The 71,508-nt window shown below is 32.0% G+C and overlaps 3 protein-coding genes across 6 annotated transcripts in view; 1 reads left to right on the top strand and 2 right to left on the bottom strand.

Moving 5' to 3' along the window:
* The window catches only part of LOC111700258 (cGMP-dependent protein kinase, isozyme 1), a 27,727-nt gene extending 17,375 nt beyond the window's left edge, over positions 1 to 10,352 (top strand). Inside the window, exons 15-21 of the mRNA XM_023471135.1 lie at positions 1,717 to 2,041; positions 6,293 to 6,367; positions 6,513 to 6,554; positions 6,742 to 6,928; positions 7,240 to 7,329; positions 8,724 to 8,829; positions 9,201 to 10,352. Of these exons, the coding sequence (XP_023326903.1) occupies positions 1,717 to 2,041; positions 6,293 to 6,367; positions 6,513 to 6,554; positions 6,742 to 6,928; positions 7,240 to 7,329; positions 8,724 to 8,829; positions 9,201 to 9,353 (978 nt within the window). The 3' untranslated portion in view covers positions 9,354 to 10,352. The remainder of the gene's footprint in view (positions 1 to 1,716; positions 2,042 to 6,292; positions 6,368 to 6,512; positions 6,555 to 6,741; positions 6,929 to 7,239; positions 7,330 to 8,723; positions 8,830 to 9,200) is intronic.
* A 9,036-nt stretch (positions 10,353 to 19,388) lies between these two features.
* On the bottom strand, positions 19,389 to 33,502 carry LOC111700256 (uncharacterized). Of its 4 annotated transcripts, none has more exons than XM_023471129.1 (12): positions 33,252 to 33,501; positions 30,586 to 30,842; positions 30,081 to 30,150; positions 28,489 to 28,565; positions 25,724 to 25,775; positions 23,398 to 23,579; positions 22,837 to 23,344; positions 22,183 to 22,327; positions 21,488 to 21,615; positions 21,262 to 21,302; positions 20,995 to 21,087; positions 19,389 to 19,940 (listed from the first exon to the last, which is right to left on the bottom strand). In XM_023471129.1, the coding sequence occupies exons 2-12, from the start codon at positions 30,596 to 30,598 to the stop codon at positions 19,849 to 19,851; spliced, it is 1,401 nt and encodes a 466-aa protein (XP_023326897.1). In that variant the 5' UTR covers positions 30,599 to 30,842; positions 33,252 to 33,501; the 3' UTR covers positions 19,389 to 19,848. The 4 variants fall into 4 exon arrangements, with proteins under 4 accessions (XP_023326897.1, XP_023326900.1, XP_023326899.1 ...); XM_023471132.1 differs by having other exon boundaries at positions 21,488 to 21,612; positions 33,252 to 33,499; XM_023471131.1 differs by lacking the exon at positions 33,252 to 33,501 and having other exon boundaries at positions 30,586 to 30,962.
* Positions 33,503 to 42,186: 8,684 nt separating this feature from the next.
* LOC111700247 (cGMP-dependent protein kinase, isozyme 1) lies at positions 42,187 to 69,598 on the bottom strand. Its single transcript, XM_023471121.1, has 20 exons — positions 69,502 to 69,598; positions 68,263 to 68,320; positions 67,159 to 67,225; positions 65,990 to 66,056; positions 65,639 to 65,694; positions 64,794 to 64,883; positions 63,194 to 63,283; positions 62,059 to 62,185; positions 61,061 to 61,173; positions 59,463 to 59,542; positions 59,052 to 59,106; positions 58,457 to 58,546; positions 56,292 to 56,342; positions 54,221 to 54,354; positions 50,302 to 50,393; positions 47,363 to 47,479; positions 45,686 to 45,872; positions 44,827 to 44,916; positions 44,034 to 44,139; positions 42,187 to 42,415 (listed from the first exon to the last, which is right to left on the bottom strand). The coding sequence occupies exons 3-20, from the start codon at positions 67,195 to 67,197 to the stop codon at positions 42,263 to 42,265; spliced, it is 1,737 nt and encodes a 578-aa protein (XP_023326889.1). The 5' UTR covers positions 67,198 to 67,225; positions 68,263 to 68,320; positions 69,502 to 69,598; the 3' UTR covers positions 42,187 to 42,262.
* Between the last annotated feature and the right edge of the window lie 1,910 nt (positions 69,599 to 71,508).

Below are 71,508 nucleotides of genomic sequence, written 5' to 3'. Positions count from 1 at the left end.
TGTTTTAATTGGTTGGCCCACTATATCATATTATAATATATTATTATTACCAGGTATATATTTATAATTAACTATACTATGATATTATATCATATTAAATATATATTAATAACGAGGAATATATTTATAATTAACTATACTTGATATTATATCATATTATAATATATTATTATTACCAGGTATATATTTATAATTAACAATACTATGATATTATATCATATTATAATACATTATTATTTCTAATATTTGTATATATATGATTTACATGTTGTTACCTGTCAACACTTATGTCGTGTTAAAGGTAACACAACTAAACCCATCCTATAGGTATTCATGTACACAAACTATGTACTTCATGTAGTTTATTAAAGAAAAAATATTACATCAGCGAATATTTCAAATAAAGCTAAGCGATATCGGAACTAAAAATTAATGCAGTAAACTTGAGGAAACTAAAGTACGTCTAGAATGGCCGTACTTTCAAAGGGAGCACATGGAGTAAATAAGGTGGACTTGTATATTGCTTATGAAGTGGGGGAAAGGGGAGAAACAGATGAGAGCGAAAACGAGGACAATTAAAATTCTGAATATAATAAATAATATTGTGTAAGTGTAAGGGCAAGGTTGGATAAATGTTGGTTTGAATAAAGCATATTTAAATCCTAAAGTATGCACTGCTAGTTCAATTCAAATATCAATTTGAACTTAGATTGGAATAGACCTGTAAATTCTAGATCTAATGGTCTGACAGTTATGGCTAAGAACACCATATACCCTCTGCTAGACCTATACCTAGATACATAGATAGATAGATAGATAGATAGATAGATAGATAGATAGACATGTAATTGTATACCCTCACCTAGACCTAGACCTAGACACATAGATAGATAGATAGATAGATAGATAGATAGATAGATATATAGATAGATAGATGGATAGATATATAGATAGATAGATAGATAGATAGATAGATAGATAGATAGATAGATAGATAGATAGATAGATAGATAGACATGTAATTGTATATCCTCACCTAGACCTAGATACATAGATAGATAGATAGAAAGATAGATATATAGTCATGTAATTGTATATCCTCACCTAGACCTAGATACATAGATAGATAGATAGATAGATAGATAGATAGATAGATAGATAGACATGTAATTGTATATCCGTAGATCTAAAACTAGACCTAGATAGATAGATAAATAGACTTGTATACCCTCACAAGTCACCAAGACCTAGACCTATTTACATTGATAGATAGATAGACATGTATACCCTCACCAAGACCTAGCCCTTGACACAGATAGATAGACATACATGTATACCCTCACCAATACCTAGACCTAGATACATTGATAGATAGATATACATGTATAACCTCACTTAAACCTAGACCTAGAGAAAAATTAGAAAAACAAAATATTCCCATATTGGGAATGAGTAACACAACTAAACTTATTTTACTGCAAAAGAAGTTTATAAAATCAAAAAAGAATTTACTTGTATAAACTGCACTTCTGACTTCTGCATTTTTCTCTGTTTTATCTTTTCTTCTAAATCTTGAAATTTTGAACATTCCAAAAATTGGTGTTTTTTCTCTTGAGGGAATTGACTAAAAATATAATTGTTCATTATTCTACATATATATATAATGTGTACAGGGGTCCAAACTTTTGAGTGGTGAATCATTTAATCTCCACCTAGTGCAGAACAAAGGATTATTTAAATCCTCCTGGATATTCAGTGGTGATTGTATCCTGCAGAGATAACTTAAAAGAAGGGATTAAGCACTCATTTCTCATAAAAGTTAATAAGTGGACAGGGTCAACTTTTAACCAGCTGTACAGTACAATTACCGACGGGACGGTACGTCAAATGAATTTAAGTTTATATGGCGTTGAAGATTATGGTCATTTTACAAACATTTTTAATTTTAGATTGTATAAAACGTACAGGGATGAGAAGTATATATATATGCTGATGGAGGCCAGTCTTGGAGGAGAACTCTGGACTATTCTTCGAGATAGAGGTACATTTTTTATAATATATATTCAACCCTAATACTTAAAACAAGTGAGTGTTATAGTCTGCAAACGGAAACCCTTGATATTAATGGCTGCCGAAGAGTATTATGTACGTATTGGGAACGGCCTATGTAAAATTTCAAACTTGGCCCGGTCTCTTTTGTCTCTTGTGATAAAAATACTTTTGGGAGTTGACTTCTTTTTTATTTATTTTTTGATAAAGCATAAAATTTTACAATACACAAGTATGTACAATTTTTGTATTTGACTATTGTACTGCTGGGGATGAGTCCAGTGAGTAGTGACCATGAATTTATTGATTTTATAAATAATAAATAAGAAGCAATATAAGAAACTTTGTTAAACGTATTATGAATATATTTCTTTTAAATAAACTAATCTTTGAAAAATGGAAGATTATTTCTCCTCTAAACTCATCAGAAATATTATCAAATTTTTTGCATTCAAAAGAGGTTCAATAGAAATTAAGAATGACTTCAGAAGTCTAACTTTTTAGTTAATTCCTTGCTATTTGACAGAATGGAAATTCATTTTTGTAGTTTATGCACAGAACAGTTAGAATAAATCAGCACTGTCGCGTACCGGCGTCTAACTTTTTAGTTAATTCCTTGCTAATTGACAGAATGGAAATACATTTATGTGTTTTATGCACAGAACAGTTAGAATAGAATCAGCACTGACGCGTACCGGCGTCTGATAAGCCGGTACGCGTCGTTTGAAAGTGCTCAATGCCGCAACGTTTATGTAAAAATGCACAATGGGCTTGAAGAAATAAAATATTTTTTTTCCATAATTACTAAGATTAAGTTCTAGCCAAGCTCCCTCCCCGGACTAATCAGAGTGAGACCAGTTCGGTTTCTTCTATTTGAAGTCATATGCGTTTTGGTCTATGATTAAACAATCTTTAAACTTACGGATTTGTTAGTCCCTTATGCATGTCATTAAAAAAGCATATGCCGACCAAAAAGTAAAAAAAGGAAAGAAGGCAAAAAAAACAATGTTTAATAGGTCAAATTGTGATTGAAAGTCACAGCTTTCTGGATAAATTGACAGAACTGTTAAATCCACGTGCTGGACCCATTGTGGAGAGTTTTTCTGCAAACAATAATGTGCAAAACATATACAATGACTCCAAACTCTACATTCGATTTATTGATTACTCAGAAATATACACCTATGTCCTATACGCAGCTGCACTCAGGCAGGGCGGTCCGCGTCAGTGTTGGTTCTAAACGTTATGTTCTGTGAGTTTAATACATGTAAGAAATCACAAAACCTCCTATACTGAGACTGTCTTGTGCACGAAAAGTGTTAAATGAATGATACCACGGCCACCGTACGGTATACGGATTTGTAACAATTACTGTTTTTTAAAATCTGGAAATTGTTCTTAATATTCATCCCAATTGACGTTAACATTTTGTCCTGAACATTCCTTTAATAGTTCTGCACATTTCTTTGATTGTTCTGCACATTTCTTTAATTGTCCTGCACATTTCTTTAATTGTCCTACACATTTATTTAATTGTCCTAGACTTTTCTTTAATTGTTCTAGACATTTCTTTAATTGTTCTGCACATTTCTAATTGTCCTACACATTTATTTAATTGTCCTAGACTTTTCTTTAATTGTTCACATTTCTTTAATTGTCCTACACATTTATTTAATTGTCCTAGACTTTTCTTTAATTGTTCTAGACATTTCTTTAATTGTCCTAGACTTTTCTTTAATTGTCCTAAACATTTCTTCGTTTGTTCTAAGCATTTCTTTAATTGTCCTAGACTTTTCTTTAATTGTCCTAGACTATTCTTTAATTGTCCTAGACTTTTCTTTAATTGTCCTACACGTTTCTTTAATTGTTCTGCACATTTCTTTAATTGTCCTACACATTTCTTTAATTGTCCTAGACATTTCTTTAATTGTCCTTGACTTTTCTTTAATTGTCCTAGACATTTCTTTAATTGTCCTAGACTTTTCTTTAATTGTCCAAGACTTTTCTTTAATTGTCCTAGGCTTTTCTTTAATTGTCCTAGACTTTTCTTTAATTGTCCTAGACTTTTCTTTAATTGTCCTAGACTTTTCTTTAATTGTCCTAGACTTTTCTTTAATTGTCCTACACATTTCTTTAATTGTCCTAGACTTTTCTTTAATTGTCCTAGACATTTCTTTAATTGTCCTAGACTTTTCTTTAATTGTCCTACACATTTCTTCGTTTGTTCTAAGCATTTCTTTATTGACCAATAAATCTTTCTAATTGTCCTAAATTATCAGCTGTCATTGTCCTAAAAAATCCTTTAATTTTCCTAAACTATCCTGCCCGTGTCCTAAACACTCGTCTAATTGTCATAAACAATCCTGCTCGTGTCCTAAAAATTTATCTTAAAGGGAGTGTTCGCGAAAAATGAAAGGGGTATAGGCTTAATGTAATAAAAAATCGCTTTTGATTGCTACTGATATTAATTCTATCTGTTGCGTCTATAAGGAGAAAATTGTTGAAGACGTCTCATATACCATATAACTTTTTTATTTTTTAGAAAACGTTTCTAACGGATTTCGAAAAATGTGAGTGGTGCGCGGCATTCTTAGATAGTTGCGCAAGCGACAAGAGAAATAAAATTATAAAATTATAAAATATAAACTGTATACAAATGTGGCGAAAAATAATCGATAACTATAGGTTGTAATATCTGAATGATTTGTTTAAAATTAAAATGATTTTTTTACGGTCTAAGTCGTATGTTGCAATTTTCTCAATTTGTAAGGACGCTAAGTTATTCGGTATATGAAAAGTCTTCAACAATTTTCTCCTTATAGACGCAACAGATAGAAGTAAGATTAGTAGCGATCAAAAGCGCTTTTTTATCGTATTAAGCCTATACCCCCTTTCATTTTTCGCGAACACTGCCTTTAATGTCATGAAAAATCCTGCCCTTGTCCTAAACAGTCCTGCTCGTGTTCTAAAAACTCCTTTTATTGTCCTTAACATCCTCTATAATTGTGATAAACATTCCTGTAATTGTCCAAAAAAATCCTCCTTATGTCCTAAAAAATCTTGCTCTTGTTATAAACAATCTTTCTCTTGTCCTAAACAATCTTGCTCTTGTCCTAAACAATCTTGCTCTTGTTATAAATATTTCTCTCTACTTGTCCTAATTAATCCTCTTGTACTGATGATTTCTCCAAAACTCAATTAAATGACTTAACTTTAAATATCGTTGGAAAAAAAAATCCAAAAGTAAAAACAAGAAAACCGCAGAGAGAAGTTTGCATCCTTCAATCTATTTTATCAATTAGAAATTCTGGGGAAAGTTTGCAACTAAAAAGATTTTTTTTTTGTAAATTCAAAACTTTCAAAATACAGAAAATAATATTTATATTTTTTTAAGTAACTGTCGAGGTCGATGTAATTTCAAGTGACCCTATATTATAATCGATAATCTTTAAACCTTTCACAAAGTAACAATGTTGAAGATGTCGTCGTCGTTTTCTATTCTGAAAAATAATTTGGTCAATTTCCATCCTTGTCTCTGTAGCATTAATACTCAAGTTGCTTCTATATAGAAAACAAGTAATTAGATATAATTGTTTTAAGATAGGAAAGCTATTTTTTTTTGTTATATTGAAGGTGTTATAATGAGCAGCAATTAAACCATTTAAAGGGAGAGACCGGCTAGACATAAAAGTGCAGTATTGTAGAGAAAAACTTTAGGATTAATTGATTAAGTTTTAATTATCGAGCGTAAAAATACTTGTAAATAATTGCAAAAAACGTTTCCTCTGCTGACTGAAACAACTGGTCAAATATTTCATATTTCATATTTTTATTCAACTACAAAGCACGAGATAATACAAATAAAAAATCCACAATTTACTATGTAGTTTGGACCCGCCTAACCAGAGTAGGTTGTTTTAATTGGTTGGCCCACTATAAACGAATGAGAATTGCAGATAAAAACAATGTACATTGTACATTTTAAACATAAGAATGATAATAAATCAGGTAAAAGGTAAGGAGGAAGGTGAGGGAGTATAAAGAAAAGGGAGGATACTCAGCGTAAGGGTTGGAACAGAGGGTAACATAAGTTATTAGAATCATGTTTATGAACTAGAGGGTGAAGAAGATAGTAAAGACTAAGTTTNTTTAGGTTGGTTTGATGATAGTACAACAAGGTTCTATATGGATTGTTTAGGTTGGTTTGATGATAGTACAACAAGGTTCTATATGGATTGTTTAGGTTGGTTTGATGATAGTACAACAAGGTTCTATATGGGTTGTGTGGTCAGCGCTCTAGATTATCTTCATAGCAGAGGAATATTCAATTAATTACTCAGATTTTCACAAAACAAATCTTCATACAAATTTTGTTTCGTTTTTTCTAAAACTATTGTGATTGTTATTTACAAAATCACAAAAAAACTACATATCTGAAGGATACTTGATTGGATATGTTGTAGGAATAATTTACAGAGACTTGAAACCAGAAAATCTACTGCTAGGTAAAATTGATAAAGTATATTTTTAGGTGAATGCATGCATATTGAAAACTGTAAGCAAAGTATCGACAATCGTGAAAGTGTTTTTGAGATTATTAGTTATATAAATTATTATTCTGGCCCAAGGAAGACCAGAAACCTTCATATTTTGGTTCATGACACTTTTTAATTTTTAAATTCTGAAAACTAGATTGCGAGGGGTATGTGAAAATGGTAGATTTCGGGTTCTCCAAGTTTCTAATCCCTGGTGAGAAAACCTGGACCTTCTGTGGAACCCCTGAGTATGTTGCCCCTGAGATAATATTGAACAAGGGGCATGACAGGGCTGTGGATTTCTGGTCCCTGGGTATCCTTATGTACGAACTACTAACGGGAACGTAAGTATTAAACATGTTTGTAAATGATAATATTTTATTGTCATAAATATTGCGAATTTTCTTTTAAAAAACTTAATAATTTGAGTAAAAAAGTTTAACTTTGAAGAAACCACATTCTAGAATAAATCTAGTTTAATTCTATTTAACAACCTTTCTTACAAAATTTCTTCAATATTTTTCCAAATTTTTTTGTAAAATTTCTATGAAAAATTTATGAATTTACTTTTTGAATAATTAAATTAGTATGACGTTTATGTTCTCTTGCAGTTGCACGTGAAATATGATTGAATAATTGTGTTGACAATATTTAGACCTCCGTTTACAGCCTCCGATCCCATGAAGGTCTACAATATTATCCTCAGAGGATTTGATCAACTAGACTTTCCTCGGCATATAACAAGGTGATTTAATGGTTTCCTTGGCATTTAACAAGGTGATTTAGTGGTTTCCTCTGCATATAACAAGGTGGTTTAAGGGTTTCCTCTGCATATAACAAGGTGGTTTAATGGTTTCCTTGGCATTTAACAAGTTGGTTTAAGGGTTTCCTCTGCATTTAACAAGGTGGTTTAATGGTTTCCTTGGCATTTAACAAGGTGGTTTAAGGGTTTCCTCTGCATATAACAAGGTGGTTTAGTGGTTTCCTCGGCATATAACAAGATGGTTTAAAGGTTTCCTCTGCATATAACAAGGTGGTTTAAGGGTTTCCTCTGCATATAACAAGGTGATTTAATGGTTTCCTCTGCATATAACAAGGTGGTTTAAGGGTTTCCTCTACTTGGCATTTAACAAGGTGGTTTAAGGGTTTTCTCTGCATATAACAAGGTGATTTAATGGTTTCCTTGGCATTTAACAAGGTGGTTTAAGGGTTTCCTCTGCATATAACAAGGTGGTTTAGTGGTTTCCTCGGCATATAGCAAGGTGGTTTAGTGGTTTCCTCAGCATATAGCAAGGTGGTTTAATGGTTTCCTCGGCATAACGCAAGGTGGTTTAATGGTTTCCTCGGAAAATAACAAGGTGATTTTAAGGATTTTCTCGGCAATAAACAAGGTGGTTTAGTGGTTTCCTCGGCATATAGCAAGGTGGTTTAATGGTTTCCTCTGCATATAGCAAGGTGGTTTAAGGGTTTCCTCGGCATATAGCAAGGTGGTTTAATGGTTTCCTCGGCATATAGCAAGGTGGTTTAATGGTTTCCTCTGCATATAACAAGGTGGTTTAAGGGTTTCCTCTGCATATAGCAAGGTGGTTTAGTGGTTTCCTCTGCATATAACAAGTTGGTTTAATGGTTTCCTCGGTATATAGCAAGGTGGTTTAGTGGTTTCCTCGGCATATAGCAAGGTGGTTTAGTGGTTTCCTCTGCATATGACAAGGTGGTTTAAGGGTTTCCTGTGCATATAACAAGGTGGTTTAATGGTTTCCTCGGCATATAGCAAGGTGGTTTAGTGGTTTCCTCTGCATATAACAAGATGATTGTATTATTGTATATGAATAAAAATCAATAAAGCAATGCACTGAGTTTCTTAATATTCAACGAGTCGGTTTTTCTTACAATATATTTATATACAAAAGNGCATATAGCAAGGTGGTTTAGTGGTTTCCTCGGCATATAGCAAGGTGGTTTAATGGTTTCCTCGGCAAATAACAAGGTGATTTAAGGGTTTCCTCGGCATAGAATTAGAAGATTTAAAGAGGTTTCTTGGCATATAACAAGATTCCTGAAATGAGTCGTCATGAAATCTTGAATTAAACTTCATATTTTAATAATAACCTTTTGACTCGGCATTTTTATTTTCTACAGGGTGGCTGTAACGATCATGAAGAAATTTTGCCGTGACAACCCAGTAGAACGACTTGGTTATCAGAAAGACGGGGTCATGGACATCAAAAAGAATCGTTGGTTTCAGGTAAAGATATAGGATAATGCAGGAAGACCCATAAAACTGTGGAAATAGAAGATGACTGTTATAGCCTCAAGTTTTGATTTTTAATAGGACAGTGAAGATGATACATTGTAATAGTGAAGTATACAACTGCAAACAGATTCATTTCACTTTATAAGTTAATTTACAAGCTACTTGCGAAGTCTTTTGCTTTACAGCGACATCCGTACTCATAAATTTTGTATTCAAATTCCAGAGTTTTATGGGACTCACTGCATGAACATTTTATAAACTTTTTGTTCAGAAAATTACGATAAGTTTTTATTTATTCAATCCACTTCTTTTGACCAAAAAAAGTAAAAAAAATTGGGTTTGCTATAACTTACTGTTATTAGGGTTTCGATTGGGATGGGCTGTCGACACGAACATTGTCGCCCCCGATCCTACCGACAGTCCACTCGAAGACCGACACATCAAACTTCGACAAGTTTCCTCGTGACGCTGCTGTGCCGAAGGATGAAAACTCTGGTTGGGATCTCAACTTTTAATCATTCTTTATTAAATTTTATTTTTATGCTTCTTGTACTGGGTTCTTAGAAAGTATTTTTGTTATTTATGAATTATATTTAAAATTATATTAGGGAGCAGGGTGTATTCCAACTTTTTAGGAAACACCTTTTTTAAAATGTTATATTTTTTTCGGCCACCAAAACCAAATTTTCTTAAAGAATGAAACCTCAGAGACCATTTTATTCTTAAACAATTATGGCTCATTGCAGCAACAAAATAAATTTTAAAAGACTATTTATAAAGTTTTTTTGTTTAATGCAAACAAAATCAGTTTTGCTCATCTTCAAAGTTTCATCGATTTTGGGTAACTCGTTACATACTTTACTGTAATTGTGAATCATATTGTTATTGCTAAACCAATTTTGTCTAGAAAACATCCAAATTGCTGTTCTTAGACTAACCTTAGACTCAACACAAATAAACTAAATTTTTTGTTCTGATTTCAGAAGCACATAGATGGTTAATGCTCAAATTAGATTTTTAGAACAAAATACTGGTTGACGTTGAATTACGTAGAGTATAAATAAAAACTGGGTATGTATTACACGAACTAAGAAGAGTTTGTCTATAGTTAGTCTGTGATGTTGCTGCTTTATTTAAAGTGTATGAGCTCAAACCAAACTTTGTAAAAAAAAATTTGATCTCAATTTTGAATTATGAAATCAAAAATTAATCTGGGTATTATTATTATGTGTATTAAAGTATATGAACATTAACAATGAACATGGGATTTGAGTAATGACATATATGGTATTTGTTCCACAAGACTATTATAGATATAAAATGGTATACCTGTCTTTGAAAAGCTCATAAGACGTACAATCAGTTTTTTAAACATTGTCTATTATCTACGGAAATCATAGAATATATTTAAATGTCTTTTAATTAATTTTATTGTAAACTTGTAAATGTAAATTGTATATGTAATTTTATTGTAACTAGTATGTGTAAATTCAGTAAATCACCCTTCTTATTTGTCTAGGAAAATTTGTAAACATAAGTTTATAAAATAATGAATTGATAGTTGTTGGAAACCATATTAAGAAATTTTGTTTAACAATGCTTTTCAATCTATAGAATCTTAACTCTATGGTCGCATCTCACGCATTACACGGTACTATTAATATTAGATAAAATGAGGTTGTTTTAATAGATTACCCCTCCCTCCCCTCCCCTTCTCTCTCATACACACACACACACACCATTCAGGCGAATGTGCAACTTCAAACAATAACCTTCGATGTAATAAAACAAAGGAATTGAGTTTTTATCACAAATTCTAATTTTTTAATTCCTATGTCTTTCCAACCTTAAGTTGTAAACCTTAGATATTTCAAACTATGTATTTTGTTAGAACAAATAATTTGAGTTTGAAATATCAAAGATTTACATAATAAGATTGGAAAGATATAGGGATTAGAAAACTTGAGTTTGTGGCAAAAAAATCAGTTCCTTTGTTAGTAAATATAAAGCTTCCCTCAGCGCTCGGCCCCCTCTATCAGTCCTAAACCATGACCTAACTAAAAATATCTGCTGATAATATATTAATCAGATGGCAGCTCTATATCGCTCATTTTATATTTTAAAACTTTTGTCAAAACAAGCTGTGGTTTTCGATCATAATTTAACCGATATAATTAATTTGATGGATAAACTGACAATTAGTGAATGTCTTTTTTTTATTATTGTCTTTGATATCCAACAACTTAACAAATTATGGAAGAAGACATTTAGAACTGTTAACCGACTGTCATGTTTTGCGGGACAACATGTATAGAAGAAAACGCGATTTAAAAAAAAATTGAAAAAAACTGAACGCATCTTGGTTAGTCAAGAGTGACTTGCCCCCTAAGCCTGTTCTACACGCAGTGCTTGGCTCTCAACTGGTTTTTGGGTAATATACATTATAAATTCTATTCTCATTGGTGATTTTTTTGGGTTGCACAAGCTTTTAGGGTCCTTTCCCAGGAATAATGCAGATTAAGTATAAAGTGGGCATTAAAGTAATTAAGTGGTTATAACTTATAAATGAACACAAAGCGCAGATAAGTATATAATAGTGAATAAAAAGTTTGGTTTGAAGGGAATTCAAATTTTCAGTGCGCCGTCCGTTTATAAATGATTATCATCCTGTATCATGTATATATGTTTAAACACAAAAACAAAACTTACATAAATAAAATATAAACTTAATGACGTCAGTAACAAAATAAATCTCAGCGATATTATTTTGATGTTATATAATGATGACAATTTTAGTGTTGTAAAATTGATATTGAAATAAACATAACGTACATGTAATTTAGTTTTTGCCAAAATCTAGTGCATGAATTTCTTAAACCAATCTAAATCATGCTGTATTTTGCTTGGGAACCCAGCACTGCCAAGATTACTAAAAGTTACTTCAACGTTTACCCGCACTTGAACGATTTTACCGGGAAACGAAATTTTCGCTATTAAAGTCGACCCACACAACTTAGAATCTGGAAACCAAGCTAATAACATTTCCCCCCCCCCCCCCGAGTTCCCCAATCAAGATTGGAGGTGAATCGGTCCAGGGGTTTCTGAGTTATGATCGGACAAACAAACAAATAGACACCCAAACATATATATATATATATGCTGCTGGATTAAATCAAAAACATGTCTTGGCTGGCAATAGTTTTTCTTCTATCTTTGAAAATGGTTATCTTTACTGCATCTAGCGTGAAAATGTGGAAACTGTTAAATTAGCATTTAATAACATATTTGATGTCAGTATACTGTATAACATTGTTTAAATGTAGGGAAATAATATGAACTATAAGGATTAAAGAATTTCTTTTCTTTTCATGCTAAATAATACTACTTTTAGAACCATGAATGTCAAATATTGATTACTGTCAAGAGAAGCTAATAAAGCTAAATACCACTAAGATACATTTGATTTTTGGAAAAAGTTTTAGATTAGTAGAAACATAACCAATCATTTACTAGGAAAACTATTTGCTTAGTATCAACATCAAATACAATTCATTATTGTTGCTTACCTATTCTACATTTTTCTGGTTCTCACTGCTTTCTTTGCCTAAATCTATGGATTTTGTAATTAAATCTTTTAGATGTTTTGTAATTAAATCGTCTAGATATTTTGTAATTGAATCGTCTAGATATTTTGTAATCAGATCGTCTAGATATTTTGTAATTGAATCGTCTAGATATTTTGTAATTAAATCGTCTATATATTTTGTAATTAAATCTTCTAGATATTTTGTAATCAAATCGTCTAGATATTTTGTAATTAAATTGTTTAGATATTTTTTAATTTAATCGGTTACATATTTTGTAATTAAATCGTCTAGATAGTTTGTAATTTAATCGTCTAGACATTTTGTAATAAACTCGTCTAGATATTTTTTAATTAAATCGTTTAGATAGTTTGTAATTAAAACGTCTTGATAGTTTGTAATTAAATCGTCTAGATATTTTGTAATTAAATCATATATAAAGTTTGTAATTAAATCATCTAGATAGTTTGTAATAAAATCGTCTAGATGTTTTGTAATTAAATCGTCTAGATATTTTTGAATTAAATCGTCTAGATAGTTTGTAATTAAATCGTCTATATATTTTGTAATTAAATCGTCTAGATATTTTGTAATTAAATCGTCTAGATATTTTGTAATTAAATCGTCTAGATATTTTGAATATGTGTAACATCTTCCTAGTAAATATTTTTCAGGCTGGGCGTGTGGGAGGAAAGGTTCTGACCGTTTTGAATGTATTATCTGTTCAGAAATCATATTAATTTCATAAGAGGGAGTGTCCTGAAGAATATTGTATTTATTATGATTCTTCTACTTTCTCACCACGCGGTTCAACGCCATATTGTTTTTCTTCTGACATTATCATCATCATTTTAAAATGGCGTCTGCCTTCATTAGATACAACTTGTAGGAATAAGAAGAAGCAAAAAGAGTACTGTTTATGAAGCGCGATGTCCCAGATTTATCGTTCAGCATATCTCTAAATCGTGATTTTAACAGAAAATTTTAAAAGAATAAATCATTTTACAGATTTGTACGCACCAGGGCTAAAACAAAAATCTTCAAAAAATCTAGAATTAATTTGTCGTATTCTATACCTATTCACTACGTCTACAGGTTTTTACATAGTTTTTATATAATATCCATATAATATTTATGTAATTTTTATATAATTTTTATATAATTTTATATAATTTTTATATATGTAAAATTTAATATCATTTTTTAGCTTTCTTTGTTTTCTTTTTTCTTGGTAGTTTGTAACTCGAATGTCTCTTGATTGAAGAAAAGTATATTTNATTGTATACTGTATATACAGGGTTTATATTGTATACTGTATATACAGGGTTTATATTGTATACTGTATATACAGGGTTTATATTGTATACTGTATATACAGGGTTTATATTGTATACTGTATATACAGGGTTTATATTGTATACTGTATATACAGGGTTTATATTGTATACTGTATATACAGGGTTTATATTGTATACTGTATATACAGGGTTTATATTGTATACTGTATATACAGGGTTTATATTGTATACTGTATATACAGGGTTTATATTGTATACTGTATATACAGGGTTTATATTGTATACTGTATATACAGGGTTTATATTGTATACTGTATATACAGGGTTTATATTGTATACTGTATATACAGGGTTTATATTGTATACTGTATATACAGGGTTTATATTGTATACTGTATATACAGGGTTTATATTGTATACTGTATATACAGGGTTTATATTGTATACTGTATATACAGGGTTTATATTGTATACTGTATATACAGGGTTTATATTGTATACTGTATATACAGGGTTTATATTGTATACTGTATATACAGGGTTTATATTGTATACTGTATATACAGGGTTTATATTGTATACTGTATATACAGGGTTTATATTGTATACTGTATATACAGGGTTTATATTGTATACTGTATATACAGGGTTTATATTGTATACTGTATATACAGGGTTTATATTGTATACTGTATATACAGGGTTTATATTGTATACTGTATATACAGGGTTTATATTGTATACTGTATATACAGGGTTTATATTGTATACTGTATATACAGGGTTTATATTGTATACTGTATATACAGGGTTTATATTGTATACTGTATATAAATTATACAGGGTTTATCAGATAAACGCTTATTTATATAAAAAGTTCTGAGCCCGCGATTAAAAAAATTCGGGAAAATACGGCTCGTTGGGCATTATTTACGGCTTAAGCTTTCGGATTTAAGCTGCATTCAAGCTTTTCCATTGGGCCTAACTCCTCAGTCGAGCCGAAGATCTTGCAGCTGTCAATCACGTGACACAAGCTGTCGTCAGAGTTGATTCGAAGATTGGGTTTAAAGTCGGGCTTAAGGAATTACGGCTCGAGTCGAAGTTTTTAAATCGCAGGCTCTGATCATTGATCGTTTTGGATATTTTGAAAATCTGTATAACATCTCGATCGGCGAATAGATAGATCGCTTAATGATCGTTCTGTGTATAGGAAAGACGAGGTAATATTTGATATTGAGATAAAATGTCACGCAAAAGTTTTGATCTCCGTTGAATGATTACTTGACCACCCAGAATCGTGTAGTATGCATATCTCAGGGCTCTAGCTTCCAATACAAATTATTCAATCTATCAATATCCAGGGCAAACTAGCCTCACAATCAGGTCCATTTATCATTGTTTTCTAATTTATCATTTTATACTCTCATCTAGATTTTATTCTCATGTCCTAACATTATACTTGAAATTCTTTTAAAATATTAATCAAAATGTTCTTCTTGTGTGTTCCACTTTATTCAGAAGGAGATATTTGGCTGGGAGGGGTTTGACCAATAAAAGATTGGTTCAACTCTCTTCAAGAGAGAGAAGTACTTACACTGCGAACTAGACGAAAAGGAGAGCGTAAAATTAATTTGACATTTCTGGTACGGCTTTGTGACCTCGTAGATTTTTTAGCTATGGGCAAGTCTATCTATCTATCTATCTATCTATCTATCTATCTATCTATCTATCTATCTATCTATCTATCTATCTATCTATCTATCTATCTATCTAACTAACTAACTCTCTATCAATCTGTCAGGCTGCCTGTCTGTGTGTCTATCTATCTTTCTATTTATCTATATATCTATCAGTCTAAGACGTGCATACTTAAAAAGGATCAGTCAAAATATCATCCAAAAATATATCATTCAATCACAACGAGAATGAGAGTTAGACGGACCAACCAACATGACAGACAAATTTTGCATCGTAAAAACTAGACAAACAGACACACTGCACAAGCTGGGGACAACGAGAAGAGAAATAGAAATATGTGAAAGAAATAAAGAAAACTAGGAATGATACAATTTTGGTGTAATATAACGAAAACATTGTGAAAGCAACTTTAATACTTAGTTACTTAAAGGTAATAAACTAAACTAATTTCAATTAACCCTCCATTGATAGAGTGGCATGTTTGATTCACGAGAGTACCCTTAAAGTTTAAATTATTAAATTTCCATATTTTAGTTTTGAAAACGGAATATAGTGCATATCTCGCTCCAGTAACAAAGAAGAGTTGACAGATTTTCAAGCTAGAAAACCGACGTTATCTTCCGCATTACTGATACAATTAGTGTTTGAATCGGGCATATGTCCCTCATCAAATCTTCCTGAATATACAAATATTTAATTGCTGCAATGTAGGACATTAATAAGCCTAAAAACGTTTAGTTTTTTTATTCTTACCATAAAATCCCAATTGTTAAATGGTTGTTAATCTAAAAGTATGGAAACTTTAACTATCGAATGGAACGGTATCGCACCGAATTAAGAACAGTAAACATCAGAATTCTAACCGTCTTCTTAACTATGGGATTGTACAAGACCCAGCAGTGCAACTTCAATGATAAGAAAACGGACATCGAATTAGTTTATGTTAGGTTAATGAGAGCTTTGGCTTTTTTATTAAAATCTTTAAATTTAAATATACTTTTTTCTATCTATTTGTTTATCTATCTATCTATTTATATATTGTCAATATCTATTCATCAATCTATCTATATATTTAGGGATTGTAAGCAATCATCTATCTCTCTATCTATCTACCTGAATTTGCATCTTCCTGTGTATCTGTATACCTATCCTGTCTGGGGTGTATAAAATGATAAGTGTATATGAACAAGTGTAATTTTCTTCCAGACAAAAAGGGAGTGCGTGGGAGGGGGTTCAGGGCAGACAGAAAACTAGAAAAGTCGANGGGGGGGGGATCTCAATTTAATTTTTTCACAAAGTTCCTAATTTTTTTCAGATTTTATAATAAAAAAAATACAGAAATGTAATTTTTAACATGTTCTCCGTTGCAGGGTCTGCCAAAATTTTCAGGTTTTTCCAGTAATATAAATTTGCAGTTAATTTGCAATGTAAAAAGCTATTCTTAAAATTTTCCAGACTCAATTAATACTTTACTCTTTACCTTGTAAAAGAAAAAGAGACAAACCCCCTGGATGTTTTAACATTTTTTGTACACATGTTGGGACTAATGTTAGTCTTGATAAATCAAAATGTTGAAAAAATTTGTGAAAAAGAGACATGAGTGCCAATTATCAATTACAATAATTTTACGCCGATTATTCACGTATAAATACAGGATTATATCCTGGAATTTATTGGGGGAAAAATGCACGCTTTTCAGGGACTCTTCGCCATTCAGTCTAAAAATGAATAAGCGGAATAATTGGTAGTACGGCTTTGCAACCTTCAATGTGATTTAAAGGTCTCACGCTCTCAAGCAAAAATCGATGAGAATTTTCCCAATTACTTTCACAAAACCAAAGCTAACAACAATTGCTTTATAGTGTCAAACATTTTGAGTTAGAGCGGAAAATCTAAGCCCAAGGCGTTGCGACACTTCAAAGTCGACCCTGTATTAAAAATTTATGAGACTGTTTATAAGCAAGCGGAATCTATGTATATAACGTTCAAGTTTCCACAACGAGGTTGTTTGGTCGTAGGAGAGGATTTTAGAACTCTTAAAAATAAAATTATATATATATATAAAAATATATATATATATATGTATATATATATTAATGATATGAACTGAAAAACTGTCGACGTAATTTCATTTAATTCCATTAAAAGCCTAAAGGGAGTGACCGGCAATTTATTGTAATAAAACTGGGAATGCATTTTTATAAAGAAATTTTTTAGGATTCGTTTGAGACCTATCAGACGTTTTTACATTGCATATTTGTTCAGCAGAGTGAAAATTTAATTTAAAAATCCTTCTTCACTGTCTATTCTAGAGAGACGATTTTGAAAATCGGTTTTTTAAAAATTATTCAATAACAACGAAGAAAATTGTAACAACAATTCTAAAGTATACTAATTAGATGTTTAGGAACATATTTTTCAATAGAAAGGAATTGAGTTTTTGTCACAAACTCTGATCTTATAACCCCTATATCTTTGCGACCTGATGTCGTAGATCTTAGATATTTCAAACTATGCGTTCTGTTACATCACATAGTCGTAGTTTGAAAAATCAAAGGTTTACACCATCGGGTTGCAGAGATTTAGGGATTAGAATATTTAAATTTGTGGCTAAAACTCAACTCCTTTGTCTATAAGTCAACATTATAATCAATTGTTTCCTTTTCATCATTATATTGACTTTCTGATTCTTTTCAAATTTATTCGCAAATTTCTTGAAATTCTTCAAATGTCGTATTTTCAATACAAATTGCAGGATATCTACAGAAACTGTTTGTGAACAATGAGACATTACAGTAACTAATAACTGAATAAGATTAGTTATTTTCGATGATTAGAGTTAATTTTTATTTTCTCAATCTGTTGCTAAACAACTTATCAGTTTACGATCGAATTTTTGTTACATTTTTCGTGGTCGTCATTGAATACTTTTGAAAAACCGATTCTCAAAATCATCCCTTCAAAATGGACAATCTATGAAGATTCTAAAAATTGAATTTGCGCTGTTGCTAAACAAATATTCACTGTAAAAACATCCTATAGGTCTAAAATGAACCTAAAAATCACTCTACAATACTACATTCTCAGATGCCGGTCACTCCCATTAAAAATTTAAACCCTGCAGAAGCTATAATGACGGAGGTTTCTTTATTTTTCTATCTTATTACTGATATTTTTTATCTCAGATGTATGTATTTGTGAAGTGTTTATTTATGCATCACAGACTAGGAGATAATTAAATGTATTTAAATTTAAAAAATATTAAATTGACGATATCTTCCTGATTGTTACTCAGATAAGTGTTTCAAGGGTACCGGCGTGAATTAGACATGTAATGCTCTGAATTGATTGTCACTTGAAATTGAGTCAACAAGTCTAAGGTTTAAGTAAATTAAGTAACACATAACTTTAAGAGTTCATTAATTTATAGTTAAACCTTTATTATTAAAAGAATCTTACAGTTAAAGATATTTTTTTTAAATGGCTTTAGTTTTACATGGCTTTTAAATGCCTTCAGCTACAGCACAGCCGAGCCAAGCAGGACAATGTTTTTAATCCGTATATATAAAATCTTGGATCATTAGATATTTTCTATCTTACTACTTCGCCCATAATCTCTTCCATCCTTTACATCACTTCCCGTTCCTTCCTGTCTCTTCCCTTCCCTTCCCTTCCCTTCCCTTCCCTCCCCTTCCCTTCCCGTCTCTTCCAGTCTTTTACAGTCTCTTCCAGTCTCTTTCATTCTCTTCCAGTCTGTTCCAGTCTCTTCCAGTCTCTTCCCGTCTCTTCTCTTCCTGTCTCTTCTCTTCCCTTCCAGCCTCTTCCAGTCTTTTCCAGTCTCTTCCGGTCTCTTCCCGTCTCTTCCAATCTCTTCCAGTTTCTTCCAGTCTCTTCCAGTCTCTTCCAGTCTCTTCCAGTCTCTTCCAGTCTCTTCGAGTCTCTTCGAGTCTCTTCGAGTCTCTTCCAGTCTCTTCCAGTCTCTTCCAGTCTCTTCCAGTATCTTCCCGTCTCTTCTCTTCCCATCACTTCCCGTCTCTTTTCCTCCCGTCAAATCCTGTCTCTTCTCTGACCTCTCCTTCTTTTCTAGTCTTCTCCTCGTCTCAACTCTGACCTCTACTCACCTTTTCATTCTCTCCACTTCTTCCCTCATCTTCTTCCCAACTCTACTTTGACATCTCCGTCTTCGCATTATCTCACCTTCTTTTCTTACATGTATTTCCTCAGACTCTAGTTTGCTAGCTAATGAGCCCAAACATCGAACCCATCTGCATCAATTTCTAAACATGTGTTTTATTTTAATATTTATTATCTTTTCCTAAAGAAATACATTTTGAATATTAAATAATTTTGGTGACAATTAGAACGACAGGAACAAAAATACTATTCAGTCATAAGATCGAAATCTCTATTTAATATCGCGAACCCCTTCTCTACTCTTGGTTTTTGTGTGAGGTATCTATCTCAAGATGAGGACTAAACCTGGCGAACTCTTTCCAGTTCCTCCAGGACTTAGATAGAGTCCCTAAATATGGATAAATATAGGGTTTTCAATCTTTATAGAATTTTTAAATATGAATAAATATAGCTTTGTTTTCCACCGGACTTTGATAGATGCTTTAAATGCGAGAACATTTACTTTAGGTCGAAGCTTTGCCACAAGCTCAAATTTTCTAATCCCTATATCTTCACAACCTGCAGGGTATGTAAACCATTGATATTTCTTCTAAAAGAATTCATATACTGAAAAATCTAAGGTTTACAACATTAGGTTGCAAAGATATAGAGATTTAAAAATCAGAGTTTGTGGCAAAGACTCAATTCCTTTATGGAAAAATCCGAGAAAACTGATGATCATTTATGGTGCACATTCTGCTATGATTTGAATGAATGCCTAAAACGTTTAGAATTGGTTCAATTTTTTTTTACAGTCATCTTTAGACCTCTTAAACTTTAACATAGACGTCAATATACTCATTTTAGACCTCTTAAACCTATACATAGACGTCAATATACTCATTTTAGACCTCTTAAACCTATACATAGACGTCAATATACTCATTTTAGACCTCTTAAACATATACATAGACGTCAATATACTCATTTTAGACCTCTTAAACTTATACATAGACGTCAACATACTCATTTTAGACGTCTTAAACCTATACATAGACGTCAATATACTCATTTTAGACGTCTTAAGCCTTGCTGGAAAACTTTTACCAAGTTCCTCAATACAAACAAACAGAAACAGACAGAGATCACTATTTTATACATATATTATATTGTATTGATAATTAGAATCGGTCCGAAAGATATATCCTAATTCTCAAATATTTGTATATTTGTATATACGACTGGACCAATTAAATTGGATGAACATTTTTGAGGGAACCCATGGGTAGGCTAAAATTCCGCGGAAACCACTGGGCACTTCAGAAAGTCTCTTATATGGACCTTAAATTGGATGAACATTTTTGAGGGAACCCATGGGTAGGCTAAAAAAATCAAAATGTTGTTTCTAAAATTCCACGGGAACCGCCGCGGTCTTGAGAAAGTATCTTATATAATTATGAAACCTGAAATATCTGTAGATGTCCAGGTCCAGTAGGATGATGGGAGGAAGATTCGGAGAAGAATCAGTGTCCAGAACAAAACAAACCCAACCATACCTGAAAAAAGAAACCATTATCACTCGTCTCCAACTCTAATTTTCTAATCCCTGTATCTTTGAAACCGTATGGTGTAACCTTTGATATCTGCATGAAGGATAGAAAGTTAGAGTTCAAGGCGAGTAATTAGTTTCTTTTACAATTTATAACAAATATATTAATTAATTGTTTAACCTACAGCACAGTGAATATGAAACTTTGTGATATTAATTCTTCTAGAATTTCTTCAATTCAAAATATCGTCTTTAAGTTTTGAAAAAAGTTTCTTCAGAGTTCTAAATATTCAGTAAAATAATTAAAGAAAATCTTTGATATTTTTTTCTTGATTAACAAAAAATGGTCGCAAAGAAAAGAAAAGGGCATTTTACAGTGCTTTAAAAATTTTGAATTGTTTGAATTCCTTTTTATTGTCACTTTCTTCTGTTTGGTGGGTTTTAATCGAATGAGGGCTGTTCTCTCTGTTTGTTTACTACATGCTGTACAGTGTGCATTACAGGAGCCAGTACAATAAGCAGTACAACTACCCTGCTACAAATTTATGTAAATAAAACATTTTTGGTCTGCACCCCGTCAAGTATAATAGAAGCAAATACACTTGTTAGTCTACAGCAGAAAAAGTTAGCTTATTTATATTTCAATTTTCAACCTTTTACATTCTAAACAACTTCTTAATTTAAATAAGTTCTTTCTTTCATTTTCTATTAATGTTCATAGCTTGTTACACATTTATTTCTACATTGAGAACCCAGAAAACTCTGGAATAAAAACTTTTAGACTCAAGTAGCAAATTGAGACTGAACGAGCAACTAATAAAACCTTTTTTGCTTTGTAGCAATATCAAATACTCTTTAGGATTGCTATAACGTCTTCTTCCACAGTTTTCTGATTCTCACTGTATCATTCACTCTTGTTATGAAGTCCCTTTTTCACTTTTGGTTTTCGTTTTTTATCATTTTGATTATTGTTATTCTTTTTAGTTTTCAAATACTTAGAAATAAGCAAATGTTGAAGCAAATAATAAGATTCTTTCCCCTTTCTTGAACATTTTTTTTCTTTACTTTTGGACACTTTTTGGCATAATAAACGTAAATTTCCCTGAGGTTTGTTTTGATGAGAAGATGAGCTGTTTACAAGGGTTGTTGTTGGATAGTTAGTTTTCAAGGATATATTAGACACACTGGGTCGGAGAACTTGAGGAGAACCAGTAGTTGAACACCAGAGATCATAGGATACATCAGAACTAATTAAAATATATGATGGATACATCAGAACTACTCAAAAATATTCAGGATACATCAGAAATAATCAAAATATATCAAGGATACATCAGGACTAATCAAAATATATTAAGAAAACATTAGAACATGTATATTACCATAATAAAGAAATTAAGAACTGGAGAATATTTTTTTAAATTGTATTCACCAGATTAGAATTTTTCCTTAAAAGGAACTTAGAACTGCCAGAATAACAGTAAGAATCAGAATCCTGTGGAACATGAAGGCGATATTAAAGCGATACTAAAGCATATTTTTTGTTGTTACAAAGTAAACTGTTTTACTAATATCTTAAGAGATTGATTATTGGGTTGAATGGTGTCTGTTTACACTGCACAATTATTATGTCTTATGTTTATCGGACTATTCTAGGTCATAACCATAACTTGAGTATAAAAGTCGTTCGTCTTCTTAATCCATAGTTTTCTGATTCTCTCTATAAACCTGTAAACTTTATAAATTTCTAACTGACCTTGGTGTAAATATCTCAAATGACGTGATTGGAGATGTACGAAGACAACTATTTGAAGATTCTGTATTGATAGATTTCGATTTCGATTTCGGAATGTCTAACAGTTCAAGTTGAAGTGATCCCAGACGCTTCAGCGGGGTTTCTCTACCATAGTTCACCAAATGAGAAGGAGTACGAAGATTGGTTTTGCTACTATTCTTTATTTTCAGATCATTCTCTGATATTGGATTAAGAATGCAGTTTTCTACAATTGGAGTGAGTCCGTTTAGGACGAGTGCATCAACCAATAGGGGTTTATCAACCCTTGGTTCAAGTACAGGTGTAAGATCCAACCTTAAACCTAGTTCAACAGTTGGTACAACTGTATTTCGTTTTTTCAAACATTTTTCTTTCAGTGGATTGTTGGGTCGGGTTATACTGTTCATAGATGCGGATTTTGTAAATTGTACTGATGGGTTCTTGTTTAGTGATTTAGGCCTTGAGCATCCAAAATAAGTTTCGTCAAAACCTTAAAAAATGTCTGATTATGCAGGTTGATTAAATAAATAGTTTTTTTTTTACCTCCTTCACTGTCGATAATATTTACTCTGGAGAATTCTGTTCCCGGAGAAGCTGACCCCTCCTGTACTCTATCATTATGCTGGACAACATTAAATGATCTTTGTCGGCGTGCCTTCTCCTTCAAAACCTCCTTCTTTACAGGAGATGTGTGTTTAGAACTGTTTCTACTCCCACTGAATAATCTAAGATCCAGATTGTTAAAGATACATTTGATGAAGAAATATTATTTTACAATTTTTTGAAAAAAAAAATGAAAACATTTTGCCAATTCCTCCTTTTAAAGCTATCGTCGGTATTCTATTTTAAAACGCGTGGAATTCTGACAATTGCCTTCAATGTGTCTGCAGCATGAATCCGAAAGAAATTTTTATATCAAATTCAAAAAAATCTATTTTTCATAGATTATAATAAGGATAAGTCTTTCATCCTGAACAATGGTTGAAAGAGATCGGATACACCAATCAAAAAATATTCTTTTAATGAAGTTGTTTTCAAGGAACAGACACTTTGTCAAACATAAATTTAAATCAAAGACGACATTTACTGAACTGGCTCCACTTCTCAGGATAATCAGTTAATAAGTTAGTTAAATTGTTAAGTAGAAGGCTAAAACCGATTAATTACCGTCTTTAATCTTCTAATCAACCTGTCCTCAGACAAGAACAGATTCTTATAATCTGTAATTAATTGCCGGTGCCATGGACATATCTAAACCCAATTTAGAGAGCAAGAATAAATATATTCAAATTGTCCCCCCCCCCCCCACAGACTCCTCGTTCTTCGTAGCATAATATCTATAAAAACGTTATTATTTTTAAAACAAAAATAAACAACAACAACAATAAAGTTTTTTTCTCTAAAAATCCTACACTTTCTGAATTGTTTTTGCCTCAAACTTGAAAAAGTGCCAAAGATTTATTTTTCAAATGAAATTTTTGTATTCTCGAATTATAAATTAGGAGCTTAGCGTTTGATTGTCTGATCTGGAAATGCAGTTCTTAATACAGACTTATATTACATACTAGCCTTAGAGGGCGCTTCGCGCCCCTCTTCTAAATTAATTGTGAACATGTTCTCTTTGTGTACATCGTAAAACAAAACAAAAATAATTCGTGGATTTTCACAAAAAATTTCGTGGATTTCCAAAATTTTAAAAAATTTAATGACGATCGAAATTTGATGGAGACAAATATTTAAAATTTCAATCATTCATAAACATTCCCTGGGGTCCCTAGATGTCCCACAAAAAAATTAGGCCCGATCGGTTCAGCCGTTTTGACGTTTATTGGATACAAACAGACAGACAAACAGACAGACAAGCCATTTATATATGTATATTGGATTATAGAAGGACCGTGAATGAATTTTAAGCGCCTTACCTTCTCATGGATTTACAATACATTGCAATTTTATTTAATTTTGCGTCATTTTTGTAAATAAAAAGAGATTACAGAGGGAATTTTATTCATTTTATGATTTCCAATGCTTATCGGCTGAGAATTCTACTTAAAATTTACTTGGTCTGTAAGGGGTTAAGATGGCGTTAAGCTCGATAAATTTGCAGCTTATCTCCAAATGCGTAATTATGCTTTTTACAAAAACTAAACCCATAAATGGACGGCCAAAGGGAGACAAGAAAAAGAGAAACTGTGGACGCACAGATCGAGAAAGGAGAAAAAAGATGATTGATGAACATTTGAAATTATTAACAAAACCTCGTACCATTTTATTTTACAAAAATAATAAAAAATAAATCATAAAAACATTGTTGAAACAAAAGACTAAACAAAGTTTCATCTTTTTGTTTCGATGATAATGGATTGATGTTAACGATAAGTGCCTCAACAAAAAATTGTTTTATGCTTTTGTTTTTGGTTTTTTTGGTTTTGTTTTCATTAAGAAACTTAATAAACATACATTTTGCTTTAATACTGTCTTATCTATGACCTATAGCCTGTAAATCCAATTTGTCATGGACTTTCCCCTTTAAAACTTTCTAAAATTAAATATTATTAACCAGACTAAGAAAAGGAATTGAGTATTTGCCACAAACTCAAATTTTCAGAAATTCTATTTCTTTGCAACCTTTGATATTTTAACCTAGATTATTGGAGCTAACAAAATGCAAAGTTTGAAATACCTAAGGTTTACTGCAATTGATTGCAAAGATTAGAAAATCAGATTTAGTGGCAAAGACTAAATTATAGTCAAACCAAAACTCTCTCTATGGAGAATAGAGAGTCTTTGAGTCAAACCGGTCCTGATTTATGATTCTACATCCAAACAAACAAAAAAGACACCTAAACAAATTTTGTATAAATTTTACCTTCTTCTTTCTTGTGGGGATCCGTCGGTGCTCCGACTGTTATATTTAGACACTGCAATCCAACATAAAAATAATTTTATCCTGTTTTTTCTAGAAAACTGTAATAAGCAAAAATGTAACTTTTATTGATTTTAGTTCAGAATTGAAGAAAAATCTGTTAATTCTGTTTTATGGATTCACATGAATTACTTTTATCAAAATGCTGGTGATCGAAAAGATTAATATGAGTTTCCTGTATTTCATCGGTATTTAGAAGTGTTTATTATCGTGTTTCATTAAATGCCCTCTAGTTATTTGAATCAATTATTTTCTCATCAAATATATATTTAAAAAAGAAGATTTATCTCTAGAAGCTCATTTTAAAATGGTAGCGTCAATTTGTGAAAATGTACATTTTTTAACACTTTCCGTCTTTTGAATAACTGGAGATAAATGAGAATATTAGAATTCCTGAATAAATGTTAATATTGTCTGTAAGCTAGCATGTAAGAACTCGGTCCATATATGGACTGTTCATGATTTAACGCGAAGACATTGAATTAATTGAAATCTAATCTCTCAATGCTACCTTCAACTAGCATTGTGAATACGCACGAATACCAAGTAAATTTCTAGATCTGTGCGTTTGAATATTTTTTTTTTGATTGCAAAAGTTTATTTTTAAGTTAATATACAATAAGAGAAAAAAATAGGCACTGTGGTATAACTATGAATGTTTACTACTTTATTGTAATATAAGCTAAACTGGCGATCTATTTTCATACATTTAAAGGGACTGTATGCATACTTTCACACAGGACGATACTCGATTTACAACGGTACCCTTTCAACCTTTGATTGTTCATAGAGTAGTGAGAGGTCTGTATATAAACCTTTTGAATAAATGTTGAGTCGTTCTGAAACCTGTGTACGCTGCGTACAGTGTACACTCAACACAGCTGATCCGCTACTTGCATTCTTTGAAAATATTTGTTATACGTTTGTGAACCATACCCCTAATGTAACCCTGTTGTAAAAGTCGTCTCCGATAAACTGTACCTCCGTTGAATACTCCGTCCACCCACCAAACCAAACCTTGCCAAGGATTTTGCATAAATATAAACAATAACCTCATGGAGCTAATAAAACTTAAAGTGCATTAAAAGAACCCATTTAAACCTAATTTCAGTGAATCATTTACAAATAAACAGTGAAATTACTTTAACCAGATAAATATTCATTTCAGAAGAATTAAATTGCCTTAGACTTCAGTTCAAACAACTTTTCGCCGTGCCACAGTTTTCTAGATTGTAAGTTCCATATACCTAATTCACAACAGTACCTTTTAAACCTTTTATTAATCAGTGCCATTAAACACTTCATTTATCGATTTACAACAGCAATAAAATATGATCCCCAAATCCTGCTAAACCTAATAAGCCTAAAATCTCCAATCCTGCTAAACCTACAAGACCTAGAATTCCAATACCTTTAAGCCTTTGTTCAATTCTCAATGGTACATGTTTCTAAACCAATTGTTTAATACTCATTTATTGATAAAACCTTCAACTGTTTAATCTTTATTAACAATTATTATTTATATGCATGTACGCCAATAACAATTTGTATTTTGTAGGAAACCTCGTTACTGAAATATACTTTTTCAAGAAGTTATCATCTATCTGTGTCTGGTAGAAAAGAGTGTTTTCCTTGCCAACTCGCCTTATTTCCCTCTTTCGAGTATTATCCCTTTTGTTCGGCTCACAACGTTATAAGTAATTTTATTTTCTACCACCTCTAGAAGGTAATTATACATATTTTTTCAATATAAAACAGGTTCTAGAACTATACATATTTCTTAAATATAAAATAGCTTCTAGATGGTAATTATACATATTTCTCAAATATAAAACAGCTCTTAGAAGGTAATTTTACATATTTCTACAATATAAAACAGCTTCTAGATGGTAATTATACATATTTCTCAAATATAAAACAGCTCTAGAAGGTAATTATACATATTTCTAAAATATAAAACAGCTCTAGAAGGTAATTATACATATTTCTACAATATAAAACAGCTCTAGAAGGTAATTATACATATTTCTACAATATAAAACAGCTTCTAGAAGGTATTTATACTATTTCTCAAATATAAAACAGCTTGCATACAAAGTTTTTAACAATTAAAAGAATTTCAGTATATTCAGTATATTCACTAGGATAAGACTGACATACTTGATCCGTCAAAGGTTTAAAGGGTGCTGTTGTGAATCCTTGATCAGCCCAAGGTTTAAAGGGTACCGTTGTGAATCCTTGATCAGTCCAAGGTTTAAAGGGTACCGTTGTGAATCCTTGATTAGTCAAAGGTGTAAAGATACTGTTGCGAATCCTTGATCCGTCCAAGGTTAAAAGGATACCGTTGTAAATCGGTAATCAGGGATACCCCTCTTTTAATGAAAGTTTACTTAAAACTACGCTCACCGCCCCGTTAAGAGATTTACTGTAACAATATGAAGGACATATTATGATTTAATTATAATTAAGTTGGTTTGGATCACGTTTAGATACATACCTGAGGTCTATTGTACTTTTATGCAATGTTATAATAGTAGGAACTATATAGTTGGAAAGGACTAAATGTAAACAGAGGGCAATGTCTTATTGGTATCCCATAGGCAATAATAGACAAAAATGAATATTTATTGATGTGATTATGATTTATCTATAAGTTATCTTTATTTGTGATAATTATTATTTTTAATCTAATTATTATTTGTTTTGTCCTGAAGATGAACTTCTTCTTCTTTTGAGAAGCGCACTGCAACTCATTGCACGGTTATAGCAACCAGGTTTACCAGGTCTAAAATATATAGATGTATAGCAACCAGGTTTACCAGGTATAAAATATATAAATATATAGCAACCAGGTTTACCAGGTCTAAGATATATATAGATATATAGCAACCAGGTTTACCAGGTCTAAGATATATATAGATATATAGCAACCAGGTTTACCAGGTCTAAAATATATATATATAGATGTATAGCAACCAGGTTTACCAGGTCTAAAATATATATAGATATATAGCAACCAGGTTTACCAGGTCTAAGATATATATAGATTTATAGCAACCAGGTTTGCCAGGCATAAAATATATATAGATATATAGCAACCAGGTTAACCAGTTCTAAAATATATATAGATATATAGCAACCAGGTTTACCAGGTCTAAGATATATATATATATAGATAAATATATATACGTATAAGTGAATCAATCAATTCATCGATTTGGAAATAATGAAGATATTTGGACTGATTTAAATTCAAATCAATTACTATTTGATGTATTCATGTTGATTTATGATATGATGAATATTAAGCCAAATAATTAAATAATGAATTGCAACCCACAAAAAAAAAAATCGACTGATATGTCATCAATGAAAGTGCTTACTAGAAATATTTGCACTTAAATAAGTGCAAAAATTGGGTTCTTGCACCTTACTCCTGTTTCCTTGGGTGTTCTTCAATTTCAAGAGAGAAAAATGTAAATGAAAGGTTGATTGTCCCAATAACTTGGGTTTTAGTTTGTACCAGTACAATCGCTCACCTAGGTTGATCGCTCCGATTGCTGGGCATTTATTTTATACCAAATCTTTGCTCACCTTGGCAAATTGCTTCTATTGCTTGAATTTTGGTTTACACCAGAATATTTGCTCACCTAGAATGATTGCTCCTACTACTCGGGATCTCATGTTGATTGCTCCATTGCTTGGATTTTGGTTTATACCAGAACTATTGCCAAAGGCTGAGTGCTCAAATTGCTTGATTTCTGATGTATACCAGCATTATTGCTCACCTAGGCTGATTGCTCTTATTGATTCAGTTTTGGTATATACCAGCGCTATTGCTCACCAAAGCTGATTGTTCCTTTTGCTTGAGTTCTGATGTATACCAGTACTATTGCTTACCTTGGCTTATTGCTCATATTGCTCTGGTTCTGATTTATACCAGCATTATTGCTCACCTAGGCTGATTGCTCTTATTGATTGAGTTTTGGTATATACCAGCGCTAATGCTTACCTCGGCTGATTGCACCTTTCGCTCGGGTTCTGATGTATACCAGTACTATTGCTTACCTCGGCTTATTGGTTCTATTGCTCGGGATCTGATGTATACCAGTATACTTTTGCTTACCTCGGCTGATTGGTTCTATTGCTCGGATTCTGATGTATACCAGTATACTATTGCTTACCTGGGCTGATTGGTTCTATTGCTCGGGTTCTGATGTATACCAGTATACTATTGCTTACCTCGGCTGATTGGTTCTATTGCTCGGGTTCTGATGTATACCAGTATACCATTGCTTACCTCGGCTGATTGCTTCTATTGCTCGGGTTCTGATGTATACCAGTACTATTCAAACTGCACCCAACAGTAACTAAACAATAAAAATTTAAAACTTAGAAAGGTAACAGAGCAACATTTTGTGATAAAAACAGGAAGTGACACTGCATGATTAGATAAAGTTTGTACAGTGCGGGCCCGTAACTGCGTAACTGAAAATTTTCGCAGTGGTGGGGGACACAGGTTAAACGGGGGTAGAAAAGACCTGTTACTGTAAAAACCACCTTGAATTTTATTTTTCAGTAAGCCGGGGGGGGGGGGGGGGGGCAAGAGCCGTTTTGTCCCCCTTCAGTTACGGCCCTGGATAAGTGAATTTCGAGAAAACTGATATAGCTAGAAGTCGTTGGGAACTGTTGAGAACGTTTTTATAGGAATAAAACTTTGGATAATTTGGACAATCTGGTTTCTGTAAAGCTATTTGGAACACAGCGTTAACATTATATATGTTTTTTTTTCTGAATAAAATTACCTAGAGCGTTCATATTTTCTTGATTTGTTTACTTGTCGTCTTCCAGAGTTTCTTCTTTCCAGCTTTCTACTCCGAGCAGGAATCCTCTATTAACTCTGGTCCGACTTCTAACTTATGCAAGATATGTCCGGAGGAAAAAAGGTCGGTCGCAAGATGTTTCTAGTCATAATCATCCCTCCAGTCGCCCTTTCGACGTAGGCTGTCCGTAAGAAGAACGTTCTCTGCGTCGACTTCTGTCCACCGATAGAAGATTCGATCTATGGATAACGCTGGAATTAATAATGAATGAAGATGGTTTAGTTTAAATCATGCAATCATATCGTTACATTAAACATTGCTGTCATCGCTTATCAAGAAAATAAGAACAGCAAAATTTGAAGAATTTTTATCTTCTATTTTCAATCCATGGTTTCAAGGAGCTTGGTATATATAGTTTTAAGAAACCTACATAATATTCATAGTTGTAAGGAACCTGGTATATATATATAGTTCTAAGGAACCTGGCATACATATATATATTTCCAAGGAACCAAATATTTCTAGTTCTATTTGGAAACTGGTATATATGGTTCTTAGGAACCTGGTAGATATTGTTCGAAGAAACCTGGTATATACAGATCTAAGGAACCTTGTGCGTATGGATCTAAGAAACCTGGTATCTATAGATCTAAGGAACCTGTTATAAATGGTTCTTAGGCACCTGGTATATATGGTTCTAAGGAACCTGGTATAAATGGCTCTTAGGAACCTGGTATTTATGGTTCTAAGGAGCCAGGTATATATGGTTACAAAGAACCTGTTATGTAGGGTTCTAAGAAACCTCGTATATATATGGTTCTAAGGAACCTCTTACATATGGTTCCAAAAAATATGGTATATATGCTTCTAAAGAACCTGTTATATGTGGTTCTAAGGAACCTGGTATATATGGTTCTAGGGAACCTGGTATATATGGTTCTAAGGAACCTGGCATATGTGGTTCTAGGGAACCTGGTATATATGGTTCTAGGGAACCTGGTATATATGGTTCTAAGGAACCTGGCATATGTGGTTCCGAGGAACCTGGTATATGTGGTTCCGAGGAACCTGGTATGTATGGTTCTTAGGAACCTTGTACCTATAGTTCTAAGGAACCTAGTAAATATGGTTCTGAGGAACATGGCATATATGGATGGTTCTAAGGAACCAGGTATATGTGGTTCTAATAAACCTGATATACATAATTCTAAGGAATTTGGTATGTATGGTTCTAGGGAACTTGGTTTAAATGGTTCTAAGGAACCTAGTAAATATGGTTCTTTTGAACTTTGCATATACGGTTTTAAGGAACCTTGTATATATGGTTCTAAGGATTCTAGTATATATATGGTTCTAAGGAACCTGGTATTTAAGATAAGATAAGATAAGGCAAGATATGGTTTATTGCTAAAAATACACTTACAAGTTAGAATGTTACAGGCAAAAACTATTTTCATATTGTTTTCTATATGTATGTTTTAAAGCAATAACGTGGAGGTTAGCTTCCGCTGTTTTGGGTATTATCCCCATCTAATTGATATCAAAACGTTTACAATATGATGAATATTACTAGGTTTTGAAAGTTTACAATAAGGCAGGGATAAATTTAGAAAGATGGAGGTGCAGCATAACAAAATAATTGATTTTTAAACTTTAGCACGTATAACGGAATAAGATTAAGCATGTACAATCTACCAATCTTTATATTAATTTTTTGCAAAAATATGGTTCTATGGAACCTGGTATACATGGATCTAAGGAACCTGGTATATAAGGTTCTAAGGAACCTGGTATATATGATTATAACGAACTTATACATGGATTTAAGGAACTTGGTAAATATTGTTCTTTTCAACCTGGTTTATGTGTTTCCAAGGAACCTTCTTAATATGGTTCTTATGAACTGGAAACGTGTTGTTCTAAGGAACCTGGTATATATGGTTCAATGTCACCTGGTATCTGTAGTTCTAAGGAACCTAGTATGTATGGTTCTAAGTAACCTGGTATGTATGGTTCTATAAAGGAACCTAGTATGTATGGTTCTAAGTAACCTGGTATACGTGGCTCTAAGGAACCTGGCATAAATCGTTCTAAGGAACCTAGTATGTATGGTTCTAAGGAACCTAGTATGTATGTATGGTTCTAAGGAACCTAGTATGCATGGTTCTAAGGAACCTGGTATATGTGGTTCTTAGGAAGCTAATATTTATGGTTCTAAAGAATTTGATATATGTGATTCTTAGGGACCTGGTATGTATGGTTCTAGGGAACCTGGTATATATGGTTTAAGAATCTGTTAAATGTGTTTCTATGGAACCTGGTATTTTAACCGTTTTTTAAACAAATTACAATTTGCTATTTTGCCTGAGAAAATGCAATGTTTTAAAACTAAATAATAAGAGTCCCAGAACATTTAGATACAAGGGATAGAGTTCACAGTTTGATTTTAGGATAAGAACTGAACTTGATATTTCATGACAGAAAGGAAGGGGGGGGGGAGGGGCAGTATCGATCAGAGGATGTATTTCATCTAAGTGAAAAAATATTGAAAATTTGTAAGACATAATTCCTACATCTGATTGTACGATATGAAAGTGGTTTAACTGTCATAATAAACCTTGGAAATTAGTTTTCTAAACTTCCCTAACCTGTTATTATTTTTTATCCTGTAATCCAGTGAACAGATGTATATATCAATATTAACGACTTCAATACTTCAGTGAAGATATACCAAATCCTAGAAGAAAAATAAGTTTAAAAAGGAGAAAAAAATGAGGGAGTAAAGATGAGATTGGGTAAGAGCAGGGAAAGGGAGATCATTAGGAAAGATGGACAGGGAGATCATTAGGAAAGATGGAAAGGGATATCATTAAGAAAGATGGAAAGGGAGATCATTAGGAAAAATGGAAAGGGAAATCATTAGGAAAAATGGAAAGGGAGATCATTAGGAAAGATGGAAATGGAGATCATTAGGAAAGATGGAAAGGGAGATCTTTAGGAAAGATGGAAAGGGAGATCATTAGGAAAGATGGAAAGAGAGATCTTTAGGAAAAATGGAAAGGGAGATCATTAGGAAAGATGGAAAGGGAGATCATTAGGAAAGATGGAAAGGGAGATCAATAGGAAAGATGGAAAGGGAGATCATAAGGAAAGATGGAAAGTGAGATCATTAGGAAGCACCCAGGACTGACTACTAACCAGTTCAGTGTCAATCTGTACTCAACTTTAAATCTATAAATTTTAAAGTTGTGTTTTTTAACTTTTATTTAAAATGCATGCGAAAACAATTTTATCATATGCATAATATACTATATGCTTTATGATTCATAAACAAAACAGTTTTTCACTAGATACGAAAACGTGTGTTTTTTATGTAACTATCTGTCTAAATATTATATCTGGCAGTAGCAGTTAATACCCATGGAAGGAGGCAGGGGGCCTCCAATCAAATGTGAATCATGAGATATCAAATATGGTGAAAATATCATTAAACGAGACCTAGCCAACCTTAATTGAAATTCACTAGGATTGTTTGCTAGTTTGATATAGTGTATACCACACCATAGTATAGTTAGATATAGTTCATACCACACCATAGTAGGGTAGTCAGATATATTGTATACCACACCATAGTATAGTTAGATATAGTGTATACCACACCATGGTAGGGTAGTTAGATATAGTGTATACCACACCATAGAATAGTTAAATATGGTGTATACCACGCCATAGAATAGTTAGATATAATGTATACCACGCCATAGAATAGTTAGATATAGTTAATACCACACCATAGTAGGGTATTAGTTAGATATAGTGTATACCACACCATAATATAGTTAGATATAGTGTATACCACACCATAGTATAGTTAGATATAGTTTATACCACACCATAGTATAGTTAGATATAGTGTATACCACACCATAGTATAGTTAGATATAGTATATACCACACCATAGTATAGTTAGATATAGTGTATACCACACCATAGTATAGTTAGATATAGTNTTCAAAAGCCATAATAGAGTTTATTTTATGAAAAGGGTAAAAGACTGTAATGTGTCTATAATGTCTCCACAAGATGAACAGTGAAGACGGACAAGTTTACTCTGTTTGTATACTGTAATTTTTTTGTTTTACTAAGTACAACCGTATGCAGTCAAAACATAAACAAACAAAATGTGGACATAGCAGACGAAACTCTTACAAATTACAGCTTTCTCAGTATGTACCACTATATTAAATCAAAGAATTATTTAAAAAGACGATATCGAATTCGTCACTGAATTCCCAAGAATGTAATGCAAGGAAAATTTATTGCGGTCGCGTATACTCTGCGTACATGTTGAAACCAGTTTTCTCTGGGCGGAATTTGTAAACAAGAATAGATGCATCAGTGTTCGTTTAGTATCCGAGGAGGTTAAAAGCTGTTAATTTTGATAATTTTGATAATTGACATAATATTTTCCTATGACCAGAATATTTCATTGATTTTTTATGTGAAAGATGGATCCCATGTCAGGCTTCGACATCTGTCTTGTGTTTACATTAGCGCCCAGAGACAGTACACTGCAGTGAAAAAGATGTGTACAACTTTCCTTGCATTACATCCTTGACTCTTCATGCAAAGAATGAAATAAACTAAATTTTCTCTCCCACTTTTTATGTTTGGAATGTTAGTTTAGAACTATTAAGACCAAAACAATAGAACCCCTCCCCCCTCCCCTCTCTTCACTATTTTCTTTTGTTCTATTAACACCAATCCCTCTTCTAAATTCCAGCTCTCCTGCTCCCTGGGTTACTGCATGACTTGAAATACCGAATAAAATTGCGTTAATTCAACCAAGATTTCCCAGGATCTATTACTATTTAAAGTTACATACAAACCTTCGTTACAATCTAACCGTGGAGTTTTAGAGGGTTATTCTATAAGAGGAGACGTACCCCTATCGTTGTGTCTGATAGAATATAATACAACTTTGAAAAATTGCTTAGAATGATAGAAATAGCTAAAAGGGTTTGAGATTTTGCACTTTTTTTGGGCACGAAATTAGAAAATTTATTTTTATGATTGAAAGATAGAAATATGGACATTATAAAGGAATTGAGTCTTTGTCACAAACTCTTAATTTATAATCCCTATTTCTTTGGAACCCAATGTCGTAAATCTTTGATATTTCAAACTTATATTATTATATTTAAGCCCAGCTAGAGGTCCTAAGATTAATATGAATATATACATGGTCTCAATTGACCTACGGAAGACCTTTCCATAGATTCTATTCAGACCATGATCGATATGGTATATATGGATATTGGATATTTTCAACTTAAAAAATATCTTTCCCATCGATACTGGATATATATGGATATATTTAACACAACAAATAAAAATAAAAATACCACAATGTACTTACCCACAACAATTATAAATGATAAATCTATTAACATTTTTAAATTTTTGACTCGTTGACATTCATGAATCAAACTCATAGATACCAAAATTTTCACGATAAATATTATAAATGAAATGAAAGATGTGTTTATTTAGAACGTTCTGCATGGATACAGCATGTACGTGAGTTTTAACATGTTGAATATAGAACGTAAAGAATGAATAATGATAAGTAAATAGTAAGATATATATTTCTATAACGTGCTTGATATAATAAACGATATATTTGAAGCGTGGTGTATTCGATGGATAAAAAATTTAAAAACTGTTGGATTCGGAACGTAATAGATTTAGAAATTGATGGAATAAGAACGTAACGGCTTGAGAACTTGATGGATTTGGAACGTGATGATTACAGATTGTGATGAATTTAGAACAAGATGGAGACAGAACATGGTGGATAAAGAACGTGATGAATTTAGAACCAGATGGAGACAGAAAGTGATGGATATAGAGCGTACTGGATTTTGAACCAGATGGATACAGAACGTGATGGATAAAGAACGTGATGTATTTAGAACCATCTACATACATAACGTGATGGATATAGAGCGTACTGGATTTTGAACCAGATGGATACAGACCGTGATGGATAAAGCGCAGAACGTGATGTATTTAGAACTAGATGGACACAAAACGTAATGGATATAGAACGTGATGTATTTAGAACCAGATGGATTTAGAACGTTCTGGATTTTGAACCAGATGGATACAGAACGTAATGGATAAAGCACAGAACGTGATGTATTTTAAACTAGATGGATACAGAACGTAATGGATATAGAGCGTACTGGATTTTGAACCAGATGGATACAGAACGTAATGGATAAAGCACAGAACGTGATGTATTTAGAACTAGATGGATACAGAACGTAATGGATATAGAACTTTCTGGATTTTGACCCAGATGGATATAGAACGTAATGGATATAGAACCCTCTGGATTTTGACCCAGATGGTGACAGAACGTACCGTATTTAGAATAAAAGAGATATATTCTCTTGGTCAAAAAATGGTATCGTCATTTACATGCAGGCTTCAACAACTGTCTTTAAAACTGAATTGAAGAAATAAACGAAGAACATTTTATATTTATGGTATGAATGTTAATGAACAATGAAAACATTTGAGAACGGCTTTATAACTTGATTCAGTCTAGTTGTAAAGAATAAATTTTATATCTCACATCTTAGAGTCCATTTAGTTGATAGATGGTTGCCTAAACTATACAGGATACACTGTATACAGGCTAATCTAGGTCTAATCTTTAGCCCTGCAATTATGCATTCTCCTTGATTAAGCTGATAAACCTATATTTAGGTTTTAATGAAGATTGGTTTAGTTTTGATTAGTCCCCCTCCCTATATATGTACAGGGTGTCCCAAAAAAACTTGGGAATTCAGTGACGAATTCGATATCGTCGTTGCTATGAATTAGCGTTATAATACCTAATTTCAAAAGCCATAATAGAGTTTATTTTATGAAAAGGGTAAAAGACTGTAATGTGTCTATAATGTCTCCACAAGATGAACAGTGAAGACGGACAAGTTTACTCTGTTTTGTATACTGTAATTTTTTTGTTTTACTAAGTACAACCGTATGCAGTCAAAACATAAACAAACAAAATGTGGACATAGCAGACGAAACTCTTACAAATTACAGCTTTCTCAGTATGTACCACTATATTAAATCAAAGAATTATTTAAAAAGACGATATCGAATTCGTCACTGAATTCCCATGTTTTTTTGGGACACCATGTACATACTATATATATTATATATTTACTATGTTTTTAATTATCTAGTCTGGACTCTTCAACAGATTTAGATGTATTTCTCGGGTTGGTATATCCTCAACTGACCTACGGGTAACATTCCTATAGAATATTGGACCATAGGTTTTCCAACCTATTTATTAGCAGTACTAACTATGAATTGCATCTAAACTTGGTCATGCAGAGTTTGATGCGTTTTTCTTAGATGATATTTAAAGGTCCATTTAAAGTGGTTCAGGGGGTGTACACCCTTTAGGTCGGTTTCTTAAGCTTTGGTTTACATAGCGTGGTGTGTTGGAGTCGGGCGGGGTTTTATTATAAGGTTTACAAGGATAAATGAGGGAATGAGGGTAATTACACCAACATTATTCCTCAAATATACAAATTAAAGAAGGAAAAGAAGGAAAAGAAGGAAAAGAAGGAAAAGAAGGAAAAGAAGGAAAAGAAGGAAAAGAAGGAAAAGAAGGAAAAGAAGGAAAAGGAGGAAAAGAAGGAAAAGAAGGAAAGGAAGGAAAAGAAAAAAAAGAAGGAAAGGAAGGGACCAAAAATGACACTTTGTTTATGATGAATTTAGCTTGCAGCAATATTGCTAAATCTGAAAAAAACTGGCTTGACCGTATTCAGTTTTCCAAAAATAGATGTGTGATTTATATGTTGGGTCACATATAAAATCGTTTGTGGAAATATTTGTGACAATTTTAGCCTTTAAATGTCAGTTTTCACTCTATCATTTTGTTATTGAATAAAATGTAAAAAAATTGAAATACAAATGTTTAACGCTAAATTTTGTTATTTAGACCGGTTCTAAAACTCCCTGTTTACTAATAATTGGTTCAACCATGCTGACGTTTATTAGGTTTGTTTATAGGTTGAATTAAAATTATGATCAAAAAGAATATTATTCCAAGAAGAGGTGCATTGCTCCCTGAATTTTCTAGTTTGCTTCAAACGAATCTGTATCAAAGGTCGAATGTTGAAAGGCTCTTCCTTTAAGTTTACGACCAGGCTAGATATGCAAGTTCTCCACTCAACGCAGGGAGTCACGATAAAACATGAGTCAGGAGTCACTTTATAATTAAAAAATAAAAATATTCTGGAGTAAATATTTTTTAAGTTGACTGAAATATACAGAATTCAAAATTCATTCATAGTTTTAAATTTTTTTACTGAATTCTCATGTTTTTGTGACTCCCCCTGTATCTGCCTACGGTGCATAGACAGTATGTCTAGATGTGTATATATAACTACTGGCGTGTAGAATTTATTAATAAACTTTGATAAAATCTAGATTTAACGGGGCAACAAATAATTCCACAAGTTTTACTCCGACATTTATACCTGCACGGTTTAACCGGGGGGGTACATAACGGCAGGGCACCAGGAAAATTGATAATTTTGCTCCAATTTTCTTGTAGGAGGAGAGGAGGAGGGGGGGGGGTAATGTTTAATATATGTATATGCTGATATCATATACGTAGATGGATCATCTCTAAAAAGCTTGAAAATTGAGATCAGGAAATTCGTGTAAAAATAATAAATTTTATTAAAAAAAAACACTAAGGAAGGGTTTTTCACAAATTGTAAATAGAATTTATCTATGCTTTACCCGTTTAAAAGCCAGACAAAATCTGAATGAAATCTTTGAATTATGAACCCCATTTATTTTTCAGCTACATGGTTACCAACAGCACATATGTTTTCAGCTACATGGTTACCAACAGCATATATGTTTTCAGCTACATGGTTACCAACAGCACATATGTTATCAACTACATGGTTACCAACAGCACATATGTTATCAATTTTAGGGTTTGATGCATTTATATCGTTTAATTTGTTGGTATTCGGCACATTAATTTTACTCTAAAGTGGCCGATTCATTTGGTGTAATGTCCTGATTTTCTTTATATAATCTGTGTGTGTACCGTACAACTTGCTCTAGCTGCATAAAAGTCGGCCGGTACTTGAAATGAGTTTACAGGACGCTCCAAGTTACTTTTTCAAATAAGACAATAATATAAATGTAAACGCTACATTTATTCATCAATGTTCATTCTTATATATTTTCTTTTTTTAAGTAAATATTTGTAAATATTTAGTTAGCTAGAGCTACAACTTTTTCAAGGTATAATAAAGCAATATTAATAAATCTTTGTATAATGTTGTTTAAACAGTTCTAACAAGAAATAACAAGATACCTTGTCCCACTACAGTGTTAACCAGGAAATTCAAGAAATAGGAAGACGACTTTACGGCAATACTCAAAGTTTTGATGTGGTTACAAAGAAAATATTTTGACTAGACTCCTATTAAATCACTTATTTTGTGAAATGGGTCTGTTCACACTTCAAAATTGTTGTGTCCCATGGGCATGTGTATTTAAGGTCATAACTGGAGTCTACAAGTCGTCTTCCTTTTCCAGAGTATTCTAGTTATCACTGTATAATCTCTCGTAATAGGAAACTTCAATTTACGGTATTCACAATGTACCCTTTAAACCTATATGTTAGTAAATATGAGGAAGATACCGTCGTTCATCTGTCTGAAAATTCTTCTAATTCCAAAACGTTTTTTTCCAGCAGTATAAATCCAGGCTTAAGTCACTTTTTTAGAGAACAACACCATTTTAGTCTAAATGAAGATAAAATTAGTTCGGTTGCGTATGGAACAAGCAAATCACGTGATATTACGTCTACACTCCCTTTAAAGGGAGTGCGCTATAGCGCATGATATTATTGAAGAATTAAAGGGTGCATCATCATAATTAAATTAGTCTCCCACAAGGAAGAGAATAGAAAGAAAAAGGTCCCAAAAATGTAATGCGTTCATTATAACCTGTAAAAACTAAAAGGTTCAAATATATATAATAATAATATATATAAAATAAAACAAGACATTCGTATATATATATATATTGCGTATATATATATATATATTGCGTATAGCCGGCCAAAAGGCTGAACCGATTGTACTGAAGTTTTTTTGGACACTCATTGGTGGCCGGGGGGTGTTATAGGCTAAACAAATTAAAATTTGATTTTTCTTTTTTTTCCACGGGCAACGCCGGGCCCTTCAGCTAGTAAATTATATGAAGAACTAGTTTCCTATAAACAAATTAACCTTAATGCAAAATGTTTCTAGTCTAAATATCCGCATCAATAAAAAGGGGTAAAGTAAAAACTGGATTTAATTTAAATCTTTCCCCATCGACTCTTAAACATTCATTGGAAACTTCGAGATGGTATTAATGAATAGGATGAATAGCAACGATTTACAAGTGCACATGAGAAGTGATTTAACTATCAGACCGAGTTCAACTACTATTGTTGTTCATTTGACCACCGGTTTTTTAATTCGCAAACTCTCTCTTTAAGAGTTTAAGAAATGTAATAAGATTCTAATGAAATTCCGAAATTATTGCGTCAAATCTTATTAATTGTTTCTCAGGGTTCCCTGTTATCCTAATAATGAGAAATAGAAAATAATCAATGCATTATTGGTTTAGCTGACAAGTTGCGAAGTTTAATTCAAGGAATAAAATGGCCGAAAGAGAAAGAGTGAGATCAAGAGATTAAAACCGTGGTATTTTCAAGTGGGAAAGAATTTTTATTAGAAATTTAATTAAAAAGAAATGACAATGACGAGACAAAACATATTTTGCAAGAGCAAAAAATGAGAGTAGATACACAAAAACTAGGGATTTTGAGAGTAGAACACAAAAAATAGGGATTTTGAGAGTAGAACACAAAAAATAGGGATTTTGAGAGTAGAACACAAAAAATAGAGATTTTGAGAGTAGAACACAAAAAATAGGGATTTTGAGAGTAGAACACAAAAAAAATACTTTTTTACATGTTTATTGAAACTATAAATAAAATGTAAATAAGTTAAATACAGATTGTGGTGGTGCCGTCCAATTAGAATTTATGTACACAAAGGAATTGCTGTACCCTGTACCGTACATGTACAGCTGACAAGCTTGAGATTGGTATTTTATTAGTGTTTGGTGCAGTACATTTATAACTCAGCATTTACAATTTCATTGGGAAATGAGAATATAGATGATAAATACTATAATATTCTTGCAAATATGTTTCTTTAAATTTTAAACTAGACTAGAGTAATCAATTTAAATGAAAACTGAAAATATGAAAAACAAAATGTGAAAAATACAAACTTTTGTTTTTAAAAAAACATTTTTGAGTAGTTGTTTTAATCCATTAAAATATTTACTGTTTTTTGTTGAATAATCACGTTTAGGCTGCAATCAAGTATTGAGATGCGTTTTTCTTCATAAATAAGCTTCCTTGTATCACTCATTCATTCATTCATAACTGGTAGATTTTTTCATTGGTCGGGGGATGATTAGAATTACACTTATCCCTTTACACAGAAAATAACGATTCATCCATTCAGGATGGATGAATTAAAAGTCCTTATCCCATCCAGACAGTTCATCTGAAGGAATATTTTCATCCCTGGGATATTTATCGAAGTTGGATGAATCTGAGGCTGAAGCGACGGCTGGTAGGATGGGAGGAGTCAGAGTTTTAGCATTTAATCCGTCCCAGTCAAATCCCTGAAAACATATGCAAAATATTAGTTAACAGTAATATTTGTATCATGAAACCATGTATGGACTGAACAACACTAATATCTATACAGTGTACACTAAAATCTGTACCTAAAACCATTAGTACACTGAACACTTATATCTTTATATTGCACAGTAATAAATTCATGTACATGTACATGCAGTTATGTATATGTACACAGTACAGTAATATTTGTACCCTGTACACTTATATATGTAGTATGTAACAGTAAAGAAATATATGTATACAGTACAGTAATATTTGTACCCTGTAATCTGTATACTTATATTTTTACACTGTACAGTAATATATGTACATTGTACAGTAATATATGTACACTGCACACTAATATCTTTACACTATACACTAATTTCTTTACACTGTACACTAATATCTGTACACTGTACACTAATATCTGTACACTGTGCACTTAAATCTTTACACTGTACACTAATATCTTTACACTGTACACTAATTTCTTTACACTGTACACTAATATCTGTACACTGTACACTAATATCTTTACACTGTACACCAATATCTTTACACTGTACTCTAATATCTTTACACTGTACACTAATATCTTTACACTGTACACTAATATCTTCACACTGTACACTAATATCTTTCACTGTACACTGTACACTAATATCTGGACACTGTACACTAATATCTGTACACTTTACACTAATATCTGTACACTGTACACTAATATCTGTACACTGTACACTAATATCTTTACACTGTACACTAACATCTTTACACTATACACTAATATCTTTACAATGTACACTAATTTCTTCACACTGTACACTAATATCTGTACACTGTACACTAATATCTGTACACTGTACATTTATATCTTTACACCGTACACTAATATCTTTACACTGTGCACTAATATCTTTACACTGTACACTTATATATTTACACTGTACACTGTACACTAATATCTGTACACTGTACACTAATATCCTTACACTGTGCACTAATATCTTTATACTGTACACTAATATCTTTACACTGTACACTGTACACTAATAACTTTACACTGTACACTTAAATCTTTACACTGTACACTGTAAACTAATATCTGTACACTGTACACTAATATATTTACACTGTGCACTAATATCTTTACACTGTGCACAAATATCTTTACACTGTACACTAATATCTTTGCACTGTACACTGTACACTACTATATTTACACTGTACACTAAAATCTGTACACTGTACACTAATATCTGTACACTGTACACTAATATTTTTACAATGTACACTAATATCTTTACACTGTACACTAATATCTTTACACTGTACACTGTACACTAATATTTTTACAATGTACACTAATATCTTTACACTGTACACTTATATCTGTACACTGTACACTAATATCTTTAAACTGTACACTAATATCTTTACACTGTACACTAATATCTTTACACTGTACACTAATATCTTTACCTGTACACTGTACATTAATATTTTTACACTGTACACTAATATCTGTACACTGTACACTAATATCTGTACACTGTACACTAATATCTGTACACTGTACACTAATATCTGTACACTGTACACTAATATCTGTACCTGAAACCATCGATGTTTCTTGATATCCTGCACCCCGTCCTTCTGGTATCCGATCCTCTCCACAGGGTTCTCCTTGCAGAACCTCTTCATTAACGTCACGGCAACCCTGGACAAGGAGAAGAATGTGAATGAATCATTCTATTATCAGTTTGTATTTGTATTAGACAACAATTTCATGACCATTACATTTCCATAAACTCTTTTCGTCAATAGCACTGTAAAAATAACTAAAGTTTTATTTGCCTGGGACAGATTTTCAGATAGAACAGATAAATTTAGGAAAACTGAAGCTGAAAAAATCAAAAGAAAGCATTAAAGAAATGAAAATACGAAAAGCTCTAGAAACTACAATAAAAAGAATAAAAACAGAAAAGGCTGGTGAATGAATATGAAAGGATAGGGGGGGGGGGAAATAAAAGGTACAAGGGAGTGGAGATTGGGAGAAGGAAGGAAGCAAGATTTATCATGAAATCTTGATTTATTACAGGTCTCGTTGAAGGCCATTTGTAAAACACAAATTTGGATTTAGAGATTATTTAGATTTAACAAAAGATGTAACAGTAGCTTGGATTAATATGGGCATGAGGTTAAAGTATTGCTGACATTCAGACAGTAGTATTTTAACAGACAACCACTTACACACACACTCACATAATCACACAGAAATTCTACACTAGCAAGTATCTTACATTAAAAGGTATTTAGAAACTTGCATGTGTGAATTATACTGGGGACCTTGAAAAATACCTTGATACCCTGAGAAGTACCTAGGCGCCTTTCAATGTATAGTTACCTGCTGATATGACGAGGTACATCTATCTGATCAATTCCCTTGAGAATAATGTTGTAAACCTTCATAGGATCTGAGGCAGTGAAGGGAGGTCTAAAAATAAATCTTTTAGAATTTTAGAATTTCCTATTTCTGTATTTCAAATAGATTTTTGTTGCTGAATTGTTAAGTTGTTAAATTGTTGAAACTAACCACCGTTGGCAATATACCTTGTGTGGTTTACATAAATTCATTCATTTCAAATTATGTCTATTCAAATATTTGTTGCATGTGTTCTAGAGCTTTACAGTTTAATACATTTTTGTGAAGCACATCCTCTATCAAATTTTATTTTATTAAAATGAAAATATTTCCTTCCTTCAATGTAAAACCTCTAATTTGATGAGACAAATTCCAACCACATGCTTCAATTCAACTTGGAATTCTAATGAGATACTAAAACCTAATTTGAGGATAGAAGAAAGAATAAAAACATGTTTCCCACCAAGATTAAAAATAACTTAATTAATTATTTGGCATGTCCCGTTTCGTACGGCAAATATTCTCAATATCAAGGATTTAATGCATTACATTCTTGCTCAATAAAGTTTTTAACAGAAATCTAGTGAAATTATACAATTAACGAATATATCAAGGAAAGTTTCAAAAAGTTATTTCGTTGTCATGAAAATTGAATTCTATATTTTTTTTATCCAGAATCGTTTTTATCCTCCTTTATAATAAGTTGTCTTGTCGAATTACAAAATTATTGAAAAAAAAAGACAGTTAAGAACATGAAAGAACATGCATAGATTATCCTAAAGAGTTCAAAATTTAAAATCAACAAAATATTGTTAATATGAAGAAATACAATTTTACTTACGTTCCCGCGAGAAGTTCGTACATAAGGATACCCAGGGACCAGAAATCCACGGCCCTGTCATGCCCCTTGTTCAATATTATCTCAGGGGCAACATACTCAGGGGTTCCACAGAAGGTCCAGGTTTTCCTCCCAGAATCTATTCGCTTGGAGAATCCAAAATCCACCATCTTGATGTACCCCTCCTTGTCTGCAAAAAAATTATATTTAAAATAAAACATAAAACTATTTTAACATAACCTTTTATTTAACCCTTAGTTTATTTATTGGGATTCCATCCCAAGCAAAACAATCGATAAAGAAATAATATTCATATTTTTCAAAAAAAACATCTTTATAAGAATGTACATTGCGCATCCATTTTTATTTTAAATGATCTATTCGAAACATTTTGGCAATAGCAACCTTGCTTTTAATTTACTTTCCAATGATCGGAGAAAACTATAATACGAAGAAAACAACTGCAACTATAATACGAAGAAAACAACTGCAACTATAATACGAAGAAAACAACTGCAACTATAATACGAAGAAAACAACTGCAACTATAATACAAAGAAAACAAATACAACTATAATACGAAGAAAACAACTGCAACTATAATACGAAGAAAACAACTGCAACTATAATACAAAGAAAACAACTGCAACTATGATACGAAGAAAACAACTGCAACTATAATACGAAGAAAACAACTGCAACTATGATACGAAGAAAACAACTGCAACTATAATACGAAGAAAACAACTGCAACTATGATACAAAGAAAACAACTACAACTATAATACGAAGAAAACAACTGCAACTATGATACAAAGAAAACAACTACAACTATAATACGAAGAAAACAACTGCAACTATAATACAAAGAAAACAACTACAACTATAATACGAAGAAAGTTGGAAATTGAATTATAAAACTTGTGAAAGTAACACAGAACATTATACATTGAAAAATCTAAGTTGCTGCAAAAAAGGAACTATACACAAATCCGTATACTTTTGCATCCTGATAGTATAAAACTTTGATATTTCAAACAACATTAAATTCTGAAATATCAAATGTATACTCAATCAGGTATTTATTGACAGGGGTGAGGGGGGTAAAATTATAACTAAGTTTCTGACCGATATCCAAATTATTTCTAAAAATTCTCTCAGACTTTGATGACTTGTTATGCATTGGCTTAAGATTTATTTAGGGCAGTCTAATCATGCAACAAGTAAATAAACTAAACAGGAAAAAAACTAACGGCGGTAAGTAAGGACAAAAATGTGTTATTATAATATAATCAAAGTACAGACTTATTGAGTAATTTTAAACAGGCATAAACATGTATCAAAACTTACTGTAATAGCACAAAAAAGTTAAAAAAAAAACAATTTTATGTAAAATAAAAAAATGTTGTGTTGGAGTGAAAAAATTTTTTTTTTGACATGTCTTTTGGTTTGTTCGTGTCAAATAAACGTCAAAACAGCTGAATCCCAGTCCAAACTTTTTGTAGTAACTCACATGACCCCAAGGAAGGTTTACGGTTGGTCAGAATTAATACATTTTAACTTAAAAAAATTTCTATAAAAAAATTTGAAAACCCGATTCTCTGGTTTGAGATCTCTATAAATGATAGTTTCCCTAGCAGAAGGTTCTCTGGTTTGAGATCTCTATAAATGATAGTTTACCTAGCAGAAGGTTCTCTGGTTTGAGATCTCTATAAATGATACCACGAGAATGAAGATAATCGAATGCACTGACAACACATCCAATATAGAACCTAGTAGTGCTGTCATCAAACCATCCTGAATATAACATTCATTTACCAAATTCTTTACATATTTACATTAAATCAATTTATTGCTCAAATGTAGGGTTAAACTTTTTTTTACTATTGTTTTGCCATGAACCTCCAAATAATTTAAAGGTGACGTTTTTTCTAAACATGTTGGCGGTAATTTCCTAGGGAGCGATTTTTTGACCCAGAAATTGTCTTAACCTAACCTAACCCTAAAATAATAAAAAATAAATAAAAATAATTTTGCTGAAATCATGTAAAAGACTTATAAGAGGGGGAGGGGGGTCTAAAAATCGTTCTCTAGGACAGACCCCATGTTGGCCATTTTTTTTCTTGACTTTAAAAAATGAATCCCTTTGTTATGTACAGTCCAGTACACAGTGTAACCGATTAAATATAATTTCCTTCTACCAAAACATTCTAGCTTCTGTGCTTAGTTAGTTTTGCATTGTCAACATTTTATGCAAACATGACATGAAAACTGTTATTCAGTTAATTTTAAATGAGCTGTATTAAACTTAACAGGGTAGCGACTAATAAAAACTCAATTCCACAAAAATACTTTTTTATTCAGTTCGTTGTAGAATTTTAATATTGTTTCATACTTTAGAAATAAAAAAATGTTATGTCCTAAACCTAATTCAGTATAAATTTATAGATACATTTTTTTTGTTTTTTTTCTGTAAAAAGTGTATCATCAATAAAGCCAATTTAACTATGAAGTCAAATCCTTTAATGACAACCCTTTACACTGTACACTACTAAACACATCAGTTCTATACACAAGATACTGTTAATCTTGCTAGCCAGCTTGCTAGTCACTAGAGTGCACTATTAAACACAAAGTTCTGCTGTACATAAGATAATGTTAATCTTGCTAGCAATCTTGCTAGTCACTAGTGTTCACTACCAAATACATATTTCATAAGATACTTTTAAACTTGCTAGTAAGTTTGTTAGTCACTAGTGTACACTACTAAATACATCAGTTCTGTACATGAGATACTGTCAAACTTGCTAGTAATCTTGGTAGTCACTAGTGTACACTTCTAAATACATCAGTTCTGTACATGAGATACTGTCAAACTTGCTAGTAATCTTTGTAGTCACTAGTGTACACTATATACTAAACGCAAAGTTCTGTACATATTATACTGTTAAACTTGCTAGCCAGCTTTCTACACTAAATTGCACTACTAAACACAAAGTTTTGTACACCAGATATTGTTAATCTTGCTAGAAGCTTTGTAGTCACTAGTGTACACTATATACTAAACGCAAAGTTCTGTACATATTATACTGTTAAACTTGCCAGCCAGCTTGCTAGTCACTAAATTGCACTGCTAAACACAAAGTTTTGTACATTTGATATTGTTAATCTTGCTAGTAAGCTTACTAGTCACTAGTATACACTACTAAATACATATGTCTGTACATAAGATACTGTTAAACTTGCTAGTAAGCTTCTTAGTCACTAACGTATACTACTAAATACATATTTCTGTACATTGGATACTGTTAAACTTGATTGTCACTAGTCACTACTAAATACATATTTCTGTACATAAGATACTGTTAAACTTGCTAGCAAGCTTGCTAGTCTCTAGCATATTCTAAATTAGCTGATATCAGCTGAAGCATGATTTGAATGATATGAAAATTGTCTGGTTAAGGGTGTAGGCAGGTATTACGCATGTGATATTCATTTCAATCAGTCCTTATTTTTCAAATCTCATCTACATATAATCTTCTACCTTGCAGAATCATACCACTGCTCCTTATATATGCAGTTGATTCTTTTATCTGATCAATCAGATCAATCGGATCAAATATATCAACACATCAATAAGATCAAGAATACCCAGATCAATCACACCATTATCTATCCTTTCTTTCCTTTCCATTCCGTCTATACTGTCTATACTGTCTATCCTGTTTATCCTGTCTATCCTGTCTATCCTGTCTATCCTGTCCATTCTGTCTATCCTGTCTATTCTGTTTATCCTGCCTTTCCTGTTTATCATGTCTATCCTGTCTATCCTGTCTATACTGTCTATCCTGTCTATCCTGTTTATCCTGTTTATCTTGTTTATCCTGTCTATCCTGTCAATTCTTTTTATTCTGTCAATTTTATCCCTTTATACTTTTATTGAGTAAAATGGGTCTGTTTACTCTGCACAATTGCAGTGCCTCATGTTTATTGCACTAATGAAAGGCATAACTTGAGTTTAAATTCGACTTTCTATACCAAAGTTTTCTGGTTATCACTGTATATATTGTGTGATTGTATAATTCTTCATCCCTTCTTTTCTTTCATAAAATGAAATCCTACGTAAACACATGTTTCAGTATCTTCAGTTTCTTTACCTCAACGTATAAAAAATGTACCTAAATGTAGAAAAATGTACCTCAATGTATAAAAATGTACCTCAACGTATAAAAAATGTACCTCAATGTATAAAAGTGTACCTCAATGATAAAAATGTACCTCAATGTATAAAAATGTACCTCAATGTATACAAATGTACCTCATTGTATAAAATAGTACCTCAATGTATAAAAATGTACCTCAATGTATAAAAATGAACCTCAATGTATACAAATGTACCTCAATGTATACAAATGTACCTCAATGTATAAAAATGTATCTCAATGTGTAAAAATGTACTTCAATGTATAAAAATGTATCTCAATGTATAAAAATGTACCTCAATGTAATAAAAATGTACCTCTTTGTATAAAAATGTACCTCTATGAATTAAAATGTACCTCAATTTATAAAAATGTACCTCAATGTAGAAAAATGTACCTCAATGTATAAAAATATACCTCTATCTCTGAGAATAGTCCAGAGCTCTCCTCCAAGACTGGCTTCCATCAGCATATATATATACTTCTTGTCTTTAAACGTTTTGAATAACCTAAAAATGAAAACAAAATTAAATTCTGTTTTCCCCCCAATTTCATAAAGAATGTATGTTAAACGTTCTTTTATGATTTATAAAAGTGTTTTTATGTAAACTTCATGTTTTACATTTAGTTGTGAGTTGTAATAAACCGTTTTTGCCAGGAATAAACATTGATCATTTTTCCGAATAAAATGGGTATCATAATTTCTAGATAATTATTGTTAATCGTGATATTTAAAATATGAAAAGAAAAGAATTTGAATAATTCAAGTAATCACGAAAACAGGATCAAGTAAACTTTAGGTAGAAAACTAAGAACAATCCAGAATTATAAAAATGTAGGACATTTTCTTGCTCGTCTACGCAACAGACATATCCACGATTCGTAATTACTAGAAAAGTTACGAAATTCTTCCCTAAACAACCCGATTATCTGTTTTATAAAAGCTGATGAGATAACGGTTGTGAAACATTACGATTGACATCTTAAAAACTTTGAACACCCCTTTTTCTATATTTTACCCTTTCTCGTAAATCTCCTATTTCTTCTGAAAGTATACAGGGTTAACTAGAGACGTAAACAAACACAAGTTGATATCAGCAAACACAGTTAACAAACACTGGGTAAACACATACTAGACACATACAAACATTTTTAGTGCCTAGTCAACAACCGGGCATAATATAAATACATTTTACAGGAAATATAAAGAAAGGTTAAAAGCGTATTTGTATCTACGAGTTTTAAGATTAAATATCTTCATGTCATGATTCTTGCACGTACTGGATTTTGAGGAGATTTTCAAATTACTAAATTTTTGTTCAAATAGTTTTTTAACACGCACTGAATAGATGCCGTGACATATACCAGAACTGGTTTGTTCCCTGCATTTTACTTTTTCAAAAGAATCATTTACTCGCCTCAAATTTTACTATTTCAATCCCTATATCTTTGCAATCTGATGGTGTAAACCTTCGATATATTTTTAAAAGGAATTGAGTTTTTGCCACAAACTTATATTTTTTAATCCTTATATCGATATTCTAGACCTTTGATATTTCAAACTATAAATTCTGTTAGATGAAATAGTGCAAATTTGAAATAGCAAAGGTCTTCACTGTCAGGTTGCAAAGACATATGGTTTAGAAAATTTGATTTTGTGGCAAAAACTCAATTCCTTTGCAGAATTCATAGTGAAATATGAAAGATCTTCAACGTCAGGTTGCAAAGATATTCAGATTAGAAAATGATGAGGAGAGTTTTCAGTTATATTGTAATTCCATGGGTTTGATGTGAATAATAAAGAGCAAAGAGCAATCAAGTTGTCTCTAATAGACAGATAACGAGGCCGTTTCCAGCTTGTTTACACATCAGACAAGGTGGAGTGTTTGTCTAATTCTAAATAAATCTATCTTTTACTTTAATAGTTGGTTTAACATTGTCTTGGTGTCAGGAGGCTCATCCGCCCTACTTTTAATAGTCGAGTGTAGGCGGGGNGGGGGGGGGGGGGGGGGGAGATTCTTGTTTTCTACCTTATCCAACAGTTGCCAAATTCTAATTCATGGTTCAGAACTTCAGATATTGTAATGTGGCAAAAACTGTGCAAATTATTCTGTGGTCAAAATCTGTAATTGCACTTGCTAATATTTTGCAAAACCGTAGATTTTTGAATTATCAATTAATCATCATATAAAGGGCGAATTTAATCAAAATTTAGCTTCAATTGGGAATTCCAGAAAATAAGACACTACCACTTTTATTTCTTGTATTAATCATAACCAACGATTTAGAATAAATGAAATTATATTTCTGATACTTTTTTAATGAAAATAAAACTAGAAATTAAATTAGTAGGTTTGCTCTCCTCTCTTCCTAAAAAAAGTTGCAATTCACCGACCTGCAGTACCAAGAAAATGCACTATTAATCGCGCATGACCTCACCGCATTAATGTACCCCCAAACAACTGTATATAACCCGGGGACCAACCCCGCACCCCCTCCCCCGGGAACGTGATGGTGTGTGCCAACATAATGCAAATGGCTTGAATTCCAAGCACGCGTGTACGCAATACGCATTGTTCAATGCATTGTGTGACATGATTAAAACTGCATTTTCTGCGTAGTATCAAGATCAAACATCTGAATATGGGAGCAAAAAAATGCATTTATCTGACAGTTCATTGCGTCATTTAACTTATTATACAGATATTAATCTGTCTTATAATCTACAGTGGTAGGCGATTATATCAATACAATGAAAATGACTTTCGATATCAATTTTGATTTATTCCAAGCTATCAAACAGCATTGATTATACACACAAACAGAGAAGCTGTCAATCAAAAAAATTCTCTTTGATTACTTATAAATAAATTCGAAAATATTGTTAACAATAAAAACTACTCTTTCAAGAACTACAACGTTTCATTCTGAGGAGGACAAATCCTTTTTTTAGTTTTTTTTTTTAATCATTTATAATCAAGTGGACAGGGTTAGATAGAGAATGTACACTGGACCTGGATTCAGTCGCAATCGTTAATCTTACATTTTTTTAAATTCAAGATTTAAAGTAAATTAGTTTATTCATTAATCACTTCTTCCTTCCAGTGCATTCTGCACCTTACAACCCTACTCCCTAGTTTTTATATCCTGTAAAAAGTTGGAACCGTTTTTACGATCTACAACTTTATAAGACACATCTGTTAACATATTTATGGCCATAGATATGAAGAGATAGTTAGAAAGATATAAATAGAAAGATAGATAAATAGAAAGAAAGATAGATAGTTAGATGGATAGATAGATAGATGGATAGATCGAAAATTCGATGAATAACACTCCCTATTGAATAGACCAATGAATATGTGCTTCCATTTTAAGCTTAAATTGTGTCTCAACCTTAATATTCACATCAAATTCTTTCAAAGGTCTCAGCTAAAGAATTTGACAAAGAAGCAGACATAGTAACATCTAGATACAGATTTTAACATCAAGATACAGACTGAGACATCAAGATACAGACTGTAACATCAAGATACAGACTGAAACATCAAGATACAGACTGTAACATCAAGATACATACTGTAAAATCAAGATATAGACTGTAAAATCAAGATACAGACTGTAAAATCAAGATACAGACTGTAACATCAAGATACAGATTTTATCATCAAGATACAGGTTGTAACATCAAGATACAGACTGTAACATCAAGATACAGACTGTAACATCAAGATACAGACTGTAACATCAAGATACAGACTGTAACATCAAGACAAAGACTGTAACATGAAGATACAGACTGTGACATCAATATACAGACTGTAACATCAAGATACAGACTGTAACATCAAGATACAGACTGTGACATCAATAACCAGGCTGTAACATCAATATACAGACTGTAACATCAATATACAGACGGTAACATTAATATACAGACTGTAACATCAAGATACATACTGTAACATCAATAACCAGGCTGTAACATCAAGATATAGACTGTAACATCAATATGCAAGCTGTAATTTAGAGACATAGACTGTAACATCAGAATACAATTTGAAACATAAAGATACAGACTGTAACATCAAAGAACAAAAGGTAACATCAATATAAAAACTTTAATATTAAAATAAAGAGACAATCGAATGGTTTATAGAAATGGATGTTACTTATATAGAAACAGGAGGTCACATATACAGAAACAGGAGGTTACAACTATATATAGAAACAGGAGATTAAATATATAGAAACAGGAGGTTAAATATATAGAAACAGGAGGTTACATATATAGAAACAGGAGGTTACATTTAAAGAATCTGGAGGTTAAAGTTACCTTGTAATAAAATGATGCCTGCAAGCCAATAGAATATTCTTCTCTGAGTAAACATGTTCCTGTTGCTGGGTTTCTACAATATGCTGCTTCTTCAAGCATTTCAAGGCATACGCCAGAGTAGGCCTGTTCCGACACTGAACAGAAACAAAACTACTGTAAACCCCATAAAACTGTGGAATAGGAAAAGTCATGATTTGAAATAGTCTAATTAACATAAAACACAGAAAATGTACAATATGCTTTGACCCGTTTTACTTGAAAAGTTGATTTTTAAGCTCTTGATAAAACAATTAGCTTAAAGGGACAGTAAAGGAAAAATGAAAGGGGGTATAGGCTGAAAGCTAATCACTTTAGCTCTTGATCGCGACCCCTGAAAGTTTTATCTGATGTTCCTGTCTCGAGAAACTGATATAAAACTGTGTTAAAATTATACGAAAATTCATATATGTAAAATTTAGAAAATCTGAAACTTAAATCACGTGACCAGAACTATAACCTATGGCAGAGCAGTATACTGGTCAGGTGTCTCCGCCTGTATCACGTGACCACTTTACTGCACTGCCTTTGGTGGAATTTCTGGTCAAGTAATACGGACGTAAAAATAAATTATGAATAAAATCTGTTGAAAATAGAAACAACAAATATAAAAGTAAACCTAAATTACAATTAGCTTTCTCTGGGATATCATCGTTTTCAGATTGGTTGCTTATTTGCTGAATATGATCTGTTTAAACCTACTACTTTTATAATAAATTGTATATATTTTAATTTTCGTATAGATTTGACACAGTTTTATATCAATTTCTCGAGACAGGAACATCAGATATGACTTTCATGGGTCGCGATCAAGAGCTAAAGTGATTAGCTTTCAGCCTATACCTCCTTTCATTTTTCCTTTACTGTCACTTTAAGAACAATATCAAATACTCATGAGATTGCTATATTAAAATATGTATTTCCAAGAACTATTAGTTTTCTGGACAACATACGATATACAATAATTCAAATTGTACAGACAGTAGTTTTCTTAGAGAAGTGAACAATTAAAATAAAAGAATTTTACACCAAACCTGACACGGAACGGTGTCTAGATTAAATTCATCTTTAGTTTGATATTACAGAAATAAAATGCAGAATGCATTTAAAAAAAGCTATTTCACTTTTAATAAAAACGTGAGTGAGCCTTAATTTCCTTTCTGATTGAGAGTTCCCACTGATTTAAGATGTTATTCAGTTAAATATATGTATTTCGATTATTTAGAGTTATTGGTTAGGTTGGAATTGGTTCAAGAATTGGAATCAATGATTAACTACGGAAGCATTTAAACTTTATCTTAATTATGAATTTTTTGGTTTCTACTGAATAGAATTATTAGAATTATGTTTTAAAGGGTCAATAAAGTTTTGTCGTCAATCCCTTGGAAGGAAAGCTGTTGAAACGAAATATAGTAATCTCATCTTGACATAAACACGTTTTTAGTTGTGAGCAACGCCAAGAAACATGTTCTAGTGATTTAGTCGCAGAGCATTCAAACCCGGTGTCATGTTATAAAGTGTTCGGACGTGAGATAATGTCCGGGTGCTGTAAACATCAAAGTTGAAAATTTCTAAATAGATTAAATAGATTTATTTACATTTTTACGAGTAATTAATACATAAATTTGCATTTGCAAGGATTAGAAGAAGGTAATCTATTCATGTTTTTTTAATTCTTTAAAAACAAGACGACATTAAAGACAAAAAATCGTTTTTACATGTTGTTACTACATTAAAGTGTCCCGCTACCCGGGCAAATCACACGCCTGAACACGTTTTAACACCTCACCTCACCTAAATCCACATATATTATTTAAATAAGATCCAACCCATGCTGCCGAGGAGTATTAAAAACACGAAAGAAATTGTGGAAAAAATAAAAATAATGTGTACAGTATCCAATAAGAAAGCTAAATGTAAAAATTTAAGTTTTTTTTCTGAAAATTTTAAAGATTGGACTGATTATGAGAGCTGGGTTGGAGGATGGGGAGAAGGGAGAGAAGGGGGCTTAAATCTTGATTTTCTTGATTATCACCTTGACTAGTTCAACTCTACCAAACCCGCCCACTCCTAGGGTAGCAATAACCTAAAATAGGGATAAATATTATCATCAATAGAATTATTTAAAACATAGTCTATTTTATCTAAGCAAACATATTTCTGCATTTCTAGATCACTGACGAGTATTACAAATTTATTTCTAAAATCCTAATATTTAGCCAAACCAAATTTAAAGCATTTGAACCGCGGCTTAAATTTGAGACGCCGCTCAAATATGGTTGGTTGGTATGTATTCAATGTTACAAGATTAAAGCCTACGTCTAATTGAAACCGGTTTTTGGCGGATTTGAGACGCGGCTAAAATTCATTAAATTCGGACTCAAGTTTTTTAAATTATAAGAAAAAAGTTAACCCATCGATAATATATATATAAATATATGTCTGTATATTTGTATATATGTTATGTATATTGGCTTGAAAATTATTTGAGGGAACCCATGTATACATAAGTTTGTTTGTTTTTAAATTCGATTTCTTACAATATTCCACGGGCAACGCAGGTCACTTCAGCTGGTTTTCTAAAGTTTATCAAATATAAATTTCTATTTGTGCAACAGCATTTTGGAATAAGTCTCAAAACTTTAATTCTTAGAAAGGACTACAGTGATAACCAGAAAACTTTGAAATAGGAAGACGACTTTAAACTCAAGAGACAACTTTTAATAGCCAATGAGCTTGAGACACAGCAATTGTGCAGTGTAAACTGAACCATTTCTCTACATTAGTTACTTAATAAGTAAAACTATTGCTTTGTAACTATTTCAGAGTTTTCTGGTTATTACTGTAAGTTATTGCAAATCACTTCTCGCTGAGTTGAATTACTATAATTTGTCTCCTATAGTAAGGCTAGGTATTTGGAACACTTTGATCGCAATTTAATTGATTTGTTCAAGATGGAAGGAGAATTACTAATCAAGTCCGCCCTTAGCTATTTAATAATTAAAGCATCTGTTTAAATATTATTTCTATAATTATTATTGACAGGCTAATTGGTTGATCCCGGTATATATATACAGTACACACAGTAACATAACTAATAATTGAGAATAATTGAGATCAATTTTAAAACTACCAATAAAAATATGCAAATAATAATAATCTTCTCAATGATTATAAATCAATCAAGAGAGGGGGTAATATCGAAAACATATTTTTATATTGGATTTTTTCGAAAAATGAATCGCTAAAAGGTTTCAGAAACATCTAATCTTGATCAATCTGTGATCTACACATATTAGGATTGGCTTAAAAAAAAAATAACAAAAAAAAATTAAGTGAAATTTTTGTAAGATAGCCTTAAACCCATTGTCCCATATATGTACCTTGTTCAGTGAGAGTGAATATTGTACAATATACAGTATGTATGTACAACATGGAGCAACTTAACTCTTTAAGTACTAATTTTTCACAAGAGATATAAATATTAAATATTTTATAACTACTTTACTGAGACGTTACGTACATATACCTCGAACCCCCCTTGGTAAAGTAAAATTCCATGTAAAGTTTTTGTAAATAATTATAATGACACTTTGCATCCCATTAAACCTTAGAATGATTTGAATATTTAAATATCATTGAGTTTAAGTATTCTGAAAAATTATTACCCAGGCAATAAAATGATTAGCATTTTTATACCTGCAAACACCAGAAACAAAATTAATGAATAGATGAATACTTTTATTTAAAATATGTACTGATAGTCATCCAAATTTTATTTTCTAGCTTGTTTATTGATATGTACTTATATTTCTTGTTATGTACAAAATATTAATATATTGACAATATTGATTTTGATGTACATGATATTGATTTTGATATACTTAATATTGATTTTGATATACATAATATTGATTTTGATGTACATAATATTGATTTTGATGTACATAATATTGATTTTGATGTACATAATATTGATTTTGATATACATGATATTGATTTTTATGTACATAATATTGATTTTAATGTAAATAAAATAGATTATCTATATAATTCATCTATATGTTGCCTGTAGCCGGCCAAACGGCGGAAATTTTTTAAGTATTTAAAAAATTTTTTTTTTTTTCACGGGCAATGCCTTCAGCTATAGTAGTACATAATATTGATTGTGATGTACATGACATTATTATAGGTACATACCTCTAAATCATCAAGTGTAACATCAATATATTCCTTGTTAGTCTGCTGTATATCTGTCTCATGCTTCTCATCCCGACCATTTGGAATATCCTAAAAACATTGAACCTCAGAATTTAACAGCTGACTTGTCCATTGAATTTAACTGCTGACTTGTCTATTGAATTTAACACAATTGACTTGTCCATTGAATTTAACACCTGACTTGTCTATTGAATTTAACACCAATGACTTGTCCATTGAATTTAACACCTGACTTGTCTATTGAATTTAACACCTGACTTGTCTATTGAATTTAACACCTATTGAATTTAACACCTGACTTGTCTATTGAATTTAACACCTTACTTGTCCATTGAATTTAACACCTGACTTGTCTATTGAATTTAACACCTTACTTGTCTATTGAATGTTTAGAAAGGAATTTACTCCGGTTTAAGCTCTATTTTGTTTTCCAAAAAAAATACAGACATCATTTATTGTTGGGAACGGTAAATATGAGTATGTATTATGTATTAAGTTTACGCTAATCTAATATTATGTAAATTTGACTTTCTATTTTGAGTTCACGCTAATCTAAGAATACACGATTATTTACCTTGTATGTTTTGTCCTTAAGCTCGTTAAGATCTCCAACGAGCTGGAAAAATGACCTGAAAAAGGATAATTTTCAACTTTTAGTCGATTCATTAAATCGAATAAAAAAGAAAAACGAAAGTTGTTAAAAGAGACAGTCGGCGTAATGTCGAATGCAAAATTTACAACGATACCCTTTAAATCTTTCTCTGAGTAACACTTTAAAGAATATATGGGTATTTGTTATCTTAAAATAAATTAAGCCTAGCAACTTCCTTCCATGGCCTCTGCTCCATAAATCTAAATTTTTGCCAGGAAAAGGTTTACGGAATAGCGTCGTACATTAGCTGTGTAACTCTTAATAAATAAGTTCCAATTGTAATTATTCGAACAGTCCCTTTAAATTTTATATTTTTAATTTAAAAAAGCTTACTCTCTGTCCAGTGTAAGGCATTCAAGTGAGTCTGAGACTGCCACAACATTTGCAGTTCGTAGGTCAGTTTTCAACAGGGCCTGCAGATAAATAGATAGATAGATTTATAGGTGGATAGACGAGTAGATAGATAGCTAGAATGGTAGATAGATAGACAGGTAGATAGTCAGAATGGTAGATAGATTAATGAAAAAGTTTAGTAAGAAATATGGATGGAAAGATGACCGATGAATAAATAAAAAAATGTTAAACATATATAAATATATAAATAGATAAATATGTTGATTGGACAGTATTCCACTTATATAAAGATAGGTTGGTTGAAAAAGTAGAAAAAAAGCAATGAAGGCGAGTAAAAATAAACATGAGCATCCCAAAAAAATTCCTGCTGGATAAAAATTATATCGGCATACATGAATATACAATAAATAAAACAGGATAAACCTAAAATAAAAACTTCTTTATATTAAACAAATCTTGATGTTTTCACTTTATAAAGCCCCTGTTAACTGTTGGAAGCCAAATTATCTAGACTGTATAAATCTTATATCTGCTCGCCAACGTGTTTTGGCAAAGGTTTAGTTCGTATTCCCAAAATATATAATTGAAATCATCCAGAGATATAAATTCAGATTTAGGCCAGATATTCACTAGATGCAGTTAATCTGAAATGTGGTCACTGGTCAGGAAAATGCATTTATTTTATGGTTTTTTGGGGGAAAAATGCATATTTAAACTAGAAGGATAAGCTAGTTAATAAACGAACTAAGGACTAACAAAGTAACAAAGTAACTAAGTAACTAAGTAACTAAGTAATTAAGTAATTAAGTAAATAAGTAACCAAGTAACTAAGTAATTAAGTAACTAAGTAACTAAGTAACTAAGTAACTAAGTAACTAAGTAACTAAGTAACTAAGTAATTAAGTAATTAAGTAAATAAGTAACTAAGTAATTAAGTAACTATGTAACTAAGTAACTAAGTAACTAAGCAACTAAGTAAATATGTAACTAAGTAACAAAGTAATTAAGTAATTAAGTAATTTAGTAACTAGGTAACTAAATAACTAAGTAACTAAGTAACAAAGGAACATAGTAACTAAATAACTATAAGAAACTAAGTAACTAAGTAACTAAGTAACTAAGGAAGTAAGGAACTCAGCAACAAATTAACTAAGTAACTATACGTAGCTATAGATAACAATGGAGCATAGAAACATAGTGACTCAGTAACAAAGGAACATAGTACCTAAGTAACCAAAAGTAACTAAGTAACTAAGGAACACTGTAACTAAGTAACTCGGTAACTAAAGAAAATAGTAACTAAGTAACTAAGGAACATTGTAACTAAGTAACTCGGAAACTAAAGAAAATAGTAAACTAAGGAACATAGTAACTAAGAACTAAGTAACTAAGTAACTAAGGTAACAAAGTAACTAACCAACGAACCAACTAACTAACCAACTAACCAACCAACCAACTAACCAACTAACCAACTAACTAGCTAACTAGCTAACTAGCTATCTAGCTAGCTAACTACCTAACTACCTTACTATTAACCTTTAAAACTTGCTGTTTGTCTACCTGTCTAAGTATAATACCTGTTCTCCAAAATAATCTCCTTTCTTTAAAGTTCTAATCTCCTCCTCTGAACCTCCTTCCCCTTTTTTGGTAACCTTCACACTCCCATCGCAGATTATATAGAATGTGTCTCCTAAAAACAATTAAATTAAGTAATAAGAAGATATAAAACTTCCTTAAAGCTGGGTTTAGTTTTAAATCAAAATGTCATTAATGTTTGTACAGTTACTTTATTTTGTATTTTTTCTTTCTATTTCTACCATTTCTGATATTTATTTTATAAATTATCTTGTCCGGTTTTAACCGAGTATACTTTCCCATAAAGCAGGGGAAAATATATTCCACTAAAAAACTCCGCAAAAAAAGAATTATTGTTCCATCTCCCCAAAAATAGTTAAAAAATAAGTTTTAAAATATATATTGCCCAGATTCAAGCATTTTTCTTAACTCAAAAAATATTTTTCCCTGAAAAAAGTGCAAATCCTCACCAATTGAAATTAAAAATTGCTTTCCTAGCTACCTAATATATCTTCCCTACCTTGCTAAATTCCGAAAATGTTAAGCGAAAATAATATTTTAAATTACACACATGTTTCAAGCATATTTAAAACTAGGTTGCATGACAGGAATAGATTTACAATTCACGGAAAAAGATGTTTACAGAAAACAAAAACATTGCAGTATCAGTAATATACAAAATATAAAAGTCACTTCCGACCTTTCATCAAATATCCTTCCGTTCCCCTGGGTTGAGGTTTCTCAATCCATATCATTTCAAGAAAACGATAAACTAAAACTACATTTTCTTAATTATTGCTGAATCTACCCAAACAGTTTAGTCCCACCTTGATTTTTTAAGACTTCAGGGAAAGGTAAAACTTTGACATTAAAGTTTTAAATAATCTTAACCAAAAAAATCATCTTTTTTCCCAATTCAGCGACAAAGAAACTTCGCGCAAACATTCCTAATATACTTGGGTAAAGTATTTTGTAAAAAAAGGGGTAATGATTTTTTTACCTGATGTTCCCTCTCGAACAATATAATCTCCCTTCTTGTAGACCTCGAGCTCCAACACGTCGGAGACCTTGGAGAGGAGGGTGGAGGGGAGGGTGGACAGCAGGGGAACTATCTTCAAGAAGTTCACCTGAACAATATTTACGTTTATATTATTGTAAAAATTAAATTTTTCTTTTGCAATTTTTATTTTCCAAAGTTCCTTCAATTCAGTAGTTAATCAAGAAAAAGTCTAATTAAAGTTTCCAAAAAAGGTTGGATTGAATATGAATCGACCTGTTATACCCTACCTTACATGAATATCTTAATGTGACAATTAAAATTTAGTTTTGTTACTTCTCTTTAAACTGGAAAACTAGAGTTGTACAAAACAATAAACTAATTGCCAGGTGTCCAACTAAACATTATATTTGAGTAAAAAAAGAGATTTAGTCTTTTTAAAAAGATTAATTAAGTAATCTTTTGGTAAACTGTAAACACTGTAAACAAACTAATACAGTGAATGCAATTACAAATTCTTAGAATTTTGTCGGAACATTGTAAACAGTATGAACCTTGCCTGCAGAAAGGCGTAAACCTTACAATCGCAAACATGACAAAAAGAGTGAACATTTTTAAAATCTAAATATTTGAAAATATTTTAAAGTTTACAAATATGTCGGTAGACGTGTTAATACTTATTTCGCCAAACTTGTGGTTCTGTTTTCTAGTGCAAAATGGAGAAACAAAATAGCAGGAATTATTTAAATAGTTTAGGAATCTAGGTTTATTAATAACGTTTAACAACTATTTTCAGAATCTCCCAGCAATATGAACTAAAAAGAGATTTATTGAAATGGATTCAGTTTTCTCCAAAATGATCCTATCCAGTTGTAAACCTGTCAAACCCCGTATATTTCAACCTGTTTTTCTGTTTTCTTAAATCCTATCAAACCCCGTATATTTCAAACCTGTTTTTCTGTTTTCTTTAACTCTGTAAAACCTCGTATATTTCAACCTGTTTTCTGTTTTCTTTAATTCTGTCAAACCCTGTATATTTTTTAACCTGTTTTCTGTTTTTTTTAACTCTGTCAAACCCCGTATATTTCAACCTGATTTTCTGTTTTCTTTTATCCTGTCGAACCCCGTATATTTCAACCTGTTTTTCTGTTTTCTTTAATCCTGTGGACATCATTATTGTCTGGAAGACAGACCTCTCCAACGTCCAAAGTTTACCATCAGTTACAGCCTAAACAGAAAACAACTTATTTTTGACTTTTTTGAAGGGGGTTGATTTTAACTTAAATAATAGATTAATTCAATCCTTTTGGTTTTGGGTTTAAAGATATGATATGTTTGGCACATTATCTTCAATCCACATCCTAGGTCAACAACCCTTTACTTTGATTAGGTGTATTGATAATCTAGACGTATCACATAAAAACGTTTCTTTGGACTTCAAAAAATAAAAAAACTTGACCTTGACTTATAAATTAACATTGTAATACTAACTGCATGATAACTAATAAACTGGTCTCTATTTAAAACCGAACTTGCATCATAAACTGACCTCAATATAAAACTAAACATGCATCATGAACTGACCTCAATATAAAACTAAACTTGTATCATGAACTGACCTCAATTTAAAACTGAACTTGCATCATGAACTGACCTCAATATAAAACTAAACTAGTATCATGAACTGACCTCAATTTAAAACTGAACTTGTATCATGAACTGACCTCAATATAAAACTAAACTTGCATCATGAACTGACCTCAATTTAAAACTAAACTTGCATCATGAACTGACCTTAATATAAAACTAAACTTGCATCATGAACTGACCTCAATTAAAAACTGAACTTGCATCATGAACTGACCTCAATTTAAAACTGAACTGGCATCATGAACTGACCTCAATTTAAAACTGAACTTGCATCATGAACTGACCTTAATTTGAAATTAAACTTCTGACCTCAATTTAAAACTGAACTTGCATCATGAACTGACCTCAATTTAAAACTGAACTGGCATCATGAACTGACCTCAATTTAAAACTGAACTTGCATCATGAACTGACCTTAATTTGAAATTAAACTTCTGACCTCAATTTAAAACTGAACTTGCATCATGAACTGACCTCAAACTAAAACTGAACTTGTATCATGAACTGACCTCAAACTAAAACTGAACTTGCATCATGAACTGACATCAATTTAAACTAAACTTGCATCATGAACTGACCTCTATTAAAAACTGAACTTACATCATGAACCGACCTCAATTAAAAACTGAACTTGCATCATGAACTGACCTCAATTTAAAACTGAACAGGCATCATGAACTGCCCTCAATTTAAAACTGAACTTGCATCATGAACTGACCTCAATTTAAAACTGAACTGGCATCATGAACTGACCTCAATTTAAAACTCAACTTGCATCATGAACTGACCTCAATTTAAAACTGAACTGGCATCATGAACTGACCTCAATTTAAAACTCAACTTGCATCATGAACTGACCTTAATTTAAAACTGAACTTGCATCATGAACTGACCTCAATTTAAAACTGAACTTGCATCATGAACTGACCTCAATTTAAAACTAAACTTGCATCATGAACTGACCTCAATTTAAAACTGAACTTTCATCATGAACTGACTTTAAAACAAAAAAAACCCGAGAATTATAAAACTGACCTTGTATCATGAATTGACCTTGCACAATTCCTTATAGATATATATAACTTTACCTTGATAGAAGCAGTTCTCTTACAGTTATATAAAATTGCAAGTTCTCCAAAGGCTTTTCCAACTCCGAGCTTTCCAAGAACCTTTCCTTCCTAAACAAAAACAAAAAAATTAAATTTCTGTAATTTAAAAAACAGAACACTTGACTCAAAGTAAAATCATCTAATCCCCATATCTTGTATGTCCATGTGATCTAGTAGAATTTAAAGGTTGAACTATCAAAGATCTACGACTTCAAGTTGTTAATATATAAGGTTTTAGAATTAGAGCGGCAAATGTTCAGTTAGAAGAAGATTGTAAAAGATTGAATCAAGCAAAGGAGGGTTAGACGAATGACGATTGAAAATTAAGAAAGGTTAGGCCCCTCCCTGTAATTCTAGTTTACAACCATCATTAACATACAAACCAAGAAAAGTTGTAGATTGAAAGATATATATTATCAAAAAAGCACTTAATCTTACTTAGTTATACTTTATGGATGGGATTTTTCAAGCTATATCATTTTTAAATGTTTAATTTGAAGTGTAGTAAAACTTAAAGACAGTCCTAGAAGAACTTTTGGAAAGTCCTAAGACAACTTAAGGATAGTCCTAATACAACTTAATGGACCGTCCTAGTACAACTTAAGGACAGTCCTAGTACAACTTTAGGACAGCCCTAGTACAACTTAAGGACAGTCCTAGTACAACTTAAGGGCAGTCCTAAGACAAATTAAGTGCAGTCCTAATACAACTTTAGGACAGTCCTAATACAACTTTAGGACAGTCCTAATACAACTTTAGGACAGCCCTAATACAACTTTAGGACAGCCCTAATACAACTTTAGGACAACCTAAGAACAACCCACCTTGATGACGTCATACTCCCCCTCTCCAGATACGTAAAGGTGGGATCCATTTTCACCTGCAGAATACATTATAATATAATTTTGAAAAAATTAGCACAAAACAAGTATATTGAAGGAAGAGTTAAAAATGCATTTTTCTCAGTGCCAATATGAAGTAATTATTTTTGAAAATTTGAAAAACAAAAAATTTACATTTTCTTAAGTGAATTTTAAAAATAGTTTAAGATTACTTTTAATTAAAATCAGACGGAATTTATATAATTGTAGTTCAGGTCCCAATAAACTTGATTACGATGATTAACTGTAAAGTGTTTATTAAATCTTTATATAAGAATGATAAGATATAGAAACCTTCTCTGATGACGTAACAGCCTTTAGGAATAGTTTTCTCGTACATAGCATCCACCAGTTCTCTTACCTAAACCATGTAATTGTACAGTAAATATTTATGTATAAATACACAATTATACATAATTATTGTACAACTTATATAAAATGTACATATTGTACAACTTATATACGACAGCTCTTTTTTTCAATCAATTTTAAGATAAATAAGCATTCAGAAAAATTACATAATTGAAAAAGTTTCAAACCCAATTTTTGTTGTTAATCATCTGTGCTTTTGTGTTTTAGATTTCTATTCATTTTTTTTCTAAATTGAGATTTAATTTTAAAATGGTTCTTTGGTGTTCAAACATTTTACTTAGAATTACTGATGGGCACCGTTTTGAAGTACGTTTTGAGGTCCGTTTTGTGGTCGGCTTTGAGGTCGGTTTATAAGTACGTTTTGAGGTCGGTTTATAGGTCCGTTTTGTCGGTTTTGAGGTCGGTTTTGAGGTCCGTTTTGAGGTATGTTTTGAGGTCCATTTTGAGGTCCGTTTTGTCGGTTTTGAGGTCGGTTTTTAGGTCCGTTTTGAGGTATGTTTTGTTGTTTTTAGGTATGTTTTGAGGTTTGTTTTAAGGTTTGTTTTGAGGTCCGTTTTGAGGTCTGTTTTGAGGTTTGTTATGAGGTTCGTTTTGAGGTTCGTTTTGAAGTCCGTTTTGAGGTCTGTTTTGAGGTCCGTTTTGAGGTCCGTTTTTAAGGTTCGTTTTGAGCTCCGCTTTGAGGTCGGTTTTAAGGTCCCTTTTAAGATCTGTTTTAAGGTCCGTTTTGAGGTCGTTTTTGGGTCCGTTTTCAGGTGCGTTTCGAGGTCCGTTTTGAGAAATTTAGAGGTTTCAACGTTCAAAGTGCTTCACAAAAATGTGAGGCATTTAGCACATTGCAAATATTGTTTACTTTTAATAAAATTATGCGATTTTTTTTCTCTGGTCACAAACATAAAGCCAAAACGGATTTTTAATATTCATTTTTAATAACTATAAAAATTTGTAATTAGGATTCACATTGCAGGTTCTTATTTAGCCCCTTAAAGTCTAAAAACATTGAATGTTTAAAAACGATGCTCACCAGCACTTAAAGTACAAGTGCTTTAATATCAAAGGTTGAATTATTCAATTTAACAAGGAAAGATTCTGACCTGACCCGAGGAAAGATTCTTGAGGAAATCATTTTCCATAATAGCTTCCTTAATTACAGTTCGGGATCTAAACAGGGAACATTCATATACTTTATGTTCATGTCGTTTAAAGATTTGTGGCTGTCTCACACACACAGCATCGATACCAGTCTACTCCAGATAAAACAGATAGAACAAGAGCTAATCAACTATTATGTCGATCTTATTATATATATTAACTCTGTTCGGTGCGTACCTCTTTGTATTAATTAAAGGTATTGTCACAGTAATTTCAAGTGACTCTCCATATAAAGATTTACATGCAAGATTTCCAAATTAAGGTACCCATTAAACCTAAACCTTAATATTCGTCTTGTAAATCTTGTAAATGTAAAGAGATCCAGTCTTTCAATTTCATTTATGTCCTCTGATATTTATTTAAAAATGAACTGCACTTTTCAGGAAGAAAAACAAGGATATCTCCATCTGTTATGTTCAAGCAAAGGTTTTAAGAATACCTCTGCTAAGTAATCATGTATTACTCTTTAATTGGAGTATTACATTAATTTATCGTCGGCAGTCAATTTAACCCATCAACGGTCCGGTCCATCACGCCATAATCTCTTGGAAGGGAGAGGTTATTATCAACAAGTCGTCAGGGTAAAAGGTATGTAGAAATGCGCTCTGGATCACATGGTAAAAATTTTAATTTTCAAAGAAATAGAAAATAGAAATAGAAAATTTTGTTAGGAATTTTCCTCCAGGACAATCATTTCAAAGCCCCCTTAAACATACGTGTGTCCTATTTATAAGAAATAATATGCATTATTTTAATGACGCTAAAAAGATTGAAAACTATTAAAGGTTAATCTGCAAAGGCTCGTTGTGTCATACCCTCTGTGCACAAAAGTGAAACATCCACGTTTAACTAAAGGAAATGAGTTTTTGTCACAAACTCTGATTTTTTATCTCTACATCTTTGCAAACTGATGTCGCGAAGACCTTAGATATTCCAAACTAAGAATTCTGTTGTAGCTCAAATAATCTAAGGTTACGGTTACACCATCAGGTTGCAAAGATATAGGGATTATAAAATTCGAGTTTGAAAAAGAACTCTGTTTTTACCTGAAATCTTTGCTGTGTTTCTGAATGGGTGAACTACTTGACAGCGTTAAACTTTGACCTAAAACCCAATTTAATTTACTTTTCATAATTTACGATATCATCAGCATTATTATCATTATTATCATTATTATTATTATTATTATTATCAATAATTTAATTATTATTATCATTATAATCATTATCATCATCATTATTATTATTATCATAACGATCATTTCGAGAATTTTTAACAGTTTTAAAGGATCTGAAACCTAATTTTTTATCTCTTAAATGGTATTCAAATTTCCGTAGAAAAAGTGTGTACGCTAGTGTACAGTTTGAACACAGTTGACGTCACAGATATTCCTCTATAATATTAAGAATATGTTATGCCCAATGCGGGTTTTTGAAAATTCAAATGGAAATACTTATCTTCTTTGATTAATAGCGGGTAAATATCAATATTTCTTATAAATAAAACAGCTTTCAGACAAAAAGTTCATCAAATACAAGCGTTTTTATAAACAATAAAATAAGGATAAAGCCGTCATCAGCCAAAAGTTTCAAGGGTGAAGTGGGATGCTACCGCACAAAGGTTTCAAGGGTGAAGTGGGATGCCACCGCACAAAAGTTTCAAGGGTGAAGTGGGATGCTACCGCACAAAGGTACGTTTTAAGGGTGAAGTGGGATGCTACCGCACAAAGGTTTCAAGGGTGAAGTAGGATGCTACTGCACAAAGGTTTCAGGGGTGATTGGGATGCCACCGCACAAAGGTACGTTTTAAGGTGAAGTGGGATGCCACCGCACAAAGGTTTCAAGGGTGATTGGAATGCCGCCGCACACAGGTTTCAACGGTGAAGTAGGATGCCACCGCACAAAGGTTTCAAGGGTGAAGGGTGAAGTGGGATGCCACCGCACAAAGGTTTCAAGGGTGAAGTGGGATGCAACCGAACAAAGGTTTCAAGGGTGATTGGGATGCCGCCGTACAAAGGTTTCAAGGGTGAAGAGGGATGCAACCGAACAAAGGTTTCAAGGGTGATTGGGATGCCGCCGTACAAAGGTCTAAGTGTGAATTGGGATGCCACCGCACAAATTTTTCAAGGGTGATTGGGATGCCACCGAACAAATTGAGGGTCACCTAAAGATTACGCCTACAGTTTCTTTAAAACTGTAAATTAATTATCAATACGAATGCAAATGCGAATATTGAGTCTAAATATTTTCCTGATTAAATATTCAAATTAAAGTTTATATTTAGACCTGAAACTCCTTGTTTCTTGATGTTATTGTGTCCGCTTCCTCCATAGTCCTAAAATAAATTCATGTTTAAAGGGACTAGTTTTTAAATATATTGATGTATAAAGGGACTGTTTCTAAAATAAATTCATGTTTAAAGGGACTGTTTCTAAATTAAAACCATGTTTAAAGGGACTGTTTCTAAAATAAATTAATGTTTAAAGTGACTGTTTCTGAAATAAATTCATGTTTAAAGGGACTGTTTAAAAAATAAATTCATGTTTAAAGGGACTGTTTCTAAATTAAAACTATGTTTAAAGGGACTGTTCCTAAAATAAAATCATGTTTAAAGGGACTGTTTCTGAAATAAACTCGTGTTTTAAGGGACTGTTTCTAAAATAAATTCATGTTTAAAGGGACTGGTTTTTTAATAAATTTATGTATAAAGGGACTGTTTCTAAAATAAATTAATGTTTAAAGGGACTGTTTCTGAAATTAACTCATGTTTAAAGGGACTGTTTCTAAAATAAAATCATTTTTAAAGGGACTGTTTTTTAATGCATTTATGTTTAAAGGGACTCTTCACCAATTAAACAAAAACTAGCTTTTGGAACTGGGATTGTGAACACAACTATTTAAACTAATCTGGGGAGCGGGGGAAGGCAGGCGGCCATGAGCCACCACTATTTCCCCTTCCGGGCCACATATTAGCTTTTTTCTCTTCCGGCAGCCATGAGCCCCCACTATTTCCCCTTCCGGGCCACCACATTTGACTCTTCCGGGCAAAACTACGTTTTTAAATGGTATATTTAGGGCCTTTAAAGTGTGATTTTTAAAAATCCGGCCGCGTCACGCAATAAATATATATTTAGATCTTTATATTTCAGTGTTAATATGTAATAAGGATGATTCCTCTTAATGTAAACTGTAAAACTTTGTTTTTCCCAAATCTAAATTCTGATTTGCCTAAAAAATGGCTTATTTTTAAGAGCAATATCAATTTTAAAAATGATGCACCATAAAATACACTTTAGCTTTGAAGGGAACCCTTGTGTGAAAATGTGCAATGTGTTAAGAGAAAATTGCAAAAAAAACGTTTTTTTTTACAAAATCTGTAACGCCTAAGTAATGACAGTAAATATTGTGATTTTAATAATATTTTCTTATTCTTCAGACTACCCTGAACAATTTGTCTCAGCACCCACAATACGAAAATTGACTTAGTTTTCCTGCTAAAATCTAAATTAAACTACCTCCTTTTTTTACAATTTCAAACAACTTCTTTAAATGTCGTCTTCTTAAAGTGATGGCTATTTAAGAAATTTACGGTGCATTCTTCAAAAATTTTCGCAATGCTGATAATACCTGAGTATTTAAACTATATTCTTTAGTATTAAAACTATTCTTAAATGTTATTATAATTTGTATCGCTACAGTTTTCTCCAGCTTAGGGTTATGTAATTACTTTCCTAAGGGTGCGCTACACGATTCCTGACAAGTATTTTGGAAGTTATACCCAAATTATTTTTTGTTTTGTTTTGAAATATAGTTCTGATGAGGATAAGAGAGGTGGGAATTCTATGTATTATGACAGCCAAAGTCGCATTAAAATTAATGGGTATATTTCTAGTAAACGATTTTTGGCCCCCCCCCCCTGCTATCAATTTTGTGTCCAAAAATCGTTCACTAGGACAGACCCAATTAATGAAATAATGTCCCTAACAAATTGAGAGGGAGGGGGGTGTATGAAACAAATATATCGGCACATAAGATGCAAGCCTCGTCAAGATTTAGATAATATATACCATGTGTGTTTCAGATTTTTGATAATACGTGCACAATGATCGTGACTATTAATGGTCTAAATTTTCACGAGGCGAACAATGGGAGGAAGGTATGTCTCACAATACACAAGATCAGTAATTTGATATCTAGCACATACGTATAAAGTTATAATCTTTTTTTGGTTTGTTTCTCTGTTTTTCTTGTTCGATCATAACTCAGGAAACCCTAGACCGATTTGCCTCAAAT

Source organism: Eurytemora carolleeae, unplaced genomic scaffold (assembly GCF_000591075.1).
Source record: "Eurytemora carolleeae unplaced genomic scaffold, Eaff_2.0 scaffold86, whole genome shotgun sequence".
Lineage (NCBI taxonomy): Eukaryota > Metazoa > Arthropoda > Copepoda > Calanoida > Temoridae > Eurytemora > Eurytemora carolleeae.
The sequence above is the reverse complement of the archived record's forward strand: the minus strand, read 5'-3'. Positions and strand labels throughout refer to the sequence as shown.

Bases quoted from the DNA above. Each gene is read 5' to 3' on its own strand.
- LOC111700247 (XM_023471121.1), bottom strand. From the start codon at position 67,197: ATGGAAAATGATTTCCTCAAGAATCTTTCCTCGGGTCAG. The intron at 65,695-65,989 runs GTTTCTATATCT...TGTATTCTGCAG, and splicing joins CTGTTACGTCATCAGAGAAG to GTGAAAATGGATCCCACCTT. The intron at 47,480-50,301 runs GTATATTTTTAT...TGTTATATTCAG, and splicing joins GACTATTCTCAGAGATAGAG to GATGGTTTGATGACAGCACT.
- LOC111700256 (XM_023471129.1), bottom strand. The intron at 21,616-22,182 runs GGAAATTTACGT...ATAAATTTGTAG, and splicing joins CTCATCAAAACAAACCTCAG to CAGGGTAGTTGTACTGCTTA. The intron at 19,941-20,994 runs GTTTCATAATTA...ATCCATATTTAG, and splicing joins GACATCTACAGATATTTCAG to GGACTCTATCTAAGTCCTGG.